General features: G+C 40.9%; 1 protein-coding gene across 1 annotated transcript; it reads left to right on the forward strand.

The window, feature by feature from the left end:
• Nucleotides 1-20664: 20664 nt before the first annotated feature.
• LOC137291203 (QRFP-like peptide receptor) lies at nucleotides 20665-52065 on the forward strand. The gene is made up of 6 exons (XM_067822492.1): nucleotides 20665-21480; nucleotides 47188-47309; nucleotides 49234-49357; nucleotides 50017-50219; nucleotides 50652-50793; nucleotides 51274-52065. The coding sequence occupies exons 1-6, from the start codon at nucleotides 21172-21174 to the stop codon at nucleotides 51748-51750; spliced, it is 1377 nt and encodes a 458-aa protein (XP_067678593.1). The 5' UTR covers nucleotides 20665-21171; the 3' UTR covers nucleotides 51751-52065.
• The last annotated feature ends 18442 nt before the right edge of the window (nucleotides 52066-70507 follow it).

The raw sequence follows: 70507 nt of genomic DNA on the forward strand, positions 1-70507 counted from the left end.
ATCATGAAACAGTCCGCACCAAATCTGTCGGCAACAAATCTGATGTAGTTGATTGCAAAACGTTGATTGCGTGGTCTGTAGACACGCTGTGTTCCGTCACGTGTTTGAGGGGATATCGCGATTCATCACTGAACCGTATGTGCCTCCAATATCTAAGGTTCCATGGCTGCACTTTGTTACACCACCTGCATCGCTGACGTTGATGGAATCCTGTCAGAGATGGGACACCTTTTGGACGTCAGGCACGCATACCTGTCTCTTGGAGACGGCTCCTGATTGTCTTGTTGGACATTCTCCGCCCTCCAAACCGTTCTTGTGCTGCGTGCCTGGGGAACGATAGCTGTCACGTCGGTGGGTTTCCAGGATGTGGCGATCTTGGGCTGGTGTGGTGATTTGGCGAACTGGAATGCTAGACGATCCCACATACGAGTTATTGTGTGGCGGGATAAACGGGACACTCTATAATTGCATTGCTTGTAAGCGTCCAAGGGCAATATTCGGTCGTTTGAGACGTCCATTTTCTCATCTAGTGTTTGCAAGGATCTTGGATGAATTTGCGAGATGCATTTACATCTTTTATAGTCATAGACTGTACTCATGTTTTGCACGTGGAAAACAGTAATTGTGGTGTTTGGTTGTGTTCCATAACAGTCAAGCTCATCATGACAATCATGATCTATAAAACGATTCAAAACCATTTATGGTTGCACTCGTTCACGCATGTTCTTCTAAACTATACTAGATAGCGATTACTTATTGTCAACGCCTGGTCGTAGCGCCTTCTAGTTTCCAAAACAAGGTATGCGTGTGTTTGTATGTGGAAGATTGTATTTCAAAAGCATACTTTGTTCTTTCTGGTTAATGACGGATTGATTGACGATGCACTTCTTGACAATGCTAAATCTTTGTGAAAGTAAGTAGACAAACTAGTACACGTTATATAATTTACGTTATATAATTTGTCACTCCTGCATAAGCACATTACGTTTATATTGATTGCAGATTTGGCTTTATGTCATTAGTCATTTAATTACTCAGACACACCCAGAGTGTCAGTGTGTCAATTGTGACTGAGCTGGTAGGTTCAGCACCAACTGTCGCGTGTTCATGTATGATAGTCACAATAACCTCACCTGGGTACTAGTTGTACTATGTAAAGATGTCATGGTAGTATATATTATGAAATGGGAGAAGGAATTGATTGAATAAATGGTTTCCACCGATATAGGCCAATGCTTACCATGCTGGCATCCGAAGAGGGAAAAACAATATTTGCTTAATTTATATGATTATGTCATAGTTTATGCCACAAATTGAAATTAGAAGTACAAAAAAAATCACATGGTTATGTCTATATTATGCATCATAATCGACCTTTTGATATGCTACATGATAGGTTTATGGACATATTTTTGTCTCGAAGTGGTGTTGCAAGCAATTTGGGAAACTCAAATTCAGTCACCCCAGAAGTACTGAAAATTGGAACCATGTTTTCTTTCAATCCATACACAATAGTGATTACAATTAGAATTGTTACCATTGGTAACTGCCATGTAATTTCCACGGTATTGCTCAAGCCCCTGCTCTGATAAAGGATACTGAGACTGACCCTCACCTTGATATTTCATGTGTGCCATGACGAACTTCGGTCAGTGCTAAATCTTTTATAATTTGTTGATTATTTATATAATGGATAAAGTATACATGTGAAAACCACAGTTACGTTTCCGTTTTGTAATATCGGCATTTAATCTATCTGGACAAATTCCGACCATCTTTTCACCTTTTGGGAAAGTGTATTTTTTAGAGGAATACAAAAAGTGCTTTGTGACAAGGAGAGCATTAAACCTAACAGATGGCAATTTAAAATATGCCATTCTTAGTAGATTGTCTCAAACCACCTGTTATATAATCGGCTTTCGTCGGCTGTGGGGTCTTTAATCATGAATTCTAGTTCATTTCATGTAGAGTGCATGAGGCATCAAGGGGCTCTGATCTCTGACGGTCAACGAGTACTTCTTTGAGGGTTTTTGTTGATGTCTTTGCTCTGTTTGTTTTAACGTGCATGACCGGATGACTTCGTAGAAATTTCTATAAGCTCGTGGCTGTTAAAAGAACACAGTAAGATATGTTATATACTCTTTAAAAAGTAGGGGAACTGTACTTTCAATGTACGTTTGTCGAAATTGGGAGATATATGGGATTGAATCAATGTTGATACCAAAGTCATGGATGCTTTGAGAATTCATCACCACATTGGATTTCCTTCAAAGCAAAGCTGTTTGTTCAGTTATCCCCCTTGTTAGGTGACTGGAGTATTACAATTTTCTGTCAGCAGTGTGTGATTTGACCCTGCAAACACTGACCATGCACAGATGCAAAAGAATTATCGGAAACAATGGTCTAAAGTGACTTATCGACCTGCCTGAAAAACGTCAAGATTCATCATGACGCTCCATGCACGTGTAGGAGGCACCCACATGTATTGTGTTTGCGTGTGGTGATAACGTGAAATGATGCTGCATACACAAGATGAATGTCATTGTTACATTCCTCAATGGGTTCAGAAGTTGAGATTTTGAACAGTATATTTGAGATTACACTCTCTTTGTAAAGTACAGGTTCTAATACTTGTGTTGGGTGGAATCCCAACCGGGATTCAAAGCCACTCCCACAGTGTCGGAGAGAGTGAATATGGTTTTACGCCGATTTTGGCAACATTCCAGGAAAACTGTACCCATGTGGAGAATCGAACCTGCCTCTTCAGCGTGACGAGTGGATGTTTTAACCAAAAGGCAGCCCCATCGCTCCTCAGAGTCGGAAGTCGCGGTGGGTGAGCGGGTTAGGCGGCTGACTTTGTTGGCTGTGGATTCGAATCCCAGTGGATTCAACCCAACACAATTTCTAGATATACTTACTTTACTAAGTGTAATCCCAAATATATCATATGTTAGATTCCACCACTTTCTAAAGGACATTGTGCATTCAAATAAATACACGTACTAACGGAGCATGTGACTTTATAGAAAGCATCCTCTTCTTCATTCCACATAGCGACAATTCGATGTAAATTCTCACTCTGTTATCATGCTAAACGAGCCAGCATGGTATGTAGTGACCACCGCCAGATTAATAACACCACCACAGGTATCTGATAGAAATAAATAAAAGAGTCCTAGTAACAAATAACAAGAGTCCTAGAGTCAGTGTACATGAAGGATTAAACAAGCTGACTGGATGCTAATTGAAAAGTTGAGTGATATAGTCTATCGCTTGATTACCTCTCCGGACACCGAATGTATGTAGTGCCACTGATCACTGGTGATCAAAGGTTAGTGGTGGCGGATTTCGATGGCTTCCAAGAGTTTTCTTTGTGTGAGGTCCTGATTTTTGGAGGTGAGGATTTCGCATATGTCTAACTGAATTTGATGGACAGGGAACTTATGTTCGAGGCCTTTGAGGTCAGTTTCACTGTATGCTTTGGCTGATTGTGTGAATGAATCACCTAGTACATATATTACACGAATGAATATGCTAGTATGTGCTTGGAAAAGGGTCTCTCCTGTATCAATGCACATTCAACAAAACTCACATATTTTATATCAACAGCTAGAGTATAATCCACCAAAGAGAAAAGATGGTAATGTATGACTGCCACTCGTGGTCCATCGACTATATACGTGTATATTAGAATTGTCAAAAACAACTTTCTTCTAGGTGCTCCTAAATGTTTGGACCATACTACTCATGCTGGTACGGAAAAGCGACTAACGGGATCGGGTGGTCAGACTCGCTGACTTGGTGTGTGTCATCGTAACCCAGTTGCAGAGATCGATGCACATTGTGTCAATCACAGGTTTGTGATGTCCAGACTAGAGTTGGAACATTGCTGAGTACGGCCTTAAACAAGGAGGAAAAGAGTCCTGTTTATAGCAGAGTTCCAAATGACACAACGTGGGAAGACAACGTGTTGTCAAACGTGATTTCTAGCCATGATCGTTAGCCTGAGTAGTCATTCATGGACTGTACGAACCTAGTGTAGTACCATAGTACCAGCAATGTCAGACAAGTCTGCAAGCTAGAGACAATCAGAAGTATGATACAAATGAATCATGGTTTAAAAAAAGTTGGTCCTTTCCACCCTCGATATCCTGGTGAATAGCCTCATCGGAGCGTATTTCCAGACAAACTATTGGGCAAACTGGATCTCATTGCCTGCTATCAAATTTGCTGGACCTTCTTTGATGACAGAAACGTTATGATGGGCAATTATCTATGATATAATGTCGTATATTATATGCCGTTGTCGATGGGCATCCTGATGATGCGGCCTGCTTGATGGGCTCCGCTCCGCAGTGAAAGAAGTAACGACAGTCTGACGACAGCAACACGCACTGGCCCTCTCGGTAATTCAATTCTCATTTGCAGCAAATTGGAAATAAGAGGGTTTAAATTCAATACCGGCCAATGTACTCTATGCTTAATGACAATAGTGTCCTAATCCTGCGCAAGGAATAAAGTTACTGGATCGAGTTTCAGCTTTGATGAAGGAGAACGGCAACCCTACCACCGCATGCGTGGACAAAGGGCTTTTACGTCTGTGTTTTTGTGCGTTCTTGTGTCCTACTATGCCATGTGGCACGTATGGTTGCTCTACCCCATCTTACTGCAGCGTTTATGGATGTTTACCCCCATGACTGTCTTTGTTCAACAAGGCCCTAATATCGATATTGCATGGTCTATTTGAATGAAATCGCGCTTCTTTCTTATAGCATGCAGTTCCAAAGAGGGAAAGAGAAAATACATGCTTTCCACTTTGCTTGGATCAATGTATCAGTGTCTTTGAAAGGAAATTAAATGTTTGTGAAAGTGTTATTAGACTGTAACTCGATGGATATGAGGAGCATTGCTATATGCCTAGAAGACTGTTGTGTCCTGAACATTGCACTTCCCCAGAAGCTCCTAAGTACCTGAGGACTATTTCTGACTTCAGTGTTAAAAACCCTTCACTCACATGCTGTTTCTCGTACTATGAAAGTTGAAAGAATGAGCTGACAAGTTCTTGTGCTGAGCCCAGTCCACCCCTTTGGTACATATAGTACTGCTGTATTTCACCTGCATCCTATATTTATACTATACTTATAGAACACATGATTCACAAGAGATTACAGGTCATCATCACCCCAATTTAGTAATTTTCCCCCTTTCTGGAAGTATCTATTATTGAGGAAGTGCTCCTTTGACCGTTAGTAAATCTCAATTAGGAATGAACTAGCCGCTATCATGGATGAGATTAGGATTCACAAAAATGAGCAGGTGATCACGGTTGGGACTGGTTTGTCAGCGTTGTCAACAGAACAATAAGACTGTACCAATGCGTACTAACTTGGAGAAACCTACGTGTCTTACCGTTTTACTTTATGTCAATAATGTTACGTTTTGCTCCAGATGACTCAACAATTACCTTGATATTTTGTATTGAGAACTGCTATTCAGACAAAGGCGCAGTGACACCATTTTCCACTAAATAACATGCCAGTTGAACCACGCCCAGGAAAGTTGAGAATACCCATCCAAGGAAAATATAAGCCGTGAATGGTTACCACGATTACATGTATCACACAACCATGTACCTGAGCAGTAAATTTGATAACTTGGCAGAAAGCAGTGACTACTAAAATGTACACCTATGAAGAAATTCCGCCTGGCTATGTGAATTCAACCACGTGCTGAGAACATGTCTGACACCATCAGCTGTGCCAGTCAATGCATTCAGCTCTGTCAGTCAGAGGATTCAACTTTGTGAATTTACGGTGTGTCAGTCTATGTATTCAGGTGTGTCAGTCAGAGGATTCAACTTTGTGAATTTACGGTGTGTCAGTCTATGTATTCAGGTGTGTCAGTCTATGTATTCAGGTGTGTCAGTCTATGTATTCAGGTGTGTCAGTCTATGTATTCATCTGTGTCAGTCTATGTATTCAGCTGTGTCAGTCAGAGGATTCAACTTTGAGAATTTACGGTGTGTCCGTGTATGTATTCAACTGTGTCAGTCTATGTTTTCAGGTGTGTCAGTCTATGTATTCAGGTGTGTCAGTCTATGTATTCAGGTGTGTCAGTCTATGTATTCAGGTATGTCAGTCTATGTATTCAGGTGTGTCAGTCAGAGGATTCAACTTTGAGAATTTACGGTGTGTCAGTCTATGTATTCAGGTGTGTCAGTCTATGTATTCAGGTGTGTCAGTCTATGTATTCAGGTGTGTCAGTCTATGTATTCATCTGTGTCAGTCTATGTATTCAGGTGTGTCAGCCTGTGCATTCAGCTGTGTCAGTCTATGTATTCAGCTGTGTCAGTCTATGTATTCAGGTGTGTCAGCCTATGCATTCAGCTGTGTCAGTCTATGTATTCAGGTGTGTCAGTCAGAGGATTCAACTTTGAGAATTTACGGTGTGTCAGTGTATGTATTCAACTGTGTCAGTCTATGTATTCAGCTCTGTCAGTCTATGTATTCAACTGTGTCAGTCTATGTATTCAGGTGTGTCAGCCTATGCATTCAGCTGTGTCAGTGTATGTATTCAGGTGTGTCAGTTTATGTATTCAACTGTGTTAGTCTATGTATTCAGGTGTGTCAGTCTATGTATTCAGGTGTGTCAGTCAGAGGATTCAACTTTGTGAATTTACGGTGTGTCAGTGTATGTATTCAACTGTGTCAGTCTATGTATTCAGGTGTGTCAGTGTATGTATTCAACTGTGTCAGTCTATGTATTCAGGTGTGTCAGTCTATGTATTCAGGTGTGTCAGTCTATGTATTCAGCTGTGTCAGTCTATGTATTCAACTGTGTCAGTCTATGTATTCAAGTGTGTCAGTCTATGTATTCAGGTGTGTCAGTCAGAGGATTCAACTTTGTGAATTTACGGTGTGTCAGTCTATGTATTCAGGTGTGTCAGTCTATGTATTCAGCTGTGTCAGTCTATGTATTCAGCTGTGTCAGTCTATGTATTCATCTGTGTCAGTCTATGTATTCAGGTGTGTCAGCCTGTGCATTCAGCTGTGTCACTCTATGTATTCAGCTGTGTCAGTCTATGTATTCAGGTGTGTCAGTCAGAGGATTCAACTTTGTGAATTTACGGTGTGTCAGTGTATGTATTCAACTGTGTCAGTCTATGTATTCATCTGTGTCAGTCTATGTATTCAACTGTGTCAGTCTATGTATTCAGCTGTGTCAGCCTATGCATTCAGCTGTGTCAGTGAATGTATTCAGGTGTGTCAGTCTATGTATTCATCTGTGTCAGTCTATGTATTCAGGTGTGTCAGCCTGTGCATTCAGCTGTGTCACTCTATGTATTCAGCTGTGTCAGTCTATGTATTCAGGTGTGTCAGTCAGAGGATTCAACTTTGTGAATTTACGGTGTGTCAGTGTATGTATTCAACTGTGTCAGTCTATGTATTCATCTGTGTCAGTCTATGTATTCAACTGTGTCAGTCTATGTATTCAGGTGTGTCAGCCTATGCATTCAGCTGTGTCAGTGAATGTATTCAGGTGTGTCAGTTTATGTATTCAACTGTGTCAGTCTATGTATTCAGGTGTGTCAGTCTATGTATTCAGGTGTGTCAGTCTATGTATTCAGGTGTGTCACTATAAGTATTCAGCTGTGTCAATCAATGTATTCAGGTGTGTCAGTCTATGTATTCAGCTCTGTTAGTGTATGTATTCAGCTGTGCCAGTCTATGTATTCAGGTGTGCTAGTCTATGTGTTCAGGTGTGTCAGTGTATGTATTCACCTGTGCTAGTAGAAGACCACGGCGGCGATGACATGAAAGGAGACTCGATATGAGCACACCACACAGACAAACATACTGCTCATCAGTAAGACAGGTAGCTGACATCAATACAGGGCGCTTTGAACCCTTCATGTAGAACATTAATCTGCCTTACTGCGTCGCATATTTATATATCACTGGAAGTCACATGACATTAATTTGTTCATTAACACGATGTTAACCCTGTCCTTCCCGAATTTTTGTGTGTGTTTAATTCCACATGAAGCAAACACTCCGCGCTGTCGCTATAAGGTATCTGCCCGAACGACACTTAACTCAATGTCATTACTTTCCTACTGACCAGACACTGAAATCAAAGCGAACTGTAATATGCAAATGTCAGTGGGCTCTAAAGAATATGTGTCAAGTGACGTCTGACGTTGCTATTAGTTCCATTGTGAGAGAGAATGAATGTGACATCCCACAGGGCGTAACTACCCAGCTTTCTCGCGTTATTTCATAGTCATTCCATCAGTTTATTTCCGGAATAAAACTCCACCAATACCACATTCCCCAGCACACAAAAAACACCTCTGAATAAGATCTTGTTAAGAAATGCCACCAATGCTGTGATTGCCGTCGGTGTACAGAAGACCGTTGTTCAGTGAGGGTATGTGATTAGACCGCTTTCAGGACACGTGAAAAGTGGTAATAATGTTGTTGATACATTTGCTTACAGTCAAACCAACCAACATTTCTCATTATCACATTTCTGAATGTCAGCTTGTCAGCCGAATCAGCGATAATGGACGGGTGAATAAACACCTCAACAAATGACATGAACTTTAGCAGGTTACATAGTAAATACCGCCATGTACATATATATCCAAGGTAAATACCACCATGCACGGATATATCCAAGGTAAATACTGCCATGTACATATATATCTAAGGTAAATACCGCCATGCACATATATATCCAAGGTAAATACCGCCATGTACATATATATCCGAGGTAAATACCGCCATGTACATATATATCCAAGGTAAATACCGCCATGTACATATTATATTGCTCACAAAAAGTAGGGGATAATGAAACGTGAAGACAAATAAAATCAAATAAATGTTTAATCACCGTCTTCAAACGATGTACAGACGAGTAAGTCTATGATCTTTGGTAATGATGCGTATGACCTTTGTGGACACAGTCAAGTTCATAAGGGGTGGTAACCCAAATGCCACAGTCCGCGTAATAGCAGGTAGGCCCACCATTAGCAGCCAGGCAAGCTTGACACCGACGTCTCATACAGCTAATGAGCCGACCAGTGTCAGGTCAGGGAATCATCTGCCATTCCTCTGCCATTCCCAGTTACGCCAAGTCTTAACATGGGGGTTGACGCCCCCGCAGTCGTCGTCCGAGCATATCGCACACATGTTCAATTGGGGAGAGGTCTGGGGACATTGCTGGCCAGGGAAGAGTTTGGATTTGGTGTTGCTGGAGATGATCAAGGACATCACGAGCACGGTGAGCCCTGGCGTTATCATCCTGGAACACAAAACCTTGACCGTGGCGACGTGCAAACGGCAGGACTTGTGGCATGATGATGTTATCACAGTAGTAGACCCCAGTGACTCTCCCTACCTACCTACCTCTCTCCTACCAGTCATCAGATCCCCTTCCATATCGATCGTGTGGAATCATGCCAGACCCGATGACGACCGTCATTGAAGTCCAACGTGAACCTTGACTCGTCGCTAAACATAACGTGGGACCACCGGCCATTGGTCCACCTCTGATGACCTTGACACCACTCTCTCCGGGCCTGCCTGTGTCGGTCTGTTAGGGGCAAGAGAATGTAAGGTCGCCGTGATCTGAGGTGGGAAGCATGGAGACGGTTACGTATTGTCTGTGTCGAGATGCAATTCCCGGTGGCCTGTCTGTGTACTTCCTGCAGCTGTGTCGCATTTTGTCGACGATCGCGAAGGGCTCTGGTGATGATCCGTCGGTCATCACGTCTGGTTTTACATTTGGGGCTCCCACTTCGTGGTCGCTCGGCTACTCGTCCAGTTGCTTGGTAACGTGCCCACAGCCGGCTGACGACAGACTGTGAAACTCTAAGCTGTACCACAGTGTAGGCTTGTGTTCTTCCGGCAAGGACCATCCTTATGCCCCTCAGTCGTTCGTCTTCTCGAAGTCGTCGCATTGTGCACATTAGTGGAAAGATGGTAGGGCGTGGTCGGAGAACAACATTTATAGCTATTATTGCACATGAGCCACTTGCATTTTGCCAAATGCACGAGTGATACATGGTGTGATCGTTTAAGACTCCTGGTGCGTTTGGGCGCAACGTTTCACGCACTGACTGCCTCATAAGCTAGCAGGGGCTATGCTGAAATCACTACCTGACACACTTGCAAGGGCATGCTAAACCCATTGACTTCAAATAAAGACAATGTCTTGTTTATTGTATTCACAACGTTTCTGGGTTTTTCCTTGCCCATTCGTCAGGTGAATTGATACAAACTAGATACCTCAGTGAGTATGTATTGTGCATGAAGTCAGCGTTGCATGATTATGCAATACATTAATGAGAAGCAGGTGATGAGAGGGCGAGATGGTATGGCAATATGTATAATATACCTGCAAGTGATTAGCAGATGCGGGTAGACGCCAGTACTGATCTAACTGACTTCCCATGTATTTGGGTAGGTACACTCCTGGGTTCCTGTTCAGCTGTGGATGTAATTGTCTTATCATTAAAGACTCTAATAGTTTGCGCTTGCGCAGGTCATGGGCATTAGAGGTTAATATGGCTGACTGTTGCCAGTCAGTGGAGTGGGAGGGTGTTTTGATGATGTTCTCTGAGAGAGCTGATTTTTGGTCCACTTTTTGTACAAATGTTTCACCTATATACGAGGAGCCACAATCACATTGCAGTTTGTATATGCATCCCCTGGGTCTGCTTGGGGTCTTAGTGGCGAAACTCGTCCATTTTCTCTCAGGATGGTTTTCAGGGTGTTATCAGAGTGGAATGTTACATCGATGTTGTTGGTTTTCTTTATGAGTCGGCTGATGTGGTGACTGATCTGGCCATGGTAGGGTATGTCGATTCTGATAGGAGAAGGTTCAGGTTTAGGAGGTTGAGGCTATAGTTCTTTCCACTAGATATTTGGGTCAAGGCTGACATATCGTGCTCTAAAGTGATCTATTTCACTTTGGAGATGGGCGGGGTTACAAATTGATTTGGCTCGTTTAGTCATGGTTGCTGCTATGGCTCGCTTAATCTGTGGAGAGGTAGTGGATCTCTCTATTATGGTTGGTGAGGTAGTAGATATATTGATCTGTGTGGGTGGGTTTCCGACAGACAGAAGGGGTGATCTTGTTATGAGAGCTCGTAACGGATACATCAAGGAAGGGTAGCTGGGGACACGCTAACGTCATCAAATAGTAGGAGCCGCCAACCATATGACTGACAAGGGCAAGTGTCCCAAAAGCACTCTGTTTACAAAACGACTGGTGGTTCAGACCATGGGTGATCATTTGTGGAGTAAGATCATGTTTATTCTTTGGTGCACATATTCACATTGTTATTAATGACATTATCATACTTTCAATGCAATGTAAATAACCACGAGTTGAATTTAAAAATAAGATTACAACTCGAGATTCCAAAATAATAACGAAAACCAAATCTACCAGTTCTATTTCAGGAAATCCCTTCATTGAACATCTTTTCAGATCGACATGGCGGTATATCTTTAGCCTTTCACAATCCACACTCATTTGATAATTCGCATCGTAGCTTTCAAACTACTGTTTATATGAATAATCCCATATATTTCACAGACGAACTTCATGTTTGATGAATGGTCAGAGTGATATATGTGCATGGGGCCAGGACTCACGACCGTACGTTTTTGTTATGCCCTGGAGAGGCACACCAACTAAAAGACTGAGTCAACCTTGTTCTCTCCTCGGCGTGTAACAGTTGTCACGGACCGGCATCAAGTAAGATAAAAACGGAAAGTGTTTCTATCTGCTGTCATAAGATTAGATTTCGTTAGAAGAGAAGCATGCCTTACTCCCACTGGTGCTTTGATTATCACATGATCACCGGTAGTAAAACACTGGAGACCCAAATGGAATATGATCATTTCAGTGCATGCGCAGAATAATTCACTTAATAATATGCTCAGCATTAAGCGACACTATATCGACTTTCATCAGTGCTTGATCGGTATTTGCCTATGAAAGTATAAAGAAAGTTATGACACCTTTGTACCTTTGTTTGATTATCAGGAACACCCACATGCAACACAATATCCCGCTGTGCGTCCATTATACAAGAGGGGAATACCAGAACATGTCTTCATTTCATTTTCATGTAGATGAATAATACTCTGAGAACTTTGGTCACGTCTCTCCACTATGCCGTGGAGTGAATTATGTCTTCCTTCTGCAAACAGCAAAACGCTGCTGACATGTGGTCAAACCATCACTGTGTCGAATTGTCGCATTTTGGCTAAGTAGAATACTTTGTGCTTGTACAGCGCTACCTTGTCTTTCCCGGGTACCTTCTGGAAGACTGGAAGTGTGACACAACAAGATGTTTAAATAACGGAATTTATGGATGCCCATGCTTTAATGGATGGTCACAAAAGCAAGTACTGATATCGGAAGTAGCAGGGCACATTAGGCCTGGTAATTGTGTTTGTCAAGATAGCACTTAGTCATACCACTCTACTTCCTGTTTTAGTTCAACCGCACTGTGACCACCATAGCTTGCACAATAATACAGCGTTCGGAGTTTCTTTAACTAAAGTTTTATAACTAGTGTCTTGCTTTTTATTTTGTAATGGAACGATAAAATACGACATGGGTCACCAAGATATCACCGCTGGTACGAGGATATGACCAAACAATGCACAATTATTCTTTAAGCCGCCCAGCTGTTCAATATATGTACGTACCCTGAAAGCATAATGTGTGATCTAGACAGCTTTAAATATGTAACTACAAGCATCTGTAAGTTGATGTTTGTTGGTTAGTTGTGCAGTAATGCTGCCATTACAACATGACAGGTGAATCCTGTTAAATTGTTGTCCAGAAATGTTAATGTCGGAAGCGACTCTTGTCTGGTCGTTAAGCGAGGTTCTGAGGTTTGAGGTTGTTCTATCGCTGCCTTGAATACCTGTTGGACCACAGTCTAATCATAGACTAGTAAATGAAGAACTGGATGACTGATTTATGTCATAGCTTTGTTTACAATGGGATTGTTCTCTTGTGTTTGATATAGTGGACAAAAGTTCACTGAAAACTCATAAGATATCGACAACGAAGAATGTAGCATAGGTTGCAAGTAGGTGATTGTTTACACGTAAAAGACACAGGATCGCAGACATCCGCTTCAAATAGAATCTGAACAGGATAAAACCTATGTTCTCATACCTTATTCAATATTAACGTGCTATCAGGTTCAACATGCCACATAAAAAGAATTATTCAAACAGCATAACTGAGTGGAAAGAAACTAAACCATGTCGAAACATAAAGAAGAAGACTAAGTCATCAGTAACCGCCTCAATCATGAATATGCCAACCAGTTATGACCCTGTCAAATGTTATATTGTTCTTCACACTGATCTAACGAAACCATACACACATGTAAACTATTCATATACTGGCATGTTTGTATCGAACAGAGACTGCATGGGTGTTCCCATGTTTTACTGTACATCAGTAGTGTTGATACTGGAAATAGAGCGGTACTAGTAGTTCTTGGTATTAGGTCATGATTACCCACAAAGTGGAAGGAGAGTGATTTAAGGTCCGAACGTCCTGCTCCAGAAAGGGGCGCTACCAACAATTTAAGTCAAAGTAAATCGCAATGTCATTGAAATGCAAAAAAATATTTGGTTCAAAATCCAAAAACACCAAAAGGCACCAGATCTCCTGCAGACCTATCTATATGCCAACTTGGTGAAGAAACATAGCACGATTTCATAGTTATGCTCACGGGCGGATTTTAGGACGGAGTCAAAATTAGTATTCCTTGTGGTGGATAACAATACTGCTACAAAAGCTAGACGAGCTGACTTTGTACGTTCAGTTCAGTCAAAAACAGCGATTGTTTTCGACAGTGATTTTCACTGAAAATGTGTGGTTGATTTTGACGATAACGATGTCAGCGTCAGTTCCTGTCAATATATCTATATCTAAATAAAGCAAAATGAATATGAATAAAAAGATGACCGGAAGTGTGAATCTGACATCAACATTGGTCTCCATGTTTTATCCAGTATCCTTTACAAAGAATAACATATAACATGGCATCATTGTTACGATGGTGTGGATTGTGCAGTACTTCTCTAAACTGCTTTGTTACTTGTAAGTTTATTGTATACACTATTTATTTATACCTTTATCTGTATTTTGCCTGGCGGTTGTTGGGACGGCAGTTGCTTGTAGCTCCTTGCTTATTACGGAGGGATGTTTGTACAGATATTTCCAGATATTTTCCATCGTACCCACTCCGTTATGACTAAGCTGCACTGAATACAAAATGCATTTTGACTTTGTTACTGATGCGACGGATTAAAAATATTTCCAGACGCCGCTCTTAATCTCGGCCATGACTGGTTTATGAGTGAATGAGTTAAAATTTAACGCCATAACCGTAATATTTCAGCCATATCGTGACTAAAACTAGCTCCAAATTCTTAATACATACATATAATACATAAAATCCTGTCAACGAAGGACAGTAAAATTGCTAGATTTTCCCAAAATGAGTTAAAACTAGCTAGCACATATCGTTAAACGTAGAAAACTATTTGGACGAGACAATGTGAAAATGGGTTATTGATCGCCAACTAGAGGCCATGGGGACTTGTTGCGTCAGCTACATGCATGGATCATTAGAAGCTAGTTGGATTTGCACGATCCCTTCAGCCGATGGCGATTGTAGGAAATGTTTAGCTAAAGTTAAAAATGACAGACAATCGCTGTTGCTAATTTATACTACCAGTCACTATAATACATGTATCTACAGAGCGTATTAATCAGAAATCATTAATTAAATCAATTGTCTTTACAATTTTTCTTTACAACAACTAAATGAAAATTAAGTCTGGTAAATTTCACAATATTTATCCCTTATAATAAAGGATTCAACACAGCCAAGAAGGGCAAGCCATTCGTTTGTGTTGCAAGCAGCCATCTTATATCGAAGTGCTGTATTCATTGACCGCGATAACGTGAGAATATACGACTGGCTGACACTCCTGAGCTTGAGTCTCCAATAGAAAAAAACTCAGTTATCCATATGTACTGTGTTTCATGAAAAGTCTTGGTGTCCATTTCCGTATGTTGGAAAATATCTACAATCACTTTTGACTTTCCTTGGAATTTTGAGTTTTACAACATCTTCCAAAGATGCCTTGAAGTTCCTCCTCAAATGTCTTCAGTGTTTAAGAGAGTCCTGTGTAGTTGTGTATAACACACGCAGTAATATTAATATATATGTGGTATAGATTAAAACAGCCAGTGTACTGTAAACATGAAATAACACGAATAACACATCTAGTAAATGTAGTGTTTAACGTTTGTTTAACGTTTGATCATTTAAAGGACGAGAGCCTGTCATATAAAATTAAATGCTGTTGGTAAATACCAGTGAGGGAGTAAATATGGAGTATAGAGTAAACCGCCGAGCGTACTGTAGGGACGTATGCATTCTATCTGCTTAAGGTCAACAATATGTAAAGAGGCAGCATGGTTTAATGTATTTTACAGAGCCAGTGGAAGCAGAACTATTTGACCCTCTGTTGGTATATCTTGAGAGGCAAGTTGGTCTGGCGTCACAGGCAGGCACAGATGGAAACATCCAATGTAGAATGTACAGAATTATGCATGGAACAATATGCTGTTATCACCACAGCACTTATGGGTTCATGTTTCATTACACATTTCTGTCATCACTTTCACGTGCTCATGTATATATTTGCCTTGGGTATCCCCAGTATGGACGTTTATCAAATATTCTACACTGTGGCTTATGTCACCCTATATATACGAGTACCTTTTCTGTCTCTGTTTATCCGCTCTATGGCCGTATATTTGCACTGCCATGGTTCCGAGACCTTTGTACAGTGCATACGTGTATCATACGATGAGTGTAGAAACGATAGACCTTTGAACCGTCCTGAACAAACTGCACAGGCATAACACCAACCAGGTACAATAGAGATGCATCTATTTACCATCACACACAGTGTGCCAAATAGTCACTGGCCAGGTAGGTCCTGGCTAGTAAAATTCTCGTCGGGCTAGTAAATTCCCATAGTCGCTGTCCCAAGTAGCGAGTGAATTTTCATGGGGTCATTTTGCAACATATTTTCTCCGACTTGCCAACTTATAATACACTTTTATACAATGCAAGATAATGGCCTGATAAAGCTGTTCATCATATCAGCAGCTTCAAGATCAAACCTGTGTCATGCCAGTAACTTTAAGGCATAGTTGACCAGACTGGCTAGCAAAATTTGGAAACTATTTGGCACACCGATCACACACTCTCGCGCTGACGACAATGAACTAATCTAGGGACCATATTTTTACATTACTCTGTCGGTATTGAAGATATATTTCTAGATATTCGGAATTAGATATTCCACGATAACACTGGGAACACTTTGTTGCTGCTAAATCGCTCTACTGACTTCAAACTGGGATGTTTTCTCATACAGGATAAGATGCACGATCAGCTTGAAGGTGAACTAGTGATAACAGCTCATCAGATGTCACTGAATGCATATAAATGATTGGAATTATACATATTTGTGTAAGAGGCCCAAACACTTCGCCATAACACATGATTGTATTGGCAGGTTGGGTGCTGAACCAGTAAACAGTCCGTTAATCACACAGATCTTATCTACATAAATACTGACTCAGATCAGCCTCATCGTACTTATGTTTGTATGTGTAAATATAGTATGTTTTTCACTCTCCGGTAGTTTAATCAAACCGACTCCAGGGTTGGTCGTATGCAGGTGCTGTAATGGCTGTCAGTCAACGGCTCTATCAAGCTGGACTGTGGAATGCGAACATACTTCTAAACATCTCAGGCTGACGAAGAGACAAACCGTTCCTTGGTATTATCCGTGCCTCTACTAGACTAGCTAATTACAAAATAAACACACTGTCGTAGGCAGATTGCTGTCTTACATAAATACGGGTTGAGTGTGGTGCCGTGGCGTATGTAGAACATCTAAAAGAGGCTCTCTACCCTCTAATGTGATCTTGATGTTCCATGGTTCTTTGGTAGACAGAGCATGGACAATTACACTAATGTCAATCACTCTCTAGATACATGAAGGATTACATGCTTTACCAACTGACGTAAACTACCTACAATCTCTGCGTCATCTGATTTGTTACTTGTAGTGAAAAGCTTCATTGACTGAACTATTTATAGAACACGGATATCAGAATAATAACATCCATTGTTTTCTTCACATACATACGTACATACGTACGTACATCCATACATACATGCATGCATACATGCATGCATACATACATACATACATACATACATACATACATACATACATACATACATACATACATACATACATACATACATACATACATACATACATACATACATACATACATACATACATACATACATACATACATACATACATACATCAAGAACAATATTTACAAGAAGAACCTTCCCTGGCATACATTCCCATACATTAATGTTTTCCCAGCACGTTTTTCCCGGTCATTTCCAAGGTTGATTAATGTCAGGATGAAATACATCAGTTCTTATTCCCCATGTTTTATCAAAGGGGCTTGCCTCAGCTAACACCTTAGGATAGGATTGAATCAATACGTTACAAGTCATTGTTCTGCGGAAATTTTTAATTTCAAACGTCATCCAACCAGAAGGGATATTCCATAGGAGGGAGAGTGGGCCTAGTTTGTTGTTTTTGTCATATTTTGGAGGTACCACTACTGACTATGTGTTAAGTCTCGGGTCGATCTCAGCAAACCGCTTAACATTCTTTGTCATCCGCTGTATTATATCGTCATGCAAGCGTAGTGAAATATGCACGGCAACTTAGAGACATTCTGAGCCCATTTTCGAAAGATGCCGAAACCGATATTACAAAAACTGATTCCCCGACCTATATCCTAATACTGAGGAATATGTCGATTCCACATCTCTCTTTATTCAACAGTTTCTGTTCTGTTATAAACATACTTACTGGAATTGTTTGTACAACACCGCCATTTTGAATCTATATTGATGTCGAACTGTCGCTCTGACCACTCAAGCCCATAAGCGACAAAATGATAACTCAAGACCACCTTCCCCTAAATTGTATTACACTCTTAACAGTCTCATGCCTATGACGACTCTCCCCTAAAAACTCTCATGTCTGTGACATATATATTCTCACATATCCGTGGTGGCACTACTCTTGGACATTCTCATGTGTGTGAAGACTGTCCGTTCAACAATTTCACGTTTAATGTGTTAGACGCTTTCTTCATCTTGTTCATCTACGACGGCGCTGTATCGTCTTTCCGAGCTTCACTAATACCACAGGCAAACTGTAGCGCAAATGTGGTTGCGCAGCGTGGCGAAAATGACCAGTCTTCATATATGCACGCGAAGCGAGCAAAGGCTGGCAACGCGCTTCCCTCGCTTCGGTTCAAAAAGCATTTTTCATTTATCAAAATAAAACATCGCCACCATCAAAGGTACACTCCCATTTCCTCACTAGGTTGTGCTCTCCGATTTCAAACTCCCATATTTAATAATTACTCATGTGAAATATGCTTTATTCAACATTTTAAGCGCCACTCGTGGTATTCAGTTCGTTCTTCGCCTCCATTACCCCTGCCAGCTTCCGGCTCAACGGAATGAAGGAACAAGAATAAGCAGAAATTATAAAGATATACCATATTGTCTAATTCTATCATGAACCCGTTGGAGTTTGTTTTAAGTGTCGGCGTTATTGTAAGATCTTTTGTAACATTCATTCTACAATAAACACTCTTCTGGCGCAGTGGGCGTATGAAGCATGGGAGGTAACTGTTTATGTATTCCATATGGAATAATAACTTGTTCCTTCACTGCTTTGAACCGGAAGCTGGCAAAGGCAATGGAGGCGAAGAACAGTTTGATGTACACAACCTAGTGAGGAAATTGTAGTGAACCTTTGATGGTGGCGATATTTTATTTTGACACGAAAAGTATATTTTGAACCGAAGCGAGGGAAGTGCGTTGCCAACCTTTGCTCGCTTCGCTCGCATATATGAAGACTGGTAATTTTCTCTACGCTGCGCAACCCCACTTGCGCTACAGTTTGCCTGTGCTAATACGCAATGCAGCACGTCAAAGATCATCACGTCATTTATCATCACGTATACTTACGGCATTCAAGATGGGAATAGTATCATGAATATAATGTTAGAATTGACATCATGTCATTTCACATAAACCTTTCGGGGAAATGTGGGCCTCTGTTTCCGGGCTGCTGGGAATACGAGGAATAATAATCGGGTGCGGTTGTTGTATTCATAACTTTGGACGTCGGCGCTTACTAAAGTTTACGTGCAAACTTGAGTAAAAAGCAAATTAACCCTGTTATTTATCTTTTTCATTTGAGAGTGCTTCAAAACGGTATCTTGCGACGACTTGTTCAGTAATCTGTACACGTTGGGAAAAAATATATTTCATTGTATCAATCTGTTACCGTTAGCCACAGCAAACGAACGAAAAACTGTCGATTATTCAGACAATCTGCCTGGCTATAATTATTGCTCACTTTGTATTGCTGAGAACTGTGGTCGTTAACAAGGGAGATCAGTTTCAAGATTCTGGCATACAATCCTCCAGAAATTATGTAAGTGTCAATAACCAGGCACAAAGTCAGTATCTGGTGTAACCTCCATCAAACTGCAATAACAGCCTTCAGCCTCTATATCCTCACTGGCTGTGTCAGACGGTGAATACGACGATGAGGTATTGCGTTCCATTCTTGACTGACCGCTTGTTCTAATACATCAAGGTTTTGCACTGGGGGATCTCTCTGGCACATTTTGCGACCTATAATGCCCTTTAAATGTTATTTGGGACTCGGATCTGGAGTCATGACAGGCAGAGGTAGAGTTGTTACTCCCTGTTAACGAAAGATGTCACCAACAGTAAATGGACGATGTTGCCTTACATTGGCGTCCATCGAGGATAGCCTGTTTTAACACGCCATATTACATGAACGGATGAAGTCTTATAATTCTGTGAAGGATTGTATCCTCTGTAGGTGCCACTCGTGGTCTACCTGCAGCCTTACGATCCTTGCCGTTAGTTTGCCGATATCTTGCCATAGTCTTCAATGAACTTGCCATCTTTGAGTGGCTGTCATATGAGAAGGCACCATAGTTGCTGAACAACAGCTAAATCAAATGATTTTCCCTGTTCCTGCCCTGTAAATCAGTACATCCGAAGGACTAAAATAATCATACACAAAAACTTAATTATGATATGAATATACATGAATCATAGATGTTGCGATACTTCTGTTCATGTGTATGTACATATCAAGTGATTTATCATATTTGTGGTCAGCACAAATCGATGCACAGGTATATGCTGAAAGTATCATGAATACAACAGTGATATACAACAGTATATGTGAATACTTCCTACACACCCTCTTTCCAAATTGCGGCAAGAACCTAAAGTGTTCTAACTATCCCAACGCCAGGCTACCTCGATTAAACAATCCTAACGTATACACCTAATGACATCGAGCGATACCATATTGGAAATGTGAGTAATAAACTACAAATGTCAACGCGCAGCCTGGAGGCAGTAGGGCTTTAATTCTAAACCTAAGTTGCCACTTCTGCTCGCTGATCACTGACTGTCTCATCGCCGTGACGTGGGGAGCGTTGGGTGAGCTGCTGCTCTCCTCCTTGAGTCGGCCTCCGTCCACTGTAGCCATACACAGTCACTACAAGTTAGACAAGTCAGTGTAAGAGAGGAGGGCCAACTTTTGTCGGTGTGTTATCAAAGCGTGCGGGTCGATATACTGGACAACTGCTACATTTGCTGTCTGTTGCGGCAGCAGAGAGATCTCCATATGGATTACCATGCCGCCCAGATTATAAACGGAGAATGTCAAATATTTAATTTCCTCCTGGAAGTGATTCGTGATTGCATTAGAACATAGCGCGTTTGACGTTACGCCAGGACATCACGTTCCCATCTGGAGCGGTGCACCAGGTTTCAGTTCCCGCTGACAACCACAAACATGACACAATCATGAAAATTACACGGAATAGTAGCCAAAATCTACCATCAAACGTGCCCTTTACAAAATGACAACCCTCTCGTTCATGACATTTCACGACACAACAACGTCGCATAACGTCGTTTCTGAAAACGTGGAAAACGCCACCGACGAGTACTACTACAGTTACGAGGACTCTGTGAACAATGTTCCCCTGGATGAGTTGGTGCCGAACGCCCTGGGGTACGGCCTGACTCTGTTGTTGGGGCTTGTGGGCAACACGCTGGTCATCGTGTCCGTGGCCAGGTACAGGCGCATGCAGAACGTCACCAACATATTCCTGCTGAGTCTGGCCACCGCGGACCTGCTCCTCGTGCTCACCTGTGTGCCTGTTAAGGTGAGTAGCACACCTGTACAAATATACGGTAATGTGAACTGCATATAACGCCATGTCTTACTTTTCTTAATTGACATACAGTGTTGCACCAACACCACGCGTTTGTGTTCTAGAATACACACACTGAGGTCAGCGTGATGATTGATATTTAAATATTGGCATGAGCGTTAAGATTCATTGATGACGATTGAAGTCTTCCAAGAAGTGGAGAAATCAATGAAATCATATCATCAACAGATACGTGTGCCTAAAATGTATCTCTCCGTGTTAACGTATTGTTTGTCAAGAACAACCAATTACTAAGTCTTTGTTAATATGTGTCTGAGTCATGGCTTTGCAGGGATTATGCTGGAAATACCTTAAGAATCACGAAGGTTAATGTTCTGGGTAAATTTTGCTGATTTCCAATGACTTAGAGATCCACTTTACAACTGGAAGTAAATTGTAAAAGTGCAATTGTCTTTGCATTTTGGTCATTTCCTAAATCTCTGATCTGTGGGCCTCAAGCTGATATTAGAGTCTACTTACCACACAAACCCACCTACTCACCGCCCAAACAATTTTGCCATTGCTTATCAGATAGTATTTACTACATGTTCATATGTTTTTGCCCCTAGTTTAAGGCTCACTCTCAATATTTTTGGCAGGTTATTCCATGGCGTAATGCAGAAGAACCAAGCAACGTTTTGACGTTGTTATTATTGTCCACGAAACCCTAAGTAACAATGACACCAAATTCTCGCCAACTCAAACAGACCGTGTGGAATGTGTCTTGCATCACTGCGCTGAACGATGCCACCCGTCTACATTTTGAGTTGATTATGAAACAAGTAGTTTGTGAAGTTATTTTGCTAACGCATTTTTATACTAAAGTCCGTTAATAAATGCACAAACTGTCTTTAATGCAATAAACGTAAAAGATACAGAACTTTTTTATGTTTAAGAAAAAAAAGTATGTAATCGCATGCACTGGAGTGAATGAGTCGCCTTTGAACCTGAATAATGATATATTAGAGCCATACATGTGTAAGTACTTGATTACATCCCATTCACAGCGGCACGTGTGTACAGGATACGTGCTTACACATGTTATGGATAGAGGGGCGTTATTTATAGTTAACAGAAAAGCTTCAGATGAAAGATGAAAGGTATCTAAACAGTAAACCATGAGATAATGCTGTTGGGTGATCATGTTCTGGTGGTGGTTCAGCAGCTATACTCAACGTCATAAGGGATATTACAGCACTAAAGTCCACCATGTACACAACGTCATAATGGATATTACAGCAAAAGCCTACCATCTACACAACGTCATAATGGATATTACAGCACTAAAGTCTACCATGTACACAACGTCATAATGGATATTACAGCAAAAGTCTACCATCTACACAACGTCATAATGGATACTACAGCACTAAAGTCCACCATGCACACAACGTCATAATGGATATTGCAGCACTAAAGCCTACCATGTACACAACGTCATACGGGATATTACAGCACTAAAGTCTACCATGTACGCAACGTCATAAGGGATATTACAGCAAAAGCCTACCATATACACAACGTCATAAGGCACATTACAGCAAAAGTCTACCATCTACACAACGTCATAATGGATATTACAGCACTAAAGTCTACCATGCACACAACGTCATAATGGATTTTGCAGCACTAAAGCCTACCATGTACACAACGTCATAAGGGATATTACAGCACTAAAGTCTACCATGTACACAACGTCATAATGGATATTACAGCAAAAGCCTACCATGTACACAACGTCATAAGGCATATTACAGCAAAAGTCTACCATCTACACAACGTCATAATGGGTATTACAGCACTAAAGTCTACCATGCACACAACGTCATAATGGATATTGCAGGACTAAAACCTACCATGTACACAACGTCATAACGGATATTACAGCAAAAGCCTACCATGTACACAACGTCATAAGGCGTATTACAGCAAAATTCTACCATGTACACAACGTCATAATGGATATTACAGCACTAAAGTCGACCACGCACACAACGTCATAAGGGATATTGCAGGACTAAAGCCTACCATGTACACAACGTCATAACGGATATTACAGCAAAAGCCTACCATGTACACAACGTCATAAGGCGTATTACAGCAAAAGTCTACCATCTACACAACGTCATAATGGATATTACAGCACTAAAGTCTACCATGTACACAACGTCATAAGGGATATTACAGCAAAAGCCTACCATCTACACAACGTCATAATGGATATTACAGCACTAAAGTCTACCATCTACACAACGTCATAATGGATATTGCAGCACTAAAGTCCACCATGCACACAACGTCATAAGGGATATTACAGCAAAAGTCTACCATCTACACAACGCCATAATGGATATTACAGCACTAAAGTCCACCATGCACACAACGTCATAAGGGATATTACAGCAAAAGTCTACCATCTACACAACGTCATAATGGGTATTACAGCACTAAAGTCCACCATGCACACAACGTCATAAGGCATATTACAGCAAAAGTCTACCATCTACATAACGTCATAATGGATATTACAGCACGAAAGTCTACCATGTACACAACGTCATAATGGATATTGCAGCACTAAAGCCTACCATGTACACAACGTCATAAGGGATATTACAGCACTAAAGTCTACCATGTACACAACGTCATAATGTATATTTCTACAAAAGCCTACCATGTACACAACGTCATAATGTATATTTCTGCAAAAGCCTACCATGTACACAACGTCATAATGGATATTTCTGCAAAAGCCTACCATGTACACAACGTCATAATGTATATTTCTGCAAAAGCCTACCATGTACACAACGTCATAATGGATATTTCTGCAAAAGCCTACCATGTACACAACGTCATAAGGCGTATTACAGCAAAAGCCTACCATGTACACGATGTCATAATGGATATTTCTGCAAAAGCCTACCATGTACACAACGTCATAATGGATATTTCTGCAAAAGCCTACCATGTACACAACGTCATAATGGATATTTCTGCAAAAGCCTACCATGTACACGATGTCATAATGGATATTACAGCAAAAGCCTACCATGTACACAACGTCATAATGGATATTTCTGCAAAAGCCTACCATGTACACAACGTCATAATGGATATTTCTGCAAAAGCCTACCATGTACACAACGTCATAATGGATATTACAGCAAAAGCCTACCATGTACACAACGTCATAATGGATATTTCTGCAAAAGCCTACCATGTACACAACGTCATAATGGATATTACAGCAAAAGCCTACCATGTACACAACGTCATAATGGATATTTCTGCAAAAGCCTACCATGTACACAACGTCATAATGGATATTACAGCAAAAGCCTACCATGTACACAACGTCATAATGGATATTTCTGCAAAAGCCTACCATGTACACAACGTCATAATGGATATTACAGCAAAAGCCTACCATGTACACAACGTCATAATGGATATTACAGCAAAAGCCTACCATGTACACAACGTCATAATGGATATTACAGCAAAAGCCTACCATGTACACAACGTCATAATGGATATTACAGCAAAAGCCTACCATGTACACAACGTCATAATGGATATTACAGCAAAAGTCTACCATGTACACAACGTCATAATGGATATTACAGCACTAAAGTCTACCATGTACACAACGTCATAATGGATATTACAGCAAAAGCCTACCATCTACACAACGTCATAATGGATATTACAGCACTAAAGTCTACCATCTACACAACGTCATAATGGATATTGCAGCACTAAAGTCCACCATGCACACAACGTCATAAGGGATATTACAGCAAAAGTCTACCATCTACACAACGCCATAATGGATATTACAGCACTAAAGTCCACCATGCACACAACGTCATAAGGGATATTACAGCAAAAGTCTACCATCTACACAACGTCATAATGGATATTACAGCACTAAAGTCCACCATGCACACAACGTCATAAGGCATATTACAGCAAAAGTCTACCATCTACATAACGTCATAATGGATATTACAGCACGAAAGTCTACCATCTACACAACGTCATAATGGATATTGCAGCACTAAAGCCTACCATGTACACAACGTCATAAGGGATATTACAGCACTAAAGTCTACCATGTACACAACGTCATAATGTATATTTCTACAAAAGCCTACCATGTACACAACGTCATAATGTATATTTCTGCAAAAGCCTACCATGTACACAACGTCATAATGTATATTTCTGCAATAGCCTTCCATGTACACAACGTCATAATGGATATTTCTGCAAAAGCCTACCATGTACACAACGTCATAATGGATATTTCTGCAAAAGCCTACCATGTACACAACGTCATAAGGCGTATTACAGCAAAAGCCTACCATGTACACAACGTCATAATGGATATTTCTGCAAAAGCCTACCATGTACACAACGTCATAATGGATATTTCAGCAAAAGCCTACCATGTACACAACGTCATAATGGATATTTCTGCAAAAGCCTACCATGTACACGATGTCATAATGGATATTACAGCAAAAGCCTACCATGTACACAACGTCATAATGGATATTTCTGCAAAAGCCTACCATGTACACAACGTCATAATGGATATTTCTGCAAAAGCCTACCATGTACACAACGTCATAATGGATATTACAGCAAAAGCCTACCATGTACACAACGTCATAATGGATATTTCTGCAAAAGCCTACCATGTACACAACGTCATAATGGATATTTCTGCAAAAGCCTACCATGTGCACAACGTCATAATGGATATTTCTGCAAAAGCCTACCATGTACACAACGTCATAATGGATATTTCTGCAAAAGCCTACCATGTACACAACGTCATAATGGATATTTCTGCAAAAGCCTACCATGTACACAACGTCATAATGGATATTACAGCAAAAGCCTACCATGTACACAACGTCATAATGGATATTACAGCAAAAGCCTACCATGTACACAACGTCATAATGGATATTACAGCAAAAGCCTACCATGTACACAACGTCATAATGGATATTACAGCACTAAAGTCTAGCATGGGGATGGTTGGTTAGGGGGTGTCAGGGATGGTTGGTTAGGGGGTGTCAGGGATGGTTGGTTAGGGGGTGTCAGGGTTGGTCGGTTAGGGGGTGTCAGGGATGGTTGGTTAGGGGGTGTCAGGGATGGTTGGTTAGGGGGTGTCAGGGTTGGTCGGTTAGGGGTACGTAAATTCAAGGCACCGACGGTAAATTGTGTGCGTATTTAGCATCTCTTGTTGATCATTGGCTGGTTAATGTTAATTGAAGTCGTCGAGCGTGATAATGATAATGAATGTCAGCGCCCGTTTCTATAAGAGTTCGTTGAATGTTGGTTTGACGTAGACGATGACGCATAGATAGTTGTGATTTAGAGCGATCTCCCCAAAGAGCAGGTAGCAGTTAACGACAGCTCGGTCACCGGTATATTACAACCATAGCGCGGCTCAAACAGGGTTTTCATTAATGCACATATTTCATGTATAGGGAACCGTGATACATACTTTGTAACATCGCCTGTCATCTGTCAAAAAACTGATTACAAGAGACAGATGGCCTCATGGATGTGCAACACCGGAGGCCCTTCCACAACTACTTGTCGTTTAATCAATATGGTATTTATAGCCTAAACACCAGTTTTGATAAATTATTAGATTGACAATTAAACGTCATGGTAATAGAATACAGCACGGTCATATCCTAAACCAACTCACTGCCTGGAGATAACGCTCCCTGATCGAAATGCCAAACCGATTTACATTGTCATAACAAGAAAACGTTTGTAGACAAATCACCTGAAACGAGGCATTATTAGATGACCTTGCTTCTGCTGTCAGCGGGACCAGACTCGAACCAATGTTTGCTCAATGTTTATTATTCCGCTATGATTAAGCACGAAAATCGCATGAAGTGATCGCAAGATTTTTATGTACGTTAGGTTGAGAAAGTGCCAATAAATGCGTGGTTCCATTTAATTCCTGAAGTACAATCACCGATTTCAGAAATACATAGGTGTCCAGTATCACAGCCAACCAAGTGGGATTGAAGGTATTAGGATCTGTGTTCATATGTGAGTGAGTAAGTATGGTTTTATGCCGCTTTTAACAATATTCCAGCAACATTACGGCGGAGGACACCACAAATGGGCTTCACACACTATGACCGTGTGTGGAACTAAACCCGGGCCTTCGACGAGACAAGCGAACGTTTTAACTACTGGGCTACCCCACCGCCCCTATATTTTCAAGGCACAAAGGTCCCTTTACTGAAGACTAAGGTTAATTTAACGAGGGTATGCGCTTACATCACAGTGGTCCTATATGTGTACCATCAAAATCACATTAAGATGATATCACTGGATATGACGCAGATCGGTTACTTCTCTTGATGACAAAGGTTGAATGCGCAATTAAACGTGGCTATCTTTGTAATAATGTATTTTTGTATTATCCTCGATGATATCTGGTCAGTTCTGGTCACGACGAGAACAGGTAATAACATTTAGAATAATATCATCAATACATCCCAAATATGTTATACTCCAGTTAACGACTGTAACATGTCAATAACACACAGACCTCTCTGAAACATTGCATGTGTGTCCGTTGACAGTGACTGCCTGAATGCTTGATTCATACGAATGGGTCAATAAGCGAACGCATGGGTCAATATACCATTCAGATATCAAAGTATCCGCTGTAACGTGCATGAAAGAATCCAGCCACAAACAAGCTGCTTCCACCTGTAACCTATCAATCGCCTCGGCTCTCGCTACCTCCTAACATTTCACAAACATACTTTGGGGGGGGCTTGAAATAGTTTGTTCTTTATACTAACCGTTCGGAAAAACACAGGAACTTCAATCTCCCATCGGCGAATATTCTAATTGTCAAGTATTAAATAATGCATACATTTGTAAAAAAAAGGAAGACATCTTTCAGAAAAACAGCATTGGTTTTGTCTTTGTTTAGTTGGCCCACGTGCTGATATTTCCTGAACGGGAAAACCAGTAAGATTGGAAAATGATACATTCCAGACAATGGAGGCTCCAGAAGGTGGGTAGGGGCGGATGCCTATCATCCCGCCTTAATTATCGTCCATGTGTAATCTCGTTATATAGACAGGGCTCACGCTCACTGCTACACGTAACCTGATGTAGATTCTGGACCGTGTGTCTGCACACAGTGGAAAGGGATCTGGAGGAGATGATTGACAATACCCCCAACCGTCTACTAATACCCCCAGCCCGTATATGTCAGTATTTGTAGTACGCGGTGTTGAGTCCGTATATACATCAACTCGACCTTAGAGATAGTGTTCAGAAAGCTCTTACATCCAATGAACCGGAACCTCTGATGACCTGATCACTGGTTCTTATTATGAACATGGTATTCCAACAGTGCTGTCTGCATGACGTCCACGCTAGAGAGTTATTGAACTAGTCAGGCCATGCTCTGTGTCGGTGAAGTAGATTACCTGATGGGCAACATCGGCTTTGATGCACGGTGTTGAAGGAATGTGATTGTCAGGTGATGTTTGTTGTGACCTGCACGCCTCGTTACTGCGCATGTGGGCCTGATGGAAGCAGAAATCATTCAAATTCCGGTGCCTCCGGTACATGCTAACCTGCTGATCGTGCGGCGGAAACTCACTTGGACATCACAATTTCTGTTTTATGTGTGTGTAGACTGCTTTGGTTCGTTCAGCTTGGTGCAGTGTTTCAATTTATAAATCATACATTCAAAGAAAGGCTTCAGTGACAGAACACAAATACGCTACATGTGTGAGACAATTTGACAGCGCTTTGGCTGATCTTCACGCACATGTATAAAAACAGTTTGTAATGTTATCAAATTTATAATTAAATATAGCGTGTCCATTTTCATTTCAACAACGACGACGAAAGTTGCTCGTGTTATCACCCACTTGTTCACCTGCCACATTGTCAGCTGTTTACATTGTTATCATTGAGTCTAGGGCTGACGCTCAGTGTGACCGCGACAGTCGGAGATATTCTTCTTGCCCAGTTAGTGTATATTGCCAACACACACAGTGAATATACAACCCGAGCGTCTGTTTGTATCACAACGAGTTGCAAACCTGATCGTTTCTGTCAGGCACGATTGGAGTAATCCGTATCCTATACACCATAATCTCACCTTTTCTGTTCATCGATACACACTAGTGTATTATCAAGATAACACATGTTGTTTAATACACAGCACATATTTGATATGTCATCCGGTCAGCTGCTTACCAACACCTACCGCGACCCAGCATATAAACAGTTCGAACTGTAGAATTATAGTTAAGTCGATAACGATGATGGAAACCGGATCTGACCTAAGACTGAGAGAGCAAATATATCGGCAATACCAGAAATGGACTTCACACATTATGTGCATATGTGGAATAGAACCCGGGTCTTCAGCGTGACAAGCGAACGTTGTAACCATTAGCCTTTAAATTACAGTCAAGATGATGATGAAACCAGGCATGATCTAAGAACATGTACTGGCATTTTAAAACCATAAACCCAGGAAACGGATTTTAGTGATTTAGAGTTGGCACAACTAACATGTCACTATAATCCAATCAGAAAAGCAGTCGCGGGTGAACATCTCAGGCCGCCATCATGGAGTAGTCAATCACCGACCCTGGAATTGGATCTCTCAACAGTTATCACATGGGTTTCTCACCCGCAGGTGTGTACGAATACTGGTTATTCTGTTACTTCACAAACTGACTGTAAGACCCCGAGGTACACATAAACTTGTTAACGAAGGTATGTAGTTAGATATGGTAAGCATTTGGTAAATATCTTATCGAAATATTACTAACAATGTTACCTGTTTACCAAACGCCCGTATGTGTCCCTGTAATTCATGTTCCTTCTTCTTCTTCTCCTTCTTCTTCTTCTTCTTCTTCTCCATTTACATTTTCATCTTCATGATACGTTATATTTTAGTGTGGCATACCGCCGTCCAACACCGTCCATACGTAGAAAGATATGACAAGTAACCTCAGTGGGAAGAGAATGATCTCCCCGGAAAGTAATCTGGCATGTGCTAAATCTATTTGTGTTGTATGTACGTGGCCATTTATGAAAATATATCAACATCATTTAAAGGTTGATTAGAATAGCTATCGAGAATGTTCTATCCGTTACAAATAAGGACGTTAATGATGGCAGCGTAGTGTCTTATTGTTAAGAAGATGGATGGCACGATTTGATATAGCTTGAGGTAGTGACCACCTCAAACAGCACATACGTCTTCATCCCTCTGTCTGTCTTGTTTGTTTCAAGCAAGGCCCGTTATTTCTACCAATCCCGGATTCCAATTACCGGAATTGGCGAGAGAAACAATGTTAGTACATGTCCTCCATCGTGACATGTAGCAGTAGAGGTGCACATAGTGGATGCATGTCTTATCTCTCCATATCGGGGGCAAAATCCAATTTCCATCACAAGTCCTGAACGTACCCCTCCATTTAACAGCAAGGAATGTTTCCATTAGGCTCGATACCAATATGCTGGCGACAAAATCTCATTAAAACTTAACATGTTTTGCACTCTCTATTACTGTTTGTAAAAGTGGCCTCATATCTCTTGTCTCCGTAAGTGCAGCTGCGAAGAATGTCTCGCTTATTTGCTTAAAATGGATTCTTGAAAACCAAAAAATACTCACACTGAGGTTTTCCAGTATCCTCGAGCTCCGCCTTCATTGAGAATGTGATGTTGCATATTGATATTTCATCTCTTATTATTTTTAGAGTTATTTTATATCATATGTTTATGTATATTTAATGTTTCTGTAAAATGTGAGAGTATTTACGTCTTGTCATCACGAGGAAATGTTATAACATTCAGTGAGTTTGATAATGACGAAGAACAACGATTACGAGCACTGAAGGTACGGTGGCAATGTGTCCACGCCCAAAGGTTACGATTGAACACCCAGCGTCAACAAGTTGGAAGTATCACACTTTTATTACTCAAAGGACCACCAGCGGTGGTATATGTGATATATTTAACATATAGATTTGTAGAAAGTACAACAAGATGGCGTACTCAAGGTTCTGAAAAATCTTGACAGTTTCTTCAGGACATGTATCTTAGTATTCACAGCAAGTTGCTTATGGTTTGACATGTTTAGACCATTTAAAAAAAAATAATCATTAATAAATGAAGAACGTTCATTCACCAATGCTTTACATCTAAATAAATAATGGAATTATTCACCAATTTGTTAAGAATTACACAATGTACGAAATCTCTCTTCACGAGCAATGTTCGACCAACGACCCTTTTCTATTGGCAATGAAATATATTGTTCTAAAATATATTAAAGGTTTATAAATATTGTCTGTGAGTTATAAATACTTTTCAGAACATGTTGAATCTTTTATAATCGAATAGTAGAAACATTTCGAGGAATCCCGAATGTCACTTCTCCAGGACTATAACAACTGGTCCTGAGAACCACTTTTGCAGTTAACCATTCCTCCTATGGAAAAAATAGATGTGGCTATTCAAAACAATGCGGGATAACACAAGTTCTTAAAATATCTTTGATGTAATTTAGCCAAGGACAAGAATAAGCCATGGGTACATTTACTAATCATGTAATTTAGCATAAATGTGGCAATTTTATTGGTAGGATTAGGACATAATAACTTGCACCTGAATGCTTGAGCACGTTTATGGATTTGTTTGCCTAGCGGTTCCCTTCCAAATTCGGCGTAAACCATTCCTCAGGCCTGCTGCAAGTTTAGAAATTTCAGGTGCACACATTCATTTAAATTACTGTTCTCAAAACCCCAGATTTCACAGCCGATAAGTAAAACCGGAAGAACAACTTTATCGAAGGAAGAGATAAGACAATCCATGGGTAAATGTATACTTCTCGCTCGACATGGAGGCTTTATTACCCATATCTGCAGCATGTTTGTTAGTGGTGATCATTCTTCCGTTCCTTTGAAATGTAATCCCAAGATATCCAAAGGTATCAACAAGGTGGCAATGATTATAGAGGAATGTGGTTTCTGTTTTTCCCCGCTGAACCCGATCCAAATATAAGCAGTTTCATCTGCGTTAACTTCAACTTGCCAGAAATCACAATAACGCGAAATCCAATCAAGTACTGTCTGCAGATGGAGGTTACTAAAAGCACAGGGCAAAAGCACTTTCGGCATAGAGCAACACTAAAAGTGTCAGGTAGATGGTCACGTGATCATTATCGTATTCTAGGTTCAGACCATATCACCGGTTACATATTAAATATTCTCCAAGATCATTAAAATAAAATGAGAAAAGAAGAGGTGGCAGGTTTTCTCCTTGACGGACCCCCGACAGACACTGAGAGAAGCTTGATGTCATGATATTCATCATAACACATGATTTAATGTCATTATAAATATTTCGGATAATAGAGAAGTATGCATGGCACCACCCCTTCCAAAACGACCATGTTCAAAAACACAGTTTTTCTCGGCGTCGAGAAATCCGTTGACGTCCATCTGCAAAGGGTACGTTAAAACTGCGTTAAGGCGTCTTCTCACCGTTGTCTTGTCCCAATTGTCCTCTTTGCAGTGTCAGCAGCTGCTTTGAACCTATTTCGGAAGTATAAGACGCGGATATTGCGATCCTGTCAAGCTGTAGTCAAGGGTGGTGCGCCAGGTGGCGGACAAATGCATCACTTCGGGTGGCCCGAAAACGTTGACCAACGGAGGAAGAAACGCCGCTAACCATAGCGAGAACCTGATTCTTGTCGTGTCTGTGTAAACGTGATTCAGTTTCACAATCCATTGTGCTTTGCGTTTTAATGGCTTTCAGTATATTTCCGTTTCTTTTATTTTCTGAAAGTAGTCATGAAATCTTCAACAGATGTTTGATCGGTGCTGTGCACATGTTTAGTAATATCTAGGTGAAGCTTCAGTATTGTCTCGGAAACTTTTTCTGAGAAAATGCACGTTCTGCTTTAGATATTTAATCATACACTTCTCATATTCCTTACTTCTTAGACGTAACATGCTTAGAATCGCATAACAACGATCTCGCCTTAAGCAAGGCACCCCTTAGCATAGATTTACCATTTTGATGTGCCATTTAACAGCCGTTTGTAACAATACATCACCCGGTGATCACGATTTAATATCCAGGGGCAAAGATTTAACGATTCTTTTTATCTTTATTTTTTCTGTTCAATACAATGGTATTGGTAGGAACGATATTGTTAAAGACGAATCGTGGTGTTCAATACTCTTACAAAACTGCCGTTGTGTTCACAGATAGATTCAGCAGCACCATCTTGGTTGTGGCATGGAAATACTGAACGGACCATATCTCTATGACTTTTTGCCAGGTTGCACAGTGAGACGCATCTTATAATTTCATTTGTCGTCACACGAGCTTTGGCAAACATTTTGTTTCTAAAACTGATCAAATTCTATGTGATTTTCTGTCCGCCCAACCCAGTCTCACCGGCTGTTCTGGCAATGCTGCACTTTTATTGAGTCACGTCATAATTCTATCCCTTGACGGAATGGTAATATCAACCAATAACTGGAAAGAGCTAATCACTTAACAATATCACTGTACACGTGAGAATATCGTCCTTCTACTAAAATAGAGATTGGTATTTCGCTCGACTCTCGTAGTCAAAATAACAAATTTACCTTATGCTCTGCTCAAAACCATCACAACAAATTGATACCAGTTCAGTACTACCGTTATTTCATTTATTGTTAAGCATAAATTAATTCACTATAACAATGTCTTACTGGGTTTATAGCTCTATTTCACTCATTTATGGCTTTACTTAACACGGTATGTAAGAAAACATCACTCACTATAAAGTACACAATGCAGTATGCAGCAATGTAATTGAATTTTACTTTTATATTTTAAATTAACGATGGGCATTTTATGTCCTTGCCATCGTCGTGACCAGTTCTGTGTTACTCTCATAGAGCGAGACAAAAAATACTCTCACACACACAAACACGTACGTACATACACACACGCTCGCGCGCATCCCCCCCCCCCCCCCCCCCCCCCCCACACACACACACACACACACACACCTTGCCACCAGATATTTCAGTGTTTTGCTAACTGCAATGTTTTGCTGACAAGGTGGTGGACGCCAGTTCCACCGTGCCATTGTGTTCATCAGCAGCTGTATTGTGTCAGGGTGTGTTTGCACGCTGAAGACTCGGTCGTGCCTGAACGTCACCAATATCAACAGCTTACCATGTCCCGTTTGAAAGATGTCTCTAATTTCGTGAAGGCAATAAACATAACCACATTCCCCTCGAACGATTTCCTTGATCTTCAAATTGATGTTTCTCATTTGTCAGCGAAAACGATTCAACGGTTATTTTTTTCCCACGGCTCTATGTTCCCAAAAGGAGCCAGTGTGAGCAGCACCCGCCATGCACTACGTGAAGATGGAGGTTCGCTTCGTGTCAGAACATGCTGTTTAATTATATTTGCTCAATTAATTGCCAGTTATGTTGGGTAAATGAGTTAACTGAGTGGGTGGGTGAATGCTGGTGTATGCCATTAAGAGTAGTCCATTTTCATTAAACAACTGCCTGTTAAATAATAGCTTGACAGAGAAACCGCCATTATGACTATCCTGGTCATACCATGGTGCACTGAGACGTTGTCCCTACTTGCCTATAGGCATTCTACACCTATCTAGAGGCATAGATTTGTAATCCATTCAATCAATGGTACAGTTAATTATTTGTCTAACTACCATAGCTCTTCAAGACATCAATGCAATCCAGTTTATATGCCGAGTAATTACTTGATATTTCTAGGACGGAAATGACTCACTTTAGATTAGATTCCTTTGAATAACCTGCCGTCTTAGAACGCGCGAATTCAGCAGGCCATCACGATGTGGCCATTTTTTCACATGAAACCAAATATGATCATAATAGCGAAAAAAGCGTGTATGCATGAAACCGTATACGACTGCACTTTACTGACTTTTGACACTACAAATGATACGAACATGACCTAGCGCTGGTCCACGAACACATGTGAATCCAATCCTCCGACTAGGGAAAGATTATAAAGGACGTTTGGTGACAACTAATGCGCTTGATTTATTAATCCGGCCGTAGTAATTAGACGCATTACTTAGCTCTCTCATTATCCTCACCAGATACCAGCTAGCTTATTAAAATTGATAATATGGCTCATTGAGATCGTTTTGTCCTGACCTTGACTTTAAGACCTTGACTTAAGACCCCTTAAGACCTTGACTTTAAGCCATACAGTGAGATGTTCTAGCTCAAGTCAAAAAGGTGTGTTGACATTAATCAAAGTTAATGTATGTCTTAGCCTAGAGAACTAAAAAGCTAGTAATATACAACCTGTAAACGGTAGCACTCTGCAGTGTTGTACATCAACCTACAATATTACTCACGTACAACACACTGTGCATCTAAGTTAATGTGACATTCTACCATGACTTCAGTAAATACTGGATTGTGATTGGTCAAAGTCATTCAGAGCTATATAATCACGTCATATACATCTTATTTTCTAACACAGTCTGTATTTTTTTAAAATCTGAATAACGCGGTTATGGTACAATGGAGATAAACGTACTGTGCTGGAAAATCAGAGGTGTATAACAAACTAATAATAGCTCTAGTTATGTATGTAAACCTCATGCTAGGCGTTCAGTTTCAACTAAAATTTAGGACTATTATAATTTTGTTATATACCACTGATTTTCCAGCACAGTATTTTATCTCGTAATCATTAGTTTCTAGTGACATTGCTATATGCAATATTCCAGCAACATCGTGCTGGTTGTACAACTGACTGGCTTCACACATAGTACCCATGTCGGCAACAGCACCCGCCCTTCAGATTGACGAGGAAAACTGTAACTACTAGTCGAACGACCTCCCAAAACCACATTAAAGGTTATGAGTGCAATTTGAGTGAATTACCTATAAAACTGTGTAAACCACTCGCTCGGGATACCTCGTTCAGGCACTTTATTACCTCTAACCCTTCTGGCGGTAATACAGAGTTATTGGTCATATTTAAAGTGATCGATTGATGGACAGTCAAGATTAACTTCAGAGACATTACTTGGCGAAGATATCACCTGACAATTAGTATGACATCTTTCTTAACTTCAACTCCTCACAATCATATTTCACAAAGTTTCATTCTCAAAGACATAATTGTATAAATAACAACATATGTTTCAGGTGATGATATTGCATAAGAACTGACTGATTATAATATAACATGCCTTAACTGTTTACTAACATATCAAAAACAATGTGGTATTTGTCTTCTGTGTCATTATTGTCACATTGTAAACACAGTATTTACAACAGTGGGTCCTAGTAGTTCCATGTCTCCTTGTACAAAATGAGACGATAACCGTGATCCTGTAAGTGCCCATCAATGCTTATAGCTTAAACCGTCCAGAAGATATTTCACTTTCAAATCCTCACACAACTAAAAGAAATTAGATTACATCGGCGCTGTTTAAACACTGCCAAAACCGTACTTACGTTTACATAAGAGGAGACAACATTTCATCATAACATAGATTTCTATTGCATGCATTGCCATATACTTCCTTCACAATACAATTACTCAACGATGCTACCTTAGACCAATACTGCGCCCCTCTCGAATGATCAGCTGGAGCTGCACAAAGACTCGTTTAATGCTCTCGGCTTGCTTCCTGCCCCAATTTCACATCCCTGGTGCAATACTGGTACGACGCAAGTATCAAATAACTCTACTGAAGGTTTCAAACCTAATTTTTCTTAACCTCATTTACTATGGCATTACAGGCTTTCGAAATTTGAGTTAAAATTTAAGTTTGCTCCTAGAAATCATAGCCTGATCTTCAACACTGTATCGAGGTTCTTTTCTATCGTGCACACGTTACTTCTAATCTGCACATATGCCTCTCTAGTCCATGTTTATAACACGTTGTTCCTAATTGTTATAGAGATGCTGTTCATCCATATATCTTAAGTTTCATGGTATCATTTGACATTTATTAATGATCGCACACATTGACATAAGATAAACATATCGTTCCAGTAAGTCATTCATAGTTGCCCGTGTTGAGTGATGTTTCGAGCAGGCTTGAAACCGTGTCATTTTTCTTTATTCTGACCGTTGCTAGTGTTAGGGATCGGCCAAATACTTCGAAAAACCTATGTAGACAAGCCATATGAGACTTATTTGTTATTATCTAATCTGCACTTTTAATCTTCATCACTGCCGCAATGTACATTGTCATTGTCAGCCGCCATGTTCCTCTTTGTCACTTCCATTAATTACTGTATATGACATTAAATGGCCTTTATTGGTCATCCCCCTTGGCTCTGTCTGCCATCGCATCGACGGTAGAAGGAAGTGCTACTGTTTTTATATCTGTCCATTGTTGAGGCTTTGTCTGTCCATTGTTCTTGAAAACTGTATATATATGTACAGTTTTTAAGAACAATCCTGCTCGCGGTCGTCCCTACACAGACATTTGGAATATATATGTGAGCATCTATATTCCAAATGTCTGTGTAGGGACGACCGCGAGCAGGATTGTGCCGCTCGTAGTAAACTCCCTGGGGTTGAGCTTGAACTCCGTTCACCTCATTAATGTATGCTCGTTTGTCAAGTTTTGTGTAAGCAACTAAAGAAGTTTGACCTCAACTATTCATATGTCTTCGTCAGTGCACTCTTCATGTTAATTCTGAGCTAATTCCCCAGACGACCATGCACCACACGTTGACCCTAGCAGAGAAACTCACTCTATTTGAATTTGTCAACAAATGCATAGCTCGGTGTATTAAAGACCTTCGGGGATTTGGAGGATGTATAATCATATATGTTTTTATAATATTATGCACAAGTTTGAAAAACTGAGTGTTGACCTGCTTCGCTTTGATAATTCAGTGAAATAGACTGTGGCGTGTGGCCTAGTGGAACATTTCACATGCTCGAAGAAGGTGCACTTAGCAAGAAACAACTCCGTTTACCGAACACAGACTGATATACATTTGGTTTACCGAACACAGACTGATATACATCTGAACAATTCGTTATGTTGTATTAGCAAAGGAACTATGCCGTTCATTGAAAAGGTCATGATTATAAGACACATAACGATAACGCACTGTACTTGTGTTGAATTTGTGTCGATTGGCGATTAAGAGTTGCCGTCAACAAAATACAACTCATGTAACAAAAATGTATAGTTTTTTCTTAGGATGTGCAATTTATATACATCGACTTATAACCAGCGTGTTAGGGCATTGTTAGTTTCACCCCTGAAGAAGTCAATGTGTCAAAAGAACATCGATCCTTTACAGGGAAAGGTGGTCACTCATTTATTCATTTTGTCCAAAAACATCAGATTTCGAATATCGTTTAAAAACTTTAGCCATTTAATCTAATGTAATCTGATCATTGTTGCACCGGATAACCAAGCTGCCAGTTAGGCGCTAGAAGGTAAATAGTCCCGCGACTTATTTCACCGGGTGCCCATTTTCTGCTACGTGAACAGAGGCAATTCTGAAGAAAAACCTCCCTCCCTTAATGTAAAACCACATGTATCACCTGTGCTTCGTTGTGGGGCAGGACGAAATCTAGGTAACTCTCAGGAGTTAAGCTGCTAAACACGGTTACACATCCAGGGGCTCTTCGAGCCTAACGTTGCCTGTCTTGACCTGAGTGCTGTGCACAGCAACACATGCCGCAGTGTTGGCTCTTTTCATTGCTCTCTGAGCGACGTCCTGCTAACCATAGTTAGAATGATTGCATTGAGACAGTTAAATTGGAGGACATGGAGGATTCGTTACTCCTCGCTACACGGAAGCAATACCTGCATCGGCGGACAATTGTGGACAATCGGCGGACAATTGTGGACAATCGGCGGACAATCTAGGAATGTTATCGTCTGCTCTGACGTCACTATTTAAAAGAGACACGAGTGAGTGGTAACGTTCACAAACGTAGTCACTCGAACAACTGTCAAATATCACTGAATAGAGTTGTTTAGGAAAATAATCTTTGAAAACTCGATAAGTTATTGCGATAACTACTCGCATAACCAAACAGTCTTGTTGCAACAGATTATTAGAGCGAGAGTAGAGCAGCTAACAGGTTAAATCAACATGTTGAGGTTGAAGTACTTCCACCATCTGTCCAAGTGTCACATGAAGTTGGAGCCTGGGATTGTTGAAAGGTTCGTATCCTTCACATCAGAGACCATATACAGACTTGCCTGTTGCTCTGCTGGCTGCTATTGGCACTGTTTGCTCGACGGTTTACTTACAACGTTAACAGGAAATCTGAACCCGCTTTCAAACTGAACGTTATTATACAGCTAGATAATATTTTTGTAAGCATACTTTTGATGAAGAGGTTGAAAGCGAGATTCCTCTTCCTGGTGACATTTGGTCAATTGTCTAAGTTTTCAAAAGGCACTGTTAACTAAGCAATTGGTAAATTGAATTTTATAATTCAAGAAATGTTAGAAGCTTTCATAAATTTTATATCTGTCTGTTTAGTGTCCAAACTATGCCACTCGCTATTACGCGTAACTGCATGGCACATGCCGAGCAAAGAAACCCACCTTTATCGGCAATGTATGACCCAGCTCAAAGCCATATACAAGTATTTCATATCAGGGATTTGAAGCACTAGTTAGATTTGCACCTTCAACAACGTTCTTGATTTTGACTACAGTGAAAGCTACACACAATTACTAGTGGGTTTCGTGTGTTTTACCGCAGTATTTCTGATCACATTCTTATATTGAACACAGACTAAAGCCACGAAAGACCCTATCACGCCACGAGCAGCCCTCTCTCTGTACATCTGGTACAGTACTATGGACACAACAAAACCACTGTAGATGTGTGAAAAGACTCACATAGAGCTACACTATAATGGACACACTATAATGACTTACATGAAGCATTTTCTGATGCTGAAAGCTTCAACATAAAGCTACAGAAATTAAAAGTAGTCACTGATTACTGGAGACTGGAGATTCTTTATTCTATATTCCAGTATTATTTGTCAGCATTGAACTTATTCTTGACTGCGTGTGGTGTGTATTAACCTGCATATGGAAACGGTCAACCTGAGTCAGACTTCACAGATTCGAATCTGAATCCGTCCGATAAAAATCTTTTCCACTATATGTAAATAGCAAACATGTCTTGTCATGCCTATGTTCACAGCTAATCAGAAGTCATTTAACATTTTGGATATGTTCCTCTTTCGTGTTTCAAAACATCGTATTCTACAACATTCTTTTACACACGGAATATTAGTTTTGTCAACAGTTTCCAAAATAGAAATGCTACTTTCGCCGAGTTAACTGGTTATTTTCCAGAGGAACGGAAAGAATTGAGGCCATCCTGTGCCAGTTGAATATCGTCAGGCACAATTTCTGGTTTTCCTTGTGTTACAGCGAGTGATCAGATGTACCTAGCACAGCCTTCCACCTATTAAAAGATGATGAACTGCTTATCGACACTGACACGTCGCAGTGTCAGAGATGGAGATGAAGTTTCTGTATGATGTCAACATCAGCGTCGACACGGCCATACGGCTTCTTCACGCGGCAACTTCCAGGACTTCGTATAACCCCACTGTTGGTTCATGTACAACATTGTGATCATATATCACACTCAGTCAACTGATTTTGAAATAAAATATTTGATTACAGTATTTCTTTGGTTTCTTTTTCCTGTCTCATTGTTTTTAACCGACAGACGGATATTATTAATTTTCTTGTTTTCTGCCTACTATTGCATTTCCAATAGCCAAACAACGTCTACTATGAGACAAGCACTCAATCAATGATATAATATACAGTAGCATGTGACTTACTGGCTTAGTGATGTATTGGCTACACATTTTACATTGTTACTGATTCTTACTTGATAGTGTAATGACATTGATGTGTTTAACAACTGTTTTCATCAGTATCGGTAATGTGTGCTGCAGAATTACCCTGAAAATCATCACCATTTTAAAAATTCATCTTGCAATAAAAGGTTGGATCAGACATTTGAAATGCAGTGCCAACATTCAGGTTGACGTATATTTTATCAGCAATGAAGGATATTTGACACTGATGCAATAAAGGGTGATCATGGTGTTCATCTCGTAGATGGCGTCCCGGATGCATTGGTCCTTCTGAACCGTCATTCCCTGTCTTCTGGAGACGGAGCTTGTCGAGTATTATGTCAATTTTCTATATCGATTAGAAAGGCTGTAAGATGACTATTTGTCTTTAACAACACAGACAACGACATTCCCACTATATGGTGGCCACCTGTAAATACACGAGCATGGGCCAGACCCAACCACGAACCCTACTACGTCATGCATGCAACCATTTCCCCTGTCTTGTAATAAGACATGGAATGCAACCATTTTCTCTGGCACTACGACAGGCATGCAACCGGTTTCCCTGTTTGGCACTACGGCAGGCATGCAACCATCTCCCCTTTATGGTACTAAGACAAGCATGCAGACATCTCCCCTGTCTGGCACTACGACAAGCATGCAGCCATCTCCCCTGTCTGTTACTAAGACAGGCATGCAACCATCTCCCCTCTCTGGTACTAAGACAGACATGCAACCATTTTCCCTGTCTGGCACTACGACAAGCATGCAACCAGTTTCCCTGTCTGGTACTACGACAGGCATGCAACCATCTCCCCTGTGTGGTACTAAGACAGACATGCAACCATTTCCCCTGTCTGGCACTACGACAAGCATGCAGCCGTCCCCCATGTCTGGCACAACGACAAGCATGCAGCCGTCTCCCCTGTCTGGTACTACGACAAGCATGCAGCTATCTCTCCTGTCTGGTACTACGGCAGGCATGCAACCATCTCCTCTGTCTGGTACTAAGACAAGCATGCAACCATTTTCCCTGTCTGGGACTCCGACAAGCATGCAACCATCTCCCCTGTCTGGTACTATGACAGGCATGCAACCATCTCCCCTGTGTGGTACTACGACAAGCATGCAACCATCTTCCCTGTCTAGTACTACGACAAGCATGCAACCATCTTCCCTGTCTAGTACTACGACAAGCATGCAAACATTTCCCCTGTCTGGCACTACGACAAGCATGCAACCATCTTCCCTCTCTGGTACTAAGACAGGCATGCAACCATCTCCCCTGTCTGGTACTACGACAGGCATGCACCCATCTCCCCTGTCTGGCACTACGACAAGCATGCAACCATCTCCCCTGTCTGGTACTATGACATACATGCAACCATCTTCCATGTCTGGTACTATGACAGGCATGCAACCATCTCCCCTGTCTGGTACTATGACAGGCATGCGACCATCTCCCCTGTCTGGTACTATGACAGGCATGCAACCGTCTCCCCTGTCTGGTACTACGGCAACCATGCAACCATCTCCCCTGTCTGGTACTATGACAGGGATGCAACCATCTCCCCTGTCTGGCACTATGACAGGCATGCAACCATTTCCCCTGTCTTGTAATAAGACATGGAATGCAACCATTTTCTCTGGCACTACGACAGGCATGCAACCGGTTTCCCTGTTTGGCACTACGGCAGGCATGCAACCATCTCCCCTTTATGGTACTAAGACAAGCATGCAGACATCTCCCCTGTCTGGCACTACGACAAGCATGCAGCCATCTCCCCTGTCTGTTACTAAGACAGGCATGCAACCATCTCCCCTCTCTGGTACTAAGACAGACATGCAACCATTTTCCCTGTCTGGCACTACGACAAGCATGCAACCAGTTTCCCTGTCTGGTACTACGACAGGCATGCAACCATCTCCCCTGTGTGGTACTAAGACAGACATGCAACCATTTCCCCTGTCTGGCACTACGACAAGCATGCAGCCGTCCCCCATGTCTGGCACAACGACAAGCATGCAGCCGTCTCCCCTGTCTGGTACTACGACAAGCATGCAGCTATCTCTCCTGTCTGGTACTACGGCAGGCATGCAACCATCTCCTCTGTCTGGTACTAAGACAAGCATGCAACCATTTTCCCTGTCTGGGACTCCGACAAGCATGCAACCATCTCCCCTGTCTGGTACTATGACAGGCATGCAACCATCTCCCCTGTGTGGTACTACGACAAGCATGCAACCATCTTCCCTGTCTAGTACTACGACAAGCATGCAACCATCTTCCCTGTCTAGTACTACGACAAGCATGCAAACATTTCCCCTGTCTGGCACTACGACAAGCATGCAACCATCTTCCATCTCTGGTACTAAGACAGGCATGCAACCATCTCCCCTGTCTGGTACTACGACAGGCATGCACCCATCTCCCCTGTCTGGCACTACGACAAGCATGCAACCATCTCCCCTGTCTGGTACTATGACATACATGCAACCATCTTCCATGTCTGGTACTATGACAGGCATGCAACCATCTCCCCTGTCTGGTACTATGACAGGCATGCGACCATCTCCCCTGTCTGGTACTATGACAGGCATGCAACCGTCTCCCCTGTCTGGTACTACGGCAACCATGCAACCATCTCCCCTGTCTGGTACTATGACAGGGATGCAACCATCTCCCCTGTCTGGCACTATGACAGGCATGCAACCATCTCCCCTGTCTGGTACTACGACAAGCATGCAATCATCTCCCCAAAAAGTGAGCAGGGTCCATATCGTTGCCTCGATATACGTTTGTAAATCAGTTCACACGCGCAATCTTCATCTCCATATCCCGTGTTTTGTCAGCAAGTACAATGCTTACATTTGCTGATAGATGACCTATATCTGAGACTTAGTAATCTGTGCGGTATATTTTGTTATCCAGAATATGCCAAATCAGTCGAGTCACCAATGATGGCGATATGGATAAGAGTAGGACATGTTTTCTCCATTACCGGGACATATCTTCCATCGTGTTTGTTGAACCCCCAAAGCAGCTCAGCTGTAACTCACTGTTACCAAATAACCGGGTCTCTCACATACATGCCTTACGGACGACTGGACACTGTTTCGGGTAGACATCACTTTTCGGGTGTATGCTGTCATCATTTTTACAGTTAAATGCAGTCACCTTAATTACGGCTTATTTGAATCAGAACAGACTCTAAGCTACTTAAAGATCACATATACTCCAGGGAGTACAAATGCATACATCACTCATTGACACCGTTATAAATGAAACCCCGTCATTAAAACTGCTCATTTCGATCTTTAATTACCTTAAATTGACCTTTTTGACAATAGTGCACAATTCTCAACCGCAAACGAAATTTCAACCAATCAGAGCGGCGCGTCTCCGTGACGTAATAGTAGATATAGATATGAGGGTCTACGCAGAATTCATCTACATTTCAGGGGCTAAACTATTTCGTTTACAGCTTTGTACAAACCTGAAATCGCAACAGCGGTTGTGAAAAATGAAAGTTGTATGTTCTCACAATCTGCTATCATTTAGTTTTGTGTCCTGCTTTGCCTAAGTTTCCGAGTTACAACCCTTATTTTCATAGACGATTCTGTCAAACTCACTTGGTGTCGCTAGGTTGTAATCCGTGTTAGGTGGTATAAACCTCATTCACTTGATGCTCAGTTAATGAATTTATAACAGGTATAATTAGTGGTAACGCCACTTAGATTACCCGACAAAGGTCCCCATTTGGCATTTCTTGTGTCTGGATCCATCAAAGGTTTAACCGATAACACGCTGATTGATTAATTACTTTTATGCGGATTTAAATGGGGATTTGTCAAAAGGTAGTGTTTATGTATGTACATTTACTAATTTACCAATACTGAATACACTCTGACGTGTCTGTGTCTATGTAAAAACAACACCCTTCTTTCAAAGGATTGACCGCCAGTACATTGATTGATTGCTCAATATTGGCTAACTAGATTACTATTTTAAAAGAATGACGCACATTATGCAATTAGCTGCCAGGCATGCTATCTTGGGTGACCAAGGAGACTATACAGCAATGTGAAAAACCTGAAACGAGATATCGTGTTTTCGTATATTATGCTGTTAAAAGACACATCACTTGGGAAATCTGCAGATGAATTATATATCACTCCTTTTTGTGGATATTGATGGATTCATTTGTCGAACAAGGTAAGAGCCTGGTATTGCACCTATAACTTTAATCTGTTTTAATTTTAATATTTGCATTATTTTTATCAAATTGTCAAAGCTTTCAACAGAATCATTGTTTTCGTCATGAAGTGTAATGATACAGACGACATACACTAGGGCGTGCGTGCAAAGTATGATTCATATAGGCAAACTATAAAATGTCTAGATATTACATTCCTGTTATACATTCGCAGATTCGCTTCATTTTATTAAGTTTCAAACTGCATACAAGTATGATTATATAGTAATTAGGATTATGAGACCAAATATAAAGACGTATATTGACAAGTGTCTACATACTGGTGAGTGAACGTTTACAAACCAAGTAAATTTAGCAAGTGAAGAAATTTATCGCGCAGTATTTTCACTTCTACCACGACCTTGCTTATGTTACGTTACAGGTTGTGTCATGCAAACTCCTTTTGGTCATGGGTCAAATACATATTTAACTACTAGTAGTGGAAGTCGCGGTGGCTGAGCGGGCTAGGCGGCTGACTTTGTGTGCTGGCGATTAGGTGCCTGACTCTGAGGGTGCGGGTTCGAATCCCGAATGGGACTCAACCGAAAAAAGTACTAGAATTTGTACTTTACTAAGAAAGTGAAATCCCAAATATGACATATGTTGCATTTGACCACTTTCTAAATGGCATCGTGTAATCAATTTCACTCATGAAATCGAGGCGGGGGTCGATATAATATTACTTACGATAACATTGTCACTTCGATCACAGCCTCTCTTCCGAGATGCAAAATCCTTTTGGTCAACAATGTGTAGTAAGCAGTCTTTATTTTATAAACTCGATGAAACTTGAACTCCATTTTCTATCCTGGAAGCGTGGTAGGGAGCGAACCATCCGATTTAGTATATACCACAGGCGTCGACAACGCTCGCTTCGCACACACAAACAACCAATTTCAGCACAAACTACGGGGTCCGGTGGACATCTGTACATAGTGACACCATCACCAGACCCCAAAGAGCAATTGACGGCAACACAACAATTCGGCATGTCTTTGGTGACGTCGAGAAATCAGCAAAATGACGAGCTTCCTACACATTTTCTATACAACTAACTGAAACTCGTTCCTTCTATGACGTCTCTGCAGGACTCGGGCGACAGAGTTACGTAACCTGTCTGTGGTTTAGTTTGAGGGCGAGAGAGAAGCAGACGGCTTTTTAGCAACTTTTAACCACAAGTTTTGTTTTTAAAAAATGGTGTTCCGTGTATGACTAACCAGAAGTCTTTCATATGCAGTGGTAAAAAGAGTACCCCAAATTGAGTTTATTCGTTCTTTAAATATTTTATGTCATTTTCAATTATCTGTCATGGAAAACGACATGCAAGACATAGCCTTTGTAGAAAATAGTGTCGTGTAAGAAACTTGTGACATAACTGTAGATAAGAATTCATTGGTGTTAGCCTTTTATTACAACATGATACTGCTACATCTGCACCTTTAACGTTTTACAGATTGCCAAGTTTTTCACATTCACTTGGACATTTGGTGAGTTCCTGTGTAAAGGTGTGCATTATCTCCAGAACGTCGTCATCATTTGCTCAGTGGCCAACTTGACTGGGCTAAGTCTCGAGAGGTATCGTATTTCATTCTCTAACCCTCATGTTTCTCAATTTGTAGAACACTGTACTAACTGTGGTACATCTTCATTGTGATATAATATAATGTTATTGATTTCATCGAAGGTCGATGTGATATATCGTATTGCCGAAAACACTCAAGAGAGAAGTTGACGCACTATAACATTCCCGATAAAACTCAAAGGAGACTTGACAAACTGTAACATTAGCAATAACACTCAAGGAAGAAGTGACACACTGTAACATTCCCGATAAAACTCAAAGGAGACTTGACAAACTGTAACATTAGCAATAACACTCAAGGAAGAAGTGACACACTGTAACATTGCCGATAACGCTCATGGGAGACGAGACAAACTGTAACATTAGCAATAACACTCAAGGAAGAAGTGACACACTGTAACATTCCCGATAAAACTCAAAGGAGACGTGACAAACTGTAACATTAGCAATAACACTCAAGGAAGAAGTGACACACTGTAACATTGCCGATAACGCTCATGGGAGACGAGACAAACTGTAACATTAGCAATAACACTCAAGGAAGAAGTGACACACTGTAACATTCCCGATAAAACTCAAAGGAGACGTGACAAACTGTAACATTAGCAATAACACTCAAGGAAGAAGTGACACACTGTAACATTGCCGATAACGCTCATGGGAGACGAGACAAACTGTACTAACAACAATAACACTCAAGCTGAAGGGAGACGTGACACACTGCAACATTGCCGATAACACACAAAGGAGACGAGACAAACTGTAATAATGACAATAATACCCAAGAGTGAGGTGACACAATGTAACAATGACAATACCGCTCAAGGGAAACCTGACAAAGTGCAACAATGACAGTAACGTTCAAGGGATAAGTGACACACAGTAACATTCCCGATAACACTCAAGGGAGACGTACGTATGTGTGCGTACTGCAAAACGGCTGAATGCACTGTAATATTTCTCCCCATAGTTTGAAAGAACGTTGAAATGACTGACATTAGGAGATTAAGCTGTTGGGGTCAGTGTAAATCAGTCTACTATGTTACCTCAGAATTGCGCAAGCATGTTTAAATATGTCAGATGTTTGTGGAAACGGTAATCTCCGACTTTCAGCTATACAAGTCTAAAGTACACGATGAGATATGTTAGTATTTTCCTGATCTTAAATTGATATAGCGTGTGCCACCTTATTTCTGACTGAGATTGCCTTCCAACGAATTGATCTATAAACGTATGGCACAGATTACAGAATCTTGTGCATTCTGGTTTACATTGAATCAATAGACTTAGGATCCACAGAACTTTACATCGTAAGAAATGAACACTTAGGGCCCGGGATAGCCATACTGAAGGATGGATGCCAAGAAGATATCCTTCATCCGATTGTTTGACCTTGAGACTGTTATGATCCCTCTAGACATGGCCATTTCCACTGGTAAACTCATTTGTCTTTTCAAACTGTCTCAAAGAATATTTTGGTATTATTGAATATTTCAAGAAAGGCTGTCAGTGGCATGAAGCATGGGCAATTACTCTGATTATGATAGTTCATCGACAAAGCATTTCTGGTACGTCGTATCAAGGGAATACTGAACGACCCCCGAGTCTAAACACAGGGATATTAAACTACATGGAAAGCCTCACAAAGATCACGACTTTGGGTGTGAAAGTCGAGGAGCTGAGAAACGATCGGACTGGTGACACATCCACAACGTGTTTATATTAGCACGATCTTGCTTCTAATGATTAGCTGATTATAAACTATCCCTGATAAATATTTCAGTTAGATGTCGGAAATAGTTGTTTACACTGAAATAGCTAACAGGATTGTGTCTCCACCAGTACTACTACCTGCTTTGAATTGGTGATAAGAAGTTCTCCCAGAGGCGCTGTATACCCGCAGTATATAACTTGCAGGTACTACGCCATCCTCCACCCGATGAGAGCCAAGTACACCTGCACCGTGGCCTTGGCACGGAGAACAGTTCTCATACTATGGGTTCTTAGCATCATCATGGGCGTACCAATACTCATTGGGCAAGTACGTACTGTCAGCGTATGTATGTATGTATGTATGTATGTATGTATGTATGTATGTATGTATGTATGCATGTATGCATGTATGCATGTATGCATGTATGTATGTATGTATGCATGTATGCATGTATGCATGTATGTATGTATGTATGTATGTATGTATGTATGTATGTATGTGTGTGTGTATGTGTATGTGTGTGTGTATGTGTGTATGTATGTATGTATGTATGTATGTATGTATGTCTGTGTGTGTGTATGTGTGTGTGTATGTATGTATGCATGTATGCATGTATGTATGTATGCATGTATGCATGTATGTATGTATGTATGTATGTATGTGTGTGTGTGTATGTGTGTGTGTATGTATGTATGTATGTCTGTGTGTGTATGTATGTATGTAGAGAGAGAGAGAGAGAGAGAGAGAGAGAGAGATACATACACATATTAACGCTTAACGTGATATCTGAGATTTTGAACCAAGTTACCTGATGATATAGGGAGTTCAGAAGTTAAAAACAGTATGTACACTTTACTTGTTTTTCTTCAAGAGACATAACACAAGACAAATAGTTTGACAGAGTTTGCCGTGTTATATCGTACTGTCATATGTGAATCTGTGGTAGATGAACAGTAGATGGTGATGTGAGCTTGCTCTGTCTCCAGCAACACATCTTGGTGGGATCCAGGCGGAAAGGTTACTGGTGCATCGAACAGTGGGATCTCCCTATCTACCACCAGCTCTACCAGATATACATGTTCTTCCTCATCTTCCTCCTGCCCTTAACCTTGATGACGTTTGCTTATGCCAGTATCTGCAGGAAGCTGTGGCTGGTCCGCTATCACAGAGCCTCTATCAGGGCAAACAAGTGAGTCTACAGCAAGCTACTAATGGCTTTAGTGAACATTAGCCTGTCGACTATTAGAAGTAGACTAATATGCGCCATGTTGCAGGCTGCGCGGTTTATATGACCTTCTATTTACACAATCATTGTTATACCCCACCTGTTATATAGAAAACCGACCTCATTTGGTTGCTTGTATTAAATACTTGCAGGGAGGCAAAATGAATGTGTTGTCAATGGCAATTGAAGCATGTTGTTGTTTCTTTTTTAAAGATTCCTCTTGATGCCTTCTTAAGAAAAACTAAACAATATCAGCAAATTATCTTTATTTGCAACCCCAGAAAATAATACATCATTTCATGGACGCCGTAACAGGGATATTCTTCCACACCTGGAAATGGACCATATACGTAAAAACCCTTGCTGTTGTAACGGGCATGTTGTTTCGTCACCCAGCCTACGGTACTCCTGCCAGGTGACGATCCTGCTGAATGGTGACACCACGCCAGGAACATTGCGGAGAGACAAAATTGCCCCGAATGCTTTTACAGTCAGGCGGAAGAAGTTTGCTGCGGACGAAGATTCCACAAGGAAACAGGTGGGTATCGACTCGTTTTCACTCGAACAACTACAGACAGCATCACTGCCACGAGTCACAGCTTGAACTCGCCATCTATTAACGTTTATGTGCATTTACAAGTGACAAGTGTCCTGACGCCGAATACCTGTGCATACCTATATTTGTCAGGTAACATTACTTGAAGTGTCTCGGATTGGACCGGAACGAATGAAATCCACTAACTTTTCAAACATTTCGGTATTTCTGGAGGATATATAAGTTGTTCAACATCACGAGCAAATAACATTCATATGTACAGTTTTAGATCCTTCTCATATTCCTTTCTCTGACACTCAGTTCTCCTTCCAGGTACCTTACATTTATGTCTCTTGCTCAAGCTGTTCACCTTTACTGACCCTTCGAATTGGGCTTATCTGTGTAGCATGCATTGCCCAAACGCGTCAGCTAGGCATGTGGTCAAATGGTGCCAGATTTTAGCTTGCTCAGTTCACGTTTCAGGTGATCAAGATGCTGGTAGCTGTCATCGTACTGTTTGCTGTGTGCTGGGGGCCCATCATGGTCAACAACCTTCTGGTTTCCTTTGGTTTGCTGGAAAAACTGAGCCTCGGTTACCTAAAGCCAATGAGACAGGCTTTCTGGCTCATGTCCTACTTCAACAGTTGTGTCAATCCAATCGTCTATGGCTTCATGTCAAAGAATTTCCGAGATACATTCCGTTATACCATCGGTCTTTGTTGCTTGAGAAGGACGCCCAGTAGAATGATGGGGATGCAAGGTCGCTGCTCTTTGCCATCAGGCCAGTCCTCTAGCATGCGTGCAACTTCCATGCATGAAGCAGACAGGTGGAACATCTATCGTTGCCCTAGGATGAATATATCACACGGTTCCCCTACCACTGAAATGACAGACTTAAGAAAATGCACGGAAGCAAAAACCCCTGTTAATGGGCCACACCTGCACCAAACCACCTCATGACGTTTGTCAGGCGCCGTGAAGTGTCATACAATAATCAAAATGTGATTGCTGTCGCATCATAAATATGGGCCACGAAACGCTTGAGTGTTCATGCTTGTATTCTTACGTTCTGTGGAAGCCAAATGATATGATCATGAGGCGGTCTCCAAGACTCAAAAACAGTCAAGGTGCATCTGGTGCCATGATGTGCATGGAGCTGTTAGCGCCATCCTCTTTGTGTGTTACCCTTGGCCCTGAGTTAACACCCTCTTACGCTGTTGTAAACTACGTTTGCCATCGATGTTGTTCATGGTAATTAAATGAGAAACGATGCTACTTCTTATTTGTCTGGCTAATGTGGTCGCATACAGTTCATACAAATATACTGCTGTGCAAAAGTAGTTTGGAAACTATGTTTGCCCGGTGACACGTGGTATTCTGTAACCTCACCATGATCTGAGATAGGACGGGTGGTCAAACTGGTAGCCAGGGACCATCCGATGGTGAGTGTCCACTACTAAATGATAAACCGACATGCCGTGGGGTATCTAACGCAATGTGTTTACACTCTCGATCAAATGACACTCAGCTGCGCTAGACCTGTGTGGAATAGGGAAAATAACTTCGAATCTCAGGCACAATGCATTTACAGTTTAGTATTTTCTAGACGTCTTTCGCAAATCTTCATATAAGGATCTCAATGCATAACATCCCAAATTCAATACTTTCTATCATTTATATTAAAATCAAAATTTATCTTCAAGCTTCACCCAGACTAAAATTTGGTTTAAAATGAATTTTTTGTATCGTCGACCTAGTGAAGGTGGTCTGCTGAGCAGGTAACCTGCCATAGACCTCCTGACATTGACAGTGGTCTACTGAACATGCAACTTCCAAGTAGTACTCCCGACATTGAAGGTGGTCTACTGATCATGTAACCTCCCGATATTGAAGGTGGTCTACTGATCATGTAACCTCCCGATATTGAAGGAGGTCTGCTGATCATGTAACCTCCCGATATTGATGGTGGTCTACTGATCATGTAACCTCCCGATATTGAAGGTAGTGTACTGATCATGTAACCTCCCGATATTGAAGGAGATCTACTGATCATGTAACCTCCCGATATTGACGGTGGTGTACTGATCATGTAACCTCCCGATATTGAAGGTCGTGTACTGATCATGTAACCTCCCGATATTGAAGGTGGTGTACTGATCATGTAACCTCCCGATATTGAAGGTGGTGTACTGATCATGTAACCTCCCGATATTGAAGGAGGTCTGCTGATCATGTAACCTCCCGATATTGAAGGAGGTCTACTGATCATGTAACCTCCCGATACTGAAGGAGGTCTACTGATCATGTAACCTCCCGATATTGACGGTGGTCTACTGATCATGTAACCTCCCGATATTGACGGTGGTCTACTGATCATGTAACCTCCCGATATTGAAGGTGGTGTACTGATCATGTAACCTCCCGATATTGACGGTGGTGTACTGATCATGTAACCTCCCGATATTGAAGGTGGTCTACTGATCATGTAACCTCCCGATATTGAAGGTGGTCTACTGATCATGTAACCTCCCGATATTGACGGTGGTGTACTGATCATGTAACCTCCCGATATTGACGGTGGTCTACTGATCATGTAACCTCCCGATATTGAAGGTGGTGTACTGATCATGTAACCTCCCGATATTGACGGTGGTGTACTGATCATGTAACCTCCCGATATTGACAGTTGTGTACTGATCATGTAACCTCCCGATATTGAAGGTGGTGTACTGATCATGTAACCTCCCGATATTGACGGTGGTGTACTGATCATGTAACCTCCCGATATTGAAGGAGGTCTACAGATCATGTACCCTCCCAATATTGAAGGTGGTGTACTGATCATGTAACCTCCCGATATTGAAGGTGGTCTACTGATCATGTAACCTCCCGATATTGAAGGTGGTCTACTGATCATGTAACCTTCCGATATTGAAGGAGGTCTGCTGATCATGTAACCTCCCGATATTGAAGGAGGTCTACTGATCATGTAACCTCCCGATATTGACGGTGGTGTACTGATCATGTAACCTCCCGATATTGAAGGAGGTCTACTGATCATGTAACCTCCCGATATTGAAGGTGGTGTACTGATCATGTAACCTCCCGATACTGACGGTGATGTATTGATCATGTAACCTCCCGATATTGACGGTTGTCTACGACGATACAAAAAAATCATTTTAAACCAAATTTTAGTCTGGGTGAAGCTTGAAGATAAATTTTGATTTTAATATAAATGATAGAAAGTATTGAATTTGGGATGTTATGCATTGAGATCCTTATATGAAGATTTGCGAAAGACGTCTAGAAAATACTAAACTGTAAATGCATTGTGCCTGAGATTCGAAGTTATTTTCCCTATTCCACACAGGTCTAGCGCAGCTGAGTGTCATTTGATCGAGAGTGTAAACACATTGCGTTAGATACCCCACGGCATGTCGGTTTATCATTTAGTAGTGGACACTCACCATCGGATGGTCCCTGGCTACCAGTTTGACCACCCGTCCTATCTCAGATCATGGTGAGGTTACAGAATACCACGTGTAACCTCCCGATATTGAAGGTGGTCTACTGATCATGTAACCTTCCGATATTGACGGTGGTGTACTGATCATGTAACCTCCCGATATTGAAGGAGGTCTACTGATCATGTAACCTCCCGATTTTGAAGGTGGTGTACTGATCATGTAACCTCCCGATATTGACGGTGATGTACTGATCATGTAACCTCCCGATATTGAAGGTTGTCTACTGATCATTTAACCTGCCATAGACCTCTCGATATTGACGGTGGTGTTCTGAACGTGTAACCTCGTTTAGACCTCCAGACATTGGAGGCACTCTACTGTAATGGAACCTACTGTTTGCCTACTAACAGAAACGCTGGTCTACAGAATACGAAACGAACTGGTGAGGATCAGGAGGAAGGGTAGCAACTAGCTGTAGCGAACGTTGTTTTCACAAATCAACTGTAATGCCTACGCAACACCCGCAGGTCAAAAAAAAACAAACTTAACAAGCACATTGTTTATCTGATAATTAGATTCGGTTTCAAAGAATTTTCCACCCACTAGCAGAGATTCTGCAACTGATTAGTAAAAAAGACATAGACTTGGTATCACATGTAACTTCACTAATTATTCCCCATTTAGTATTCAAAACACAAGGTCTATTTCACTCATCCATTTTATATTCGTTGTAAAACGTTTGTCTTGTTCCTTCCGAAAACGTTCCCCATGTTCAGACAAGGGGTCGCCAGTACAAGGAATTCCTATAACGCATGTGTTTATCTCTTCAGTTTCACAACGGTTCGTTGATACTACATTAAACACGTTAAACAAACTGCCTTTGATGTGTGTGGCGATGTGGCTTGAAGCAAAATTTAACTTCAGTCGTTAAGATCACACAGGTCTGATGTGAAACAGGATTGTCAGTCATACGTTACTGCTACGTGCCTTTATAACTGCGTTAGTAAACACTCTACCCTATACATCCATGCTCACTGCTAACGTACAGGTGGCAGCTTCAAAAACAGCACTCGAGACGATCAGGTTATCTGAGATTATGTTACAATTACAGCACCTCGCAAAGTACATCACTGAATATCATAGGAGTGGTCGTTTACCACCATTCGTCCAGTGACACACACACACACACACACACACACACACACACACCGCATAAATACCACCAATATAATGGCGTGATGCTTTCCTGAGGAGTGAGTGATTTAGGTTACGCAACAAGTGTTCATTTTTTGACACTGCATATATAATATAATAATATTCAGGAGTTAAACGTTATAAAAGTCTCTTGATAGAAACGATAAACACTGACAATGGACGCAACTTTGTAGCTTCCTAAACGTAACTGAACGCGTTGTATCTGACGAGCATTTCTCAAATTGACACTGACCTAACTGTCCTGTTGAAAATCGATGTCAGTCACACTGAGAATTATTCAACGAAGATTCATGTAGGCTTGGAATGAAGCTGAGGAACAGCTGCGTGTCTACTCTGTAACTCCTGCGTCAGGGTCTTTGTAAGAGGTCCTGTTATTTCAATGCAGCGAATCGACTATGTGATCATGGCATTGAGACAGGCTCATTGTATCAATCAGCTCACATCGTTCCCATAGTAGCAATTTGTTGTCAACGGCCTGTCAGCATAGTTTAGGAGTCCAAGTGTACATGACCAGTTCAATCAGTGTCACTCACAGTCAGCATTAGTAAGAGTAAGTCAAGGACGTACACGTCAGAAAGATGACGTCATCAAAACGCCGTTCAGTTGTACGTAGTGGTGTGCTTTTCCTCAAGTATTTGACATTCAGTGCTTACTACGCCACACATTTGTACGTTGTGGTGTACTTTTCCTCAGGTATCTAATATTCAGTTTTAGTACGCCTTACAATTGTACGTATTGGTGTGAAACAGAATACCTTTCCGAAGTTACTGGGGTTAACAAAGATCATTCATTCATTCATTCATTCATTCATTCATTCATTCATATCGGAATCAACACGCATTTTACACATATACGTATATTTTATAGTTATAAAATTATATCTAGAAACAAGAACATTCATGCATGTTCATGCTATATAGTAACCCTAAGATGATACGATAATAGGGGCTAAACTCGTAACGTGCGACCACGCCTCAAATGATACACTGAGTGACACATTGATGTTGCAGGTACATACATCCGTTTTCTGACTAGAGAGGCCTTCTGTTTATATTGTTTCGGAAGCGTTCCTGTGTGTATCCAGCCACCTTACATTGTGATTGTGTTTGGATTCACGCATTTTTGCACAACATGTAAGTCATATCACACATTGTTAGTTTCATGTTGGGGAAAGCCAAATCGTGCTAATCGTGCACTACGTAAGGTTGCATTTCATATTTCCCGAGTTCAACTTACAGTGACATAACTCGGTCATTGTCCTCAATTACATTAACCCTGACAGTCATGTGACGTCAGTTCTCATGTAATTGTATCACTTCATCATTTCCATTAGATAACAGACATTGCAAAACACTGTCCCAATTTGCTTGACTCATTTCAAATTGAACCTCCTTAGCTTTGAAATTCAGAAATTACATTCACAAATCAAAACCAGTTTGTATAATTCTCAAACGATCTCCAAATGTTTCTAGATATTATTCGCAATCTGTTTTAAGTAGACGATAGGGATTAGGTTCATGTCACGAGCGATGAGGTTGACGATCATTAAAACCTGAAATGAAAGTGATGTTCCTTTAATACAACCAGAAGAACACAGAGACCCCTGCCAATAAAGTTGCTATATTTGAAAAGGTCGTATCTGAGTAATTAACTTGTAGGGCAAGTGATTGACAGATTCGTGATTCTCGCGGATTCCTTGTCATAGGACCTTAACATGTTTCTCTCGGTCAAATCACGCACTGAGAGTAATGATGCAATAATGTGATCATTATCATTTAATAGAATATGAGCATTCTCTTTTTGATTATTTTGCCTTGGCATCCTGCACAGAGACGGGTGTTTTTGGCAACATGTAGTTGACACGGTTTAGTTCCTCTCAAGGATGCACTGATGAAAGCCCAGAAGTAGTTGGAGTCTCAGTATGAGGCCGTCTACTGCGTGGGTGAGCGATCTTCGAGGCAGCTGCCAATCTGGTGTGCAGTGCTTGAGCCTGGTAGCAATTATTCAGTTGATGGAACATGTCCGTGTTTACACTCTTGAAACAGACATTATGCTAATTTCATTCTGTTTTCGTTTTGATTGTAACGGGTTATAACACATCCTTTTCGCTGCATAATGCAAGTATGCGTTAAAGAATTGCTCTTTCAAACCTATTTGCCTGTGTGTCCAGAATGTTTCAGTGGATAACGTGTTCTCACCAGTATACATGCGTAATGATTAAAAAGCAAACCTAAACGTACATTTCCCGAAAAAACTGCAGTTTGTTCAGAGAAACAAATATAACGAAACATTTGTAGTGCTCTCTTTGTAGTGCTGATGACTGTGACGTTATGACTTTAACAAATTAATCCAGGAGGAGTCAGGTGAAAAATCTGATGTCGTAGCCTCCCAAGTACTGATTTGGTTTGACACTGTTTTCAGTTAGTATGATGTCTTGGGCTCATGAAAAGGCCTGTAATACTCTTAAATTATGGCATCAGTTTTATAATTTTTTTTCATAGGCCATTTTATGTGATGGGGGTCTGTGAGCATTTTCATGAGATTTGGTTTGCTGCCCGACTACATCTCAGAGTTAATCACGGATAGTTTTATCTATAATTTATTCTATAATCAAAATGGCTGCCATTTTGCCCGCCATCTTGAATTGTCGTGTGTTGCCTTCTTCAGCAAATTTACATAAAAACTAACACCGAATGTGTCCAATTTACATCCAGTTTTGATACTTTTGATGTTTTTGACACTTGTCTCTTCTAGAATGACGGCTATGGAACAAAACAAGTAATTTTGTATGGTCATGTCGTGATAATATAATGCTTATTCAGCTTATATAATATATAATATATTCTTTGAGACAGGGGATTTTAGCGATTCTCCGACTTTTCATGTTAATGGGTGGTGGTGATATATTTATTGAAAGTTTACGTTATTCTTGTAACTAGAATCAGTTGTTTTTGTTTCCTGGTTACTTCTAGAGTGACAGCACGTTATATGGAATTGTTTCATGTTATCCAGCATTCAAAATGGATACCAAGATGACCGCCATTGAAGTTTTACTTCTTATATATAGCAGAGGCCTATTGTACTGATCTATAAAACAAACAATTAATTTGGTGTCACACGTTTAACACAGTATAGAAAAAAAAATCAATGTTAATAATAGCTTCACATTCCTAAAATGTGATGAAATATCATTATCCAAAATATTAGAAAACTATGCTTCACGATCGATAACTGTGTCTAAGCTCTTGTTGAAGCTATTCAAATGGTCTGTCAGATAACTCTTAATCACTTTTGATACATTCAGAAGCTTACAATCCACGGGGAGCAGAATCTTTCAACATCAGAACACCAGAAAAAGGATAAGCTGACCACCACATATGCTCCAACCATGGTCAAGTGGTGAAGGAACATGATTGGCTGCAGAAACTGTTTCCAAACATGCACCTGGTAGTTTACTTGCTCAATATGATATTCTAGACTGTTAGTGGGAGTTTTTCATTTAATGTCTTGTCTCATCTACAGACATCACTAGATTCTATGGTCCATACATTGAACTAAAAGTCTGTTCGATGTGATCTGGTAATGTTGATAGGCTATGGTATTGTTCTGGTTTGTAGATATTATACTACGCCTGTGTACTGATATTGGACTTATTTCTTTATGTGTTTCTGTGTTGGCAGTGTATGGCAGTGTATGGCAGTTTATGGAAGTGTATGGCACTCCTAAACGGCGATCAAGTCGAGCACACACGATTATCATGGACAAAAACAAACAAGTACAATTGGACCAGCTTTGCGGATTACGTTTTTAATGTCATCATTCCCAACATGGAACAGCACCAAAACACAAACACCAAAATTATTGCCGAAGAATGTGTGTCTAAATTCACCTTGTTCAAATTTGAAGTTTCAACAAGGTCAAAGGTAACTAAAGCCCGACATGTAAACCCAGAGATAAAAATTTTTTTGAGAAAAACAAACTCTGGAACCGTGTTTCCTCAACGTATGCAACGGCACCTATTCTACTGGAAGGTTTACAGTAGCAGACACGCATAGTACATTGTCACAAAATGTACGGACAGTAAAACATCCAAATCCACATCCACATCCTCCTCCAGAAGAATCCTTGGTCCACTTCTGTCCATGGAATGATTTCAGAGTCCATTTCCGCCCCCAGGACGATGATATCCCTGCTCCTAATAGCAAAGTGAATATATTTTACATCACTGGTACTTACTGTGTCTATAAATGAAAGTTATATGCCTACACGTGAAAAATCTCAAACATGAAACTCAAGTTGTAACTTAGCACTAGACGTCATGGTATACAAGGTTGCATTGCATTTTATGTTTTCTTCAAAGGAGTGATTGAAAGAAACAGTTGCTTGCGTAAGTGACGCTTCTACTAAAAGGGCAAAGAACATTCTACATAATTCATGCTTCCCACACAGATTATGACTGCGTGAGTGTACCTTTTACACCACTTTTAGCAATATACCAGCTACATCACGGTGAGCAACAACAAATATATGCTTCACACATCATTCCCATATGGGAAATGGAATTATGGTTGTTTGGAGCGTCATGAGCGAACGCTTTAACCATTCGGTTATTCGACGATCCCCATAGATTTAAATACAAAACAAATATGTCGGGGCGTGAACATAAAATGTAATCTAACCATTAAATTGAAATATTGAAATACTTTACCTGCAGGTGGTCGGGCAGTCGGCCAGTACACTGACTCTCAAAGTGACCATCCGGGACTTGCTTTGTCTCGAGCTACCTACTGAAGGACGAAATGGTGGGTTAACACTAAGTTAGGCCATCTATAGATAGCATCGTACAGGGCATGCACGAAGGGGGCCCTATCTACACTACCACCTAACTCTACCAGTCAAGTGCAGTCAGCATTGGGCCTACTGGGGATGCTGAAAAGACTGGGACCACAGAGTGTGCCACCCCTACACTAGCTGGGTTGCTGTAACAACCATCCTGACTGTACAATCAGGCCCTAACACCGAACCTACTCCATGTACAGTCGGCGAGGGGCTACGCGGAGAGCGGACGTACTATGGAGCCACCATGAGACAAAAGCTCATCCCATCGGTCTCTCGGAAAGCCAGTGTACTAAAGTCCAGGTGGGAGGGTTTAGAGGGACACAACACCAAATCCAGAATGTGCCAGGGTTCCTGCGTCTGAGAGAAATGAGTCATGCATAAGCATCAGCAATCACATTTCTCGCGTATGTAGATTGGTTTAACAACAGCAAGTAAGTGTGGTTTTATGCTGCTTTGGCAATATTCCAACGACGGGCCTCAGAAGTGGGCGTGAGCCATAGTATTTAAGTTGGGACTCGAACACTGGCACTGAACGTGGCGTGCCAACACTTGAAAACTAGGCAACACTACCACTCCGTTTACATGCACACACCAGTATCAACCTTTCCCATCTATACCTAGATGGCTGTATACTATGAGAGAATGAGTCCACATTGTATATTAAACAAACACTCATGAAGACGCATATTTTCTTCCAAATAGAGTTGGATACACCTGCCTGTCTGGTCCTCTGTCGCCCTTCCCAAGAAAACTTGAAGTTGTCCTACCTCTACAGGATATCAAGACTTTCTGTCCCCACGACGGTACTCGACTCCACGACTCCAAGCGGGCTTAAAGTGTGGAGCTGGAAACAACAAAGGGCAAACCAACCACCTTACGTAACCTAATCCCATTCACCGTACCCGAAACAAAGGGTTAAAGCTATTGAAAACACCTCAATCACAAGTGTTTGCACAAGGACATGTTTTCTGATTTAGCGTGAGCCAAGAAAAACCTGGTAATATTCCTTTTTGAAACAAAACGAGATAAAAACTTCTTTGATTAATTACAGACTTATTTATGTAACACCATATGATTAAAACATAATCAACGGGTAATACAATACAGGTTTGACGCAGTGTAAATTTAAAATTACAAGTTAAACCCAAAGTGACATAGGTGCATGGATCATTCAATACAAATGAATTAAAACAAACTGTGGTCCGTGGGTGGGAATGTTGTAAACTTATGTGATGTGCTTGTCACTGCTCATCGCATTCGTGACTCACTCGTGTTATTGTGCGGCTACAGTCTGTTTGCTGTGAAAACGTACCGATGAATGTCTCTTTAAACAAAAAGTAAATCAAATAAAGTGAAATTAAGATTGCAAATTCTTACAATTTTACCTTCCCAACTGAATATTTAATTCTCAGAATTTTATTCAACTTAGTATGAAAGTTGTTTAACAAACGATCGTAATTTCAAATCACTTTCTTTGTATTACAAGGGGGTATGCACATTAGATAAAACGCCGAGAAGAAGTTGGGTTGGTCTAAGTTAACGCTCATCACGTACCGCACGTGCTCTTGTTTCACTGTTCTAACTGCTGTGCTTACCCCCTTGCAATAAAACCAGTAATAACGATTTTTCATCTATGATCGTTTGTTAAATAACTTTTATCCTAACTTGAATAACATTCTAAGACTTAAATTTTCAATTGGCAAGATAAACGTACGTGGATTCGAAATATTAATTTCTCTTTGTCTGGTTTACTTTTTGTGTAAAGTGGGAAGTCATCTCAACATCGGACACCACCATACATGTACATGAGACACTACCATCACATTCACTTTCCTTGTGCAAACTAGTTCTAAAGATGTGTTGTGATGCGACATGCTTCTTAGAAAGACAAAGTAGGATAATACATTTTGAATGAATTAAATCTCTCGATATGGATGAATTTGTCGTTAAAGGAATATGCATTTGAAACAACAATATTGACACCTAGGTGATTTACAAACTACATATGATATACTCCCAGGTTTGAGATATTCCAAAAACAACAACAATATAACTTTAAACACATGACACGTTTTAATGATAACAGTACTTCTTTTTTATTCTTCATACGACGTTTCAGAGCTAATTCTTGCTCCTAGTCAGCTATTTTTTCCAGATGATAAGATGTTATATATACCAGCCAGTGTTTAGAATACCTCTTGGCTACATTTTTAGCTACATGTTCTTTTGCTGAATCAGCTGTCACGTAGATACAAGTCATGGTGTGGATGCATCTTCCAGTCATCGTACATTGTAGGTTAAACATTTGTGGATTTAGATCTGGTTTTACATAATCGTAGACTGTACATGAGTTTATTCAGATTTGCATCTAAATAATCATAGATTGTACATTTATGGATTATATCTGGTTTTCAATAATCGTACACTGCCTATGCGTGTATTAAGATCTGGTTGCAGACAATAGAACATATAACTTAATACATGTTTTATATAACTGTATCAAATTCCAATTTATTCTCTTAAAATTTAAAGATATTCTTGTGAAATTCCGATGTTTCAATGACCTTTCTTGTGTCTTGTTTCGGGGAAGGGCATATTCGGTAGACTGGATCAACTGCACAAAATGAGGACATAACAATGTACGACTTCATTAAACGTGAGAATCCTTAAGAATGGCTTTAAAACTAACACTTTGGGGGATCGAACCTACACTAATTGTCAAAACGCTTCACTCACTCACTCACTCACTCACTCACTCACTCAGCTATTATGGACTATGGGATTTGATGGCTGCGCTGTATGCGTATGCAATCTGGACATTCTCTGACGTTGTCTGATGTTACACTGAAGTGTTTTGACCTGTTTCCGAAGTGTGTTAAGAATACGCTGTCAGGTGTAATGAAGATATGATTTGGGACAGTGACGAACGGAATCGCCATATTTCAAATTTAGTGGGGATATGTGCAGACATAATATAGTTGGACATCAGTTGCAACACGTTTGTCACAGTTTCCACCAGGTCAACTCCGTTCACAGACAGACGAAACTCGACCGCATTATGTTCTTAGTTACTTTGGTATTCCGTGCAAATATTTTCAAATCCAAATGACTTGTTCTTAAGAAGTTTGTAGTGCATTTCTACTCGTTCTGAAAGAGCGCAATAGATTCTCATCAAGTTCTACTCGTTCTGCGTTTATGTAGGTCTCACACAGCACAGGTCTTACTATGCCAACACTGTGTGCATTACGATATGACACGGTAGGGTATACAGACATGCGTTTTTAACATGTTCTCCATTTGGGAGTAAAACAATTCTACCTGTGGAACATGAACAAATTTGCAGCTGTCAACATGCTGAATGCTTATTTGCTGGAATCTTTATTGGAAGCAGAACAAGAATACAATGGGTTCGTAGAGCAATAAACGAGGAAACGAACAAGAACTTGTTGGGCGAGAAACTGGCTTTTACCTGAGAGCGGAACAGCTGTGGAACATTTCATCAACTGACACAGGATCAGATTTGACGAAATTCTTGAATGCATTATCCCTTCATTAAATAAGATGTCTTTCTTGGTCCACCCTCATGTTTCTGTGGAGACATGGTGATGTCGATGTCTCCATCTTGAAACTGATAACGGTTACAGAATGGGCTGGGTACTTACAGAAATCAAACCAGGACATGTCTGCTATTACCACTGCACACGCTAGAATCAGCGTGAGAATGTAGTGCGAACGGGAAGAGGTGTCTGAATACGAGCTGGTCGAGTTAAGAAAGAGTTAAAGCTGGGTAGTGCATGTTAAGAAAGTGGTAGGTCTAATCCAGAACGGATATAAACTAACTAAAGACGGGTTTGAACTGCTTGAAAACGTTGTTCACATGGGGTGAAGGCGCATTTCGTCCCTGTATATACGTAACACCAACTGTCTGGGGACAGATGAGACAGACATACTGACAGCTGTTTATGATCAAATGAGCATTGTAATTTATATAATCATTACATGTTCTATCCCGTTCAATCTCTTTTTACAGTTATTGTTAAGACAGTTCAAGACGTCCTAAGAACTACAAATGTACCTTGGCGTGCCTCGGGCCTACCAACAGGTACCATGGCCGGACCAACAGAACTCCATCGTTTGTTCGTGAGTGCGACAAGACTAGACTTGTTGAGAGGACCGCTGATTTGTCCCAGTGTCTTGGTAGTGGTGTGTTTTTACCAACAATCTTGAGTTCTTGTGCCGTTGACGATCACCTTTGATTCGCTCCCCTCCTTCGATCGACTCTTGCCTGGCATGCCTGTCCCAAACAGCATCAGCTCTATGCAGTCAGTTCTATTCCGAATTTATCTCAATGCATCACCCAAGTCTCCAAATTTTGAAGCAGTTCCTTTTCTGCACATTTGCAATTTTGCCATGCCATCAACTATATTGAGAGCCAACATTCTCTCCTCTGCTAGAGGGCAATGAAGGACCAAACACTCCCGTTTGAAGTTCCTCTTACAAACCGCATTTGATGTTTTTTCTTGATGTTCCATCTGAATGAGCCATTGTAAAAGAAACACTAGAAATGTCAATGTGCTAATCAGGATTAATGGGAAAATCCATTCAGTCTTCCAAATGAATGACGTGTCATGTCTGTATCTTATGAACATTGCAAGTGGAGTTGTTGTCTCAAAGGATATAATTCCCTGCTTCGTGCATGTTGAACAGAGCAAAAGGATCAATATATATACAACTAATCATGAAGATTCCTTCAGCTTATCCCTTTTCTGATGTCGAGAGATCCTGCTCCCCGTGGATTGGTTGAACTGACGCCGACTAGCTGCAAAAGGTCAGCATGCCAGAAGAGAGATCTATGTCAATGCAGATGAACTGATTTATTGTGCACAGAGACATGTCTTTTTGTATGGCAGGTGATTGTTGCCCGAACAGCTTGGGCTTGTAGATTACGCCAATTCTGACATGATGTAACATATGATATGAAAGAAAGTGAAGAGAAGGGTTAATTGTAAGCTTCTGAATGTATCAAAAGTGATTAAGAGTTATCTGACAGACCACTTTGAATAGCTATAACAAGGCCGAAGGTATCATTTCTCAATCAAGGGAGCCCTATCAACATTAAAAGAGTGTTTATCGATACGTTTATGCATAGAAAGTAACCTGTAGTAAATTATAGGGGGAAGCTGTACCCTGCTTCCCCGACCCTGTACGGCCAGAGCTTAGACGCAGTAATCGGCCTTGAAGAATAGTTTTCTAACTCTTTGGATGGTGTTATTTCATCAGCTATTTTAGGCAAATGACGCTTTCATAAACCATACCATTGAAATTTGTTCTTGTTCGATACTGTATGAAGTATTTGACATCAAATGAATTGTTTGTTTACATATCAGTACAAACTTAGTCAGTATATTACCACGACATGACCATACAAAATTACTTGCTTTGTGCCCAAGCCACCACTCTAGAAGAGACAATTCAAGATGGCGGGCAAAATGGCGGCCATTTTGATTATTTTCAAAAGCAAAAATGAGTTCAGTTTTGAAATTCTGTCACACAAACAGCATGAAATCACGTAAATCTTACAGTCATGTGACAGCCCCCCCCCCCCCCCCCCCCCCCCCCCACACACACACACACCATCAATGAACTCCTGCTCACAGGACTGGCTCCATGATATCCCGAGTTTTTGCGGCTCCAAGCACGAGTTTGGTCACCAGTCATGAACGAATGATAGAAATCGACCTTCGTCCGACCAGTTCACCTTCGCCCTGACGTAAGATTCCAGTGACGTAAATTTCATCACAAATTTAGTCGTGTTGCTTTGTGCTCCAGGGATGACAAAGGATGTAACTTTTTGTTGACTTGAACGCTGATATTCCTTTGGGATCTTTTTTCTGCTGATGTTTCCCGGCCAGTCGCCTGATTTCGGTGGATGACAACCAATCCCTCTTGCAGTAGCCCATGCCAGCATTCCGCACACCAGTAACTTGCCACCTTTGAGCAGTTGTCATTTGAGATCGATATGTATTTTTCAACAACAAAATCAATTGATTTCCAAGGCTCACGAGCTGCAAGGACTGGTTATTCAAACTTGGTATTTGCTCAGTGACCTGTGTGCATATTGCACAGTATGATCGTAGCAGTGTATATTTATAGTTTGACCAGAAATCTTTGAGAATTTTAGGAATATGTTTAATTGGATTTCTAATATAAACAACCTTGACCAGCCATCAAGTGCTTAGTTTCATTCATGAGAGAAAACTCCGTTAATCCTTTTTCATTAGATTGTGAAGAGTTATCCCCCTTTGTTTACTTGCTAGCAGACGACATTTTCAATGATCCTCAGTATGGATGATTTAGAGAATAGGAAGATGATTTTCGAGTATTATTAAAAAAATGACATCACATAAACTTAGGTGATTTCAATTAGAACAGGCATCCTTTTGTCCACTGTGTATCATGTTTTGAAAAATATTTGCAAATGGATATGGCATTGAGCACCAGGGAGGTGCAGGTAGGTCTAGAAAATCGACTGTCGGTGATAGTATGCGGCTTGTTATTCTTGTTTCTAAAATCAAACGAAGGAGTTTAGAAAACGTAAGACTTGATATGACTGAGAGAGGAACTGTGGCTGTCTGTAAGGAGACAATTAAAACTGGGCTGCATGCAATGGGTTGGCAAGGAATTATATGACCGATCATGAAACCTGAACAATAGGAGCGAAGGTTGAACTTGTGCTAACAGAATATTTTAACTGGGACAATATGATGTTGTCAGATGAAAATTCTATGTGGCTGTTTCCTAATACACTGAACTTCTGGACCAAACAAACTGAAAAAAATGTATCAGCGTCCAAAGTAAAATCCGAAATTTAACGTGTTGGGTATCACGTCTGTTAGGGGCAACGCCCTCGGTGTCAGTGAAGGAAATATTAATAGTGAGCAGTACACAGATATTCTCGAGGGACATTTACTTCCACGTTTTCTATGGAAATATTTCAATTTTCCAGCAGAACAACGATTCAAAACATCATTCAAAGCATTCACAGTCCTGGTTTCGGGCCCAAAACATGACATTATTAGACTGGCCAATCTGTAGCCCTGACCTAAATGGAATAGAAACTTTTGAGGGATTTATGAAGGAAAGTGTCAATATGAAACATCTGGCAAATATTTCTGAAATGAACGAAGAGGTAGTCCGATACTGGGACAGCATGGACCATGACTTTCTAACTTCCTTTTTCAGTAGTATGCCCCGCTGCATTGAAGCTTACATTGCTGCCCGTGGTGACTTGTCAAAATACTAACTACTCACCTGTCTTTGAATCTGGACTTATGTTCTGCTACATCTTCTGCTATGTTATGCACATCTTCTTTAGTTCTGGACATGTGAGGCTGAAAGATACGGTTATTGTAAAAGCACAATATGGAATGTGTTGCTTATTATATTTATACGCATTTGCTCCAAAATGATGTAACTAGAAGATACCATATCTAACAACTGATAACAGAGTGTACAGACCCCTTCCAAATGTTTCGTTCTTCATGTCCAGTCCATTCAGTATGCAGTGAGACACAAGCTTCAATGCTGTAACAACATCTTCTTGATAATCTCCGATATACATTTGTAAACCTCGATAATACCCAAGGTGTAAATAGTAGTTGGAGCCTTTGTCAAGAAAGAGACAGACTGGCTGGATACCGTGGTCGGTCACACGACAATACTTGTATGCTGATGGTGTTACTCTAGTCAACAGTAACGGAATACAGAAGATCCGATCAAAGCATGAGTGCAGTAATTTGAGACGTCATGTTAAATCCCACCTCGACGTGTTCTTGTCTGGCGAACTTTGTTCACGAATCTATTTATTAGATTACTGACAACCTTATGGACAACAGCGTCTTTTACTACATGCGACGTCTCCGTAGAAGACGTTGTCAATAAACTTGTCAGTATTGTCCTTCCCAACTAACAAGATGCCACTCAAGGTGATTTTATTAGATACTGAACTTCTCAAGCTGGGTCTGCCCTAGAGGATGTTCAAAGATACCCAGTCCAGATTGTCTCGAACAAATGTTTCGATGTTCACAAGAGAGGTTACTTGCATGACCCTTTTCCTTATATCACGTTCAGCATGAGCTGGGCTTATACTGAAGAAGTGTACAAATTACAACAGCCATGTGTCGATATCTTGAAATGTTCCGGCGTGTCATCATCTCACGCGCAATTAACTGTCTAGTGATCTCAAGTCGTGTTTCTCTGGGCAGTACCCAGCTTAATCAAATCAGAGTTCATGCTTGTTCCATTTAAGGAGAGGAATTGTGACCCTGTATCAGGTTAAGACGGACATCAAGAGGACAACGCCCCATTGTGTCTATAACCACCTCAACAGCCCACGGGCGATGCTCATTCTAAATGAAATGGGATCCAAACACTGGCCCAGCTTGAGGCTTGAGTGTATTACTGGTCACTTAGGCTTGATGCAGACAGAAGGAACACTGAATGAGCTTAAACTCTTGTCCTTCAAGACAAATCGACAAGTCTTAATTGGTTTACAACAGATACCAATGGTCATGGGATCAGTGTGTTTTCCTCAAGGCTCATCCTGGCATTTTCTGATGCAGTAGCATTCACGTTCAGACAGGACTTTGTAAAAGACGAAACATGAAAAATGTAAACGTGCTTGCGGTGAAACTGATAATTGATAACTAAGTTCTTATTGTACTATTTTCCCTATAAGGTTCATGCCACTTATACTTAAGGGGTGCCTGTTTTCTTGTCCTGTTTCTGTTGTCACATTTTATTAGGGATGTTTTATAAGCCATCGGGCGTCATGTCCCTGTAGGGATTTACAATGGAATTATTTCCAGTACGCTTCTACAACTAAGCAAGGTATATGACATGCCGTTACTTGTTACATTAGGTGATGGCCATAGTAGAAGGAAGTGAATCATTTCTACCATGTATTGTACATTAGATCATGTCAGTTGTCATCGGTTGTCATCGGTTGTCAAATTATGAAACATAAATAACAGAAAGGTAGCGCAGACCTTCAGTGTGGGGAATAAGATATAACATGAAACATGGTGGATTTATCACAAGACTATTTGTGGCTGGAGAGTATAAGGGGATACAGTATATTTGAAGGAGACTTTGATAGTTGAGCAAGAATGAAAATAAATATGCCTTACTTTGATTACATATATAGGAAGCTTATGGCCTTGGGATAAACGTCGTTATATGTGAAGTATTTACTATGTGGAAATATACTCTGCCAAATAGGTCTGTCGATTTGGGAGGCCATGGAAGCACTGTAACGTTCTCATTTTTAAGATACTGAATAGTGACATGTGCTGTGTGAGATCTGGCCGTATCTTGCCAGAACAATTCCCTCTGGTGGCCAATGGTCGGAATCATGTGAATGCTTAAGATTTTATCTCTGTAGCAAACATCAGTTAATTACCCTGAAGCGGCTCATAGTTAGATTTGTGCATGTAGGATATGGCTTCCTACATCCTGCTACCACCTTGGTCAAGCTCCTCAAAACGTTCCACAGACACGTACTTGTCCGTCACGTCACTGACGCAGAAAGCTTGATTCGCCACTGAAGCATACACATCGCCACTTTTGTAGATTCCGTGATCAAACGTTATTGCATCGCTAGATCCGTCGACACCAATGTGGTCGTCGGAGCACAGAGTTTTCTTGCTTGAAGTCCAGCTTCTAGGAAACGATCACGAATGGTTTGCGCCGACCGTCTCCCCAAACCAGGGATTGCACTTGCACTTGTAGTTGAGGTGACAGTTCGATGAAGTACCTGGATGTACTATGGTATGCTAGTGACACGCCGGCGTAGAATTGGTTCTTTGACATCGGTCCAATAACTGACGTGTAACGGCGGAATTCCCAGCTTCCATACGTCCAATGACAATGTTCCAGTTTACAGCAGTAGTCGCTGTGTACCAGTATTTCTTACACAGACCAGCACTATAACGGCGAAATTATAACAACCAAGCTTCAATTTGAAAAGATGTGAAATTTCATATGTCTTCAACAACTTATCTTTGTCGTAAAAGGCAACTAACAAGCTCGGGCGGTCAGACTCGCTGACTGGACTGACGTTCATGTCATTATTTGGTCGTTGCCGAATGAGGCGCTATCGAAAACAGTGGATAAATCCATCGATTTTACGCTTC

Source organism: Haliotis asinina, chromosome 7, assembly GCF_037392515.1.
Source record: "Haliotis asinina isolate JCU_RB_2024 chromosome 7, JCU_Hal_asi_v2, whole genome shotgun sequence".
Taxonomy (NCBI): Eukaryota; Metazoa; Mollusca; class Gastropoda; order Lepetellida; family Haliotidae; genus Haliotis; species Haliotis asinina.

What these genes read in the sequence shown, in the direction of transcription:
- LOC137291203 (XM_067822492.1), top strand. Translation starts at nt 21,172, where the DNA reads ATGACAACCCTCTCGTTCATGACATTTCACGACACAACAACGTCGCAT. An exon ending in TACCAATACTCATTGGGCAA is followed by an intron (nt 49,358 to 50,016) that starts GTACGTACTGTC and finishes CTCTGTCTCCAG; the next exon opens with CAACACATCTTGGTGGGATC. An exon ending in GCCTCTATCAGGGCAAACAA is followed by an intron (nt 50,220 to 50,651) that starts GTGAGTCTACAG and finishes TTCGTCACCCAG; the next exon opens with CCTACGGTACTCCTGCCAGG.